General features: G+C 37.7%; 1 protein-coding gene, 1 long non-coding RNA gene and 3 pseudogenes across 2 annotated transcripts; 4 read left to right on the top strand and 1 right to left on the bottom strand.

Annotated features, from left to right (window-relative positions):
• Positions 1 to 7,876: 7,876 nt before the first annotated feature.
• LOC148597162 (uncharacterized) lies at positions 7,877 to 14,310 on the top strand. The gene is made up of 3 exons (XR_015919098.1): positions 7,877 to 7,983; positions 9,739 to 9,848; positions 12,879 to 14,310. It is a non-coding gene; the product is annotated as an uncharacterized LOC148597162 (long non-coding RNA).
• A 42,274-nt stretch (positions 14,311 to 56,584) lies between these two features.
• On the top strand, positions 56,585 to 57,250 carry LOC148597161 (uncharacterized). The gene has a single exon (XM_088563007.1). It carries the CDS (start codon positions 56,585 to 56,587, stop codon positions 57,248 to 57,250), a length of 666 nt encoding a protein of 221 aa, XP_088419133.1.
• Positions 57,251 to 58,060: 810 nt separating this feature from the next.
• Positions 58,061 to 59,178, top strand: LOC148597160 (uncharacterized; annotated as a pseudogene).
• Positions 58,953 to 62,590, top strand: LOC148597159 (zinc finger protein 862-like; annotated as a pseudogene).
• Positions 62,591 to 66,927: 4,337 nt separating this feature from the next.
• Positions 66,928 to 68,895, bottom strand: LOC148597158 (52 kDa repressor of the inhibitor of the protein kinase-like; annotated as a pseudogene).
• Between the last annotated feature and the right edge of the window lie 3,194 nt (positions 68,896 to 72,089).

The raw sequence follows: 72,089 nt of genomic DNA, 5'->3' as shown, positions 1-72,089 counted from the left end.
AACGGGTTGTTAAAGAAGAATCCATTTCGTCGTCTGATTGATTGATTGATTGTTGTTGTTGATTGCCGTTTCGGCGACCAGGGCCATATCACGGCAAGAACATTTAATGCAAGGAAAATATTAAAATTAAGATCAAAGTCTCTTCATAAAATAATGAAATTAAAACAAGCAGCTATTTACATATAAAAAGGTACATAAAAGGTGAACCTAAGACATAAAATACATATAGAAACATAAATTCGATAAAACATTTAAAATATTGAAAAATCAAGGAAGGTATCCAATTTAGATTTTATTGAATAAACCGATGTCCCGCAAAAAATCGATAATGTTTTTAGATGAAACGGTCTTGAACAAATCAAACATATTGGCGCAGTCAAAATAATTTTGCCTGATATTGGCAAAATCAACACAATCTAGAAGAACATGTCTGATAGAGAAAGGGCAATCACATGGGATACACTCAGGTGGAGGATCACCAACAAGCAAATGGCCATGTGTGAATCTAGAATGTCCAATGCGGCATCTAGTCATGACCACTTGCTCTTTGCAATTCCATAAAACCCGGATTGATGAACGCCTAGATCGGGTTTTATGGAATTGAGTTTGTTGTGTCCAAGACCGTCCCATCGGTCTTGCCACATCTTTAAAATATATTTCCTTATTAAAGGTTTAAAATCGGTGTATGGCAAACTAACGTCCTTTATTATTTCATTTAATGCCTTCTTGGCAACCCTGTCTACAACTGAATTCCCCTGAATACCAACATGACTGGGTACCCAGAGAAAAACAATCTCTATATCGAATTCCCGAAGTCGATGAATAAAATATAAAATTTGTAAGATAAGAGTGTTTTTCAGTTTGTGATTCTTAATTGCCAAAAGACGGCTCAAAGAGTCAGAACAAATAATAAACTGTGACAGATTAGATTGAGTAATCAATTTAAGTGCTAACAATATGGCTCGAGCTTCAGCTGTGAATATGGAAGCGCTTGATGGCAACCGTTCAGTTACAGTTCTGTCACCATGGACAGCAGCACATGCAACGCTATCGCCATCTTTTGAACCATCTGTATACACCGTCAAAAAATCTGGATAATTTGCTTTAATTTCAGAAAATTTTTGTTGTAAAAATAAAGGATTGGTATCGGACTTTTTATATTCACGCAGATCAAAAATGAAAGAAGGGTGTGTAAGCTCCCATGGAGGGCATTTCGAAGTAACAACAGGTGTCACTGCATTGGTCTCCAGATGAATTGCTTCCAAATGAGGTTTTATTCGAATTCCAAAAGGAGGGGTTTTGCTTTCATGTTTTCGAAAAATGTCGACATAAATAGGATTAATGACACAGTCGTAGGCAGGGCTATCTGGGTAGGCCATAAGTTTACTTACATATTGAAGACCTAATTTCAAACGTCTGTCTCCAAGGGAGGGTTCATTTGCCTCGGCATAAAGGCTCTCAATAGGAGAGGTTCTGAAGGCACCAAGGCAAAGTCGCAACCCCTGGTGGTGAACAGCGTCTAAAATTTTAAGGTAAGATTTTTTGGCGGAACCATAAACAATAGATCCATAATCAAGTTTAGACTTAACCAAAGATCTATATAAATTTAATAAAATTGAGGTATCAGCACCCCAAACGGTACTGGACACCATTTTTAAAATATCTAGTGCCTTAAGACACCTAGATTTAAGTAATTTGATATGGGGAAGAAAAGAAAGTTTACTATCAAAAGTAATTCAAAGAATTTTGTTTCTTCTACTATTTTGATTTTATTACCATAAAGAAAGAGATCTGGGTCCGGATGCAGCTTTCGCTTTCGACAAAAGTGCATACCAACAGTTTTAGATGTAGAAAACTTAAACCCATTCTCCAAAGCCCATTTCTCAATTCTTTTGAGGCAAAGTTGTAACTGCCTTTCAATATTACTCATATTTTGTCCCCTGTAACAGATCAAAAAGTCGTCTACATACAAGGAACCGTCAATATTGTCCTTCAAAACTTGGGCTAAACTATTAATTTTAATACTGAAGAGAGTGACAGAAAGAATACTTCCCTGAGGAACTCCCATTTCCTGTTCCTTCTCCTCAGAAAAAGTCGAATTTACCCTCACATTAAAATGACGATCTGACAAAAAATTAGACAAGAACAGAGGAAGTCTTCCTTTCAACCCCATATCAAATATATCTTTTAAAATACCATATTTCCACGTCGTGTCATAGGCTTTTTCTAAATCGAAAAAGACCGACACAACATGCTCATTTTTAGCAAATACATTTCTGATGAGCGTTTCAAACCGGACTAAATGGTCAAGAGTACTTCTGCCTTGCCTAAAACCACACTGAATATTAGTGAGTAAGTTGTGCTTCTCAAGGAACCACACAAGGCGATCATTGACCATTCGTTCCATTGTCTTGCAGACACAGCTTGTCAATGCGATCGGGCGATAATTTGAAGGATCCGTATGATCTTTTCTTGGTTTTGGAATAGGGACTACTGAAGCCGTTTTCCAGATGGACGGAACGTTACCAGAAGTCCATATCTCGTTCATTAACGCAAGAAGTGTATGTAGAGATGGATCAGGAAGATGTTTCAAAAGTTGATAGTGAATATTATCTAGCCCACTAGCGGTATCGTGGGCTTTAGCCAGTGACGGTTTTAGTTCCTCTATAGAAAATTGAGAGTTGTAGGATTCAGCATTATTTGACTTGAAGTTTAATTTTGTCTTTTCTGCAGATGGTTTAATTTGTTGAAAATCCGGTTTGTAGTTAGTTGAGGATGAATGTTTAGCGAATGTTTCAGCTAGCTTATTGGCGATATCTTTTTCGGTGGTTAGAGTGGTATTACCAACTTTAAGGTGTTTCACTGAAGAATTCGAATTTTTTCCTTTTACTTTTCTAATAAAATTCCATACTTTATTGAGGGGAGTGTGAGATTTAATACTAGAAACAAAATTTTTCCAAGAGGTTCGTCTGGCTTGTTTACATGTACGTCGAGCTTTTGCTCGAAATATTCGGAAGTTTGACAGATTTGCTGGTGTAGGATTTTTGTCAAACCGGCGATGGGCCTTGTTGCGTTCTTCGATCGCTTTGTCGCACTCATCAGTAAACCATGGTTTACTAGGCCTTTTTGGATTTGTCGAGGTTTTAGGTATTGTTTTATTAGCAATTGATGTCAGTCTTTCATTAAATAATAAAATGGGATCTTCAACATCCTTCATCGTTTCTAATCGTAATTCTTCAAGACAGTGGGCTTCAAATGAAGCCCAATCTGCTTTCTCAAGTTTAAAACGAGGTTGACGTTCCTCCGTTTTGGAGGATATATGCTCCCGCACAAGTCATCATGAACTCGCCATGTAAACTCTGAAAGTACGAGAGGATCACAAATGCTTAAATCAATAGAAGAATACGAAACATTGCCTGAATGAAGGAACGTTGAAGATCCGTCATTAAATATGCACAAATCTTCTTGCTGAAGGAGCTCCTCAACTTTTTTACCTTTATCATTCGTATGATTACTTCCCCATAAAGGATTATGAGCATTAAAGTCACCCAAAATAATAAATGGTTTGGGCAACTGCTTAACCAAATCAACTAATTTATTTCTGCACAAAATTGAATTTGGGGGAATGTAAATGGAACAAACGGTTATGGTTTTATCAAGGGATAACCGAACGGCCACTGCTTGTAGATCGGTAGTTAAAGGAACTGAACTATGTATTACTCTGTCCCTAATAAAAATGGTAGATCCACCAGCAGCTCGTTCATTTGCCTCAGCAAATGTACTATACATTGTATATCCTTTTACGGAAATTTGATCCGTTTCTTTTAAATGAGTCTCCTGGAGACATAATGCAACTGGTAAAATAGACTGAACAAGAAGAGTTAATTCCAAAATATTAGCCTTTAAACCTCGACAATTCCATTGAAGTAATTTGGCCATTTTTATTGGTGACGAATGGGGGATATTTTCTCTGACTTGGATCCGCGACAACGACTCGATGACCTTCTAGTACGAGTGCCACCATTAAGGTCAATTCGAATTGACTGAGCGCGCTGCTCCTTGTATTTTTTCATGGCAACAGGATCTGTTTGGTCAATCTGATCAAGGTCGGGACCCAGCCAGTTTTCACCTGGACAAAGTCGATGATCTGTTGTTTCCATGTCAGATTCGGAATCCGAGTCCGACACCACAGGCGACACAATCTGTCGCCTAGACTTGGATTTCTCCAAGTCCTCCACACGGAAATTCCCCAACTTTTTTGGGGGTTGGACATTCTTCTGTTGAGATTTGGAAGACGATGACTGTTGTGATGATGGAGATGATTTTGAAGATGATCCGGAATTTTGGGATGACTGAGTCTGGGAACATTGGTGAGATTTCTTAGCTCTGGCCTTTTTTAATTTCCTCTAAACATTTTTTGGATGGTTTCATCATTTTGGTGGATACCTCAGTGGGCAGTTTGGCAAGACCATTGATATCCTCTTTCCAACTCATGATCGTCTGCACCTCAACAGTCGAGGACAGACAAGCACGCTTTGCAACACTAGCATAAGATGTTTTGCCAGATGCAAGAAAATTGTTGGAAAGGGACCACTTCTGGCGAGCTTCACTATATGAAATTTTGTTTTCAGTTTTTATCTTTAAAATATCTTTTTCTTTCTTATAAAGAGGGCAATCTTTAGATGATGACATGTGAGCTTCCTCACAGTTTCTGCATTTCAGATCTTTTCTGCAGTCGATTCTCTCGTGTCCTTCTTCAGAGCATCGGAAACAAAACAGTTTTCCTCTACACTGGCCCTTTCCATGCCCAAACTTCTGGCATTTAAAACACCGAAGTGGGTTAGGAATATACAGACTGACAGCTGTCCTGTATGGACCAATGTAGACATGAGATGGCACTGAAGTGGAACTAAATATTAACAGGATTGTTCTCATTGGTGTGGTTGCATCTGCACGTCGAGAAGTAAATCTTTTCACTGACTTAACGCCTTGTGATTTCAGTTCCTCACAGATCTCTTCATCAGTCAAGGCGTCGAGGTCTCGACCCCGGTATTTAAGGACACCCTGTGACTGATTTAGTGACTTGTGTGCAGATGAAACCACATCAAGGTTACCAATCCTGGTTAATTTTAACAAATTTGATGATTGGCCAGGTCTGAGGCATTCAATTAAAATTCCTGATCTTATTTTCTTTGTATCTTTAACATGATCAGCTACACCCTTGATAGTTTTCTGTATTAAAAAAGGAGAAAGGTCATTAACATTTTGTCTTTATCTTTTGCAGAAATTACAATAAATCTTGGCCAGTTTTTATCACTTTCGTCAGAAGAATTGCAGACATCACTTTTTCGTTTTTTTGAATAAGAAACATTGGACTCCCCGTTGTTTTTTGTCGCCATGTTAAGTTTTAGTAAGTTTCATCGTCTCTGTTCCCCACCCGCCACCGAATGCCAACACGGGCGATGCTAGGACTCTACGGATTTCCAGCAGATAGCATCAGGGATTCCAGAGACGACATACTCGAACAGAGCGTATCTATCAATGGCGCATAGACAGCGTACTACTCGATTGACCCATGAGCCACCGCCTTCTTCATTTGCCATTTGTAAGCTTTTGAAAATCTTAGAAACATTGGATTTAACAAAATGCCATCAGTAAAGCAGGTGGACAAATGAAGGGCATGGCGTGACCAGCCGATTGATCGAACCGGGTCCATCCGATCTCCCGTTTAGATGACCTAAGAGCCGAGTGGCATATACAGCCGTATCCTCGATCATCCAGCCATCGATGACACGGGGGTTACGTCACGACTGGAGTCTAGATACGATCTTCATCCACTAGGACCTCCTCGCCCACCAATAACTCGCGGGTTGCAACTCACGGCAAACAAGTAGGTGAACCCACTTTTTATTTTAAACACTGGGCCCACGGTCGATGTTCGGATCGCTTTAGTCTGGCCTCTAACCTTTGACCTTTCCAGCATGGGTAACCCTACCAGGAGAAAAAACTCCAGCTCGCATAGCTCTTAGGATCACTGAGGCACGCAAGCCCCCCTACCACGACAAGGATAGCGATCCACAGGGGGGTATTTTTCTCGACATGTCGACATCAAATATCTCAAATTCTCATCCTGAGGTCGAGATGTTGCTCGTAGCTGCCACCGTGAAGTTGCGTTGTCCAGATAATCATGTTAACTTTTCGGGATTAAGAAGTCGGATTGTCGAGATAATGATCTGAAAAAGTCGATTTCAATCTCTATTTTCACAACATGTCTACATAGCTATCTCGACAAGTCGACCAGCTCAATTATTTATTATCAAGACATGTTTACATAATTTTCTCGACAAGTCGACATACATATTCGAATTTTCGGCAAGATGTTTATCTCGTAATTTTACTACGGTGAAGGCACACGTGCAGTGCTAGTACCGTCATGGATAATCAGGTAGGTGAAAAATGTCAGTCACCCCCTCTCCCTCTCCTGGATATTACTTCCATATTTTTTGTACAAAGCGTGGGGAAGCAGGTCCGAAAATGGTGTTCAAATTAAGGTAGCTAGGAGGACGCCAGAGAAATTCAAATGACATTTATCAAAAATGATTAAAAAAATGTCAACATTTTTTTATTTTAAAGTAAAATAAAGAAAGGTTACCAGGAGTGTTTGGGTCCGGAAGGGAGGGGGTGCATTACAATAGGTAATATACTAGTACATGTATGTGCCGCAAAACAGGGTCTTGTTTTATCCAAATAATAAACAAGGTCGTTCGTTTAACCTTATGTCATAAGCAGTGTTTCGACTTAAATCATTGATACTTTATTGCAAAAACGGGTTGTTGCTGACGTGAATGACAGTCAGCGTAGATAAAAAAATTAAAATGTAAGTACTGTTCATTTTTTTTAAAGTTATCACTATATTTGAACATTCCAACATCTTATCTATAACCTGAATGCATTAATAAAAAAGGTTAAATGGGTGTAATCATGGTTAGTATCAAGATAATTAGATAAATTTAGATTAATTGCAACTCTTGGCTTCATAGAGCGCCTCTGATGAGTTTTAAATAGACAACACAGTCATGCGTAGCAAAAAATTCTTTTGCTTACAGTGTCAGTCCCCTTGCTTTGTATACCCTCACTCCAGAACTAATCATGGTAAGGCGGCAAGAGACTTTTAACCTTTTTTATTAATGCATTTAGAACGAGTTCATATTTCTAAAAAAATTATGACAAATATATGTGCATATTACAGATATGGGTTCCATAACAACGCATGGAAAGTTTTAATAATTTGCTACTTAGGGAAACCACAAAAATACTTCATATAAATGGTTAAAATGTCCAAAAATACTTCAAGTGATCAAGGGGCCAGTTGGGGGTAACGATTTGCCAATCAAGGCTTAACCAAGTCTTAAAACCCTGCTATCTGGAAATCGTTTTGTTTGTTTTGTAAGTAGGTCATCAGATTGGGAATAACCCCATGGGAATATATCCCAATTGGGATGTTATACAGGTTGGGTGTAATCATGGTAAAGATATCAAAATTGCAACTCTTGGCTTCATATATAGAGGTCTCTGGTGAGTTTAAAATAGACAACACATATGTGTCAGGCGTAGCAAATATTTTGTTGTTGCCTGAAATTTTATTGCAGTTTCGATTTTTAAAGGTAAAAAATTTTAACAAGTTTGTCATATTTTTGCATGATTGAGAAATTTTTTTTTTTGCTTTTGCATTTGCATTTTCCGCCATTACTTCTCAGCTCTTCAAGTTCAGTATCTTAAATTATACATGTTTATTGTAGTTTTGATTTCATGGAACGTCTCAAGGTTTTGCTGCTCGGACGTTAAACCCCAACAATCAATCAATCATGTTCTCTTTTTTCTCATTCAAGGATAAAGTACAGATTCCGCTAAAAATATACAGTCAAAATAGAATGACAAGAAAAGCAGTTGTCGTGCACTCATTTCAAGACTTGATTAACAAATGTAAGTACATTTTAGCTCACCTCAAGAAGGTGAGGGGGAGGGGGCTTATGTGATACCCCTGGCATTGGCGTCCGCACCCACTTAGAGAAGAATGGTTAAGATCCATACACGCTTACTTGCAAATGCCACATTGGTATGGTAGATGCACCTCGTGATGCTAAGCCCAACACATGCTTCGGATGCTGGCTGCAACCTATATTTTCTGGATGGATGACCACTTACAGAAGAATGGTTAAAGACTGGCAAGTGGCACATAAATGATATTGGTATGGTAGATGCATCTAGTGATGCTAAGCACAATGCATGCTTTGGATGCTGGCTGTGATCTATATTTTCTGGATGGATGACCACTTACATTACCAATATTTTACTACTGAAAAATAGTTACTCCATACTTAATAACAAGGAGAGTTAATCGACATGTTAGGACGCTGCCTGTCAAAAGGAAACCTTTAAGCACAATGCAGGCTTTGAATGCAGACTGCGACCTCCTTTTTCTTCGTGGATGACCAATTAAAACATTGAAAGGTTTAAGTCCATTCCTGCTTATCAAAAATACTATGCAACAAGGTGAGCTTTGTAATTGACAGATTACCTATGTTTTTTTTTCATGTATTTATATAACTCACAAAATCAAAAAAATTTAGTACCCAATGAAATGGAAATTTTTCATCGATTTGAATGATAAAGTTGTCTAAACCACAAATTTATGCATCCACAAACCTTAAACAGATTTCTCGACTTCTGTTAAAGGGAAAGCTGACATATTAGGTATGTAACTGACTAGGTGACTTGAGCCCCCTTCTAGGGTCAAAGGCACAGCAACTTCCTGTTAACCATTAGCCTTAGTATTTTTATACCCTGCCACATCAAGTGGTGAGATATTATGTTATATCCTCCGTTTGGTTCGGTGTCTGTCTGTTCATCTGCCCCCCGCACAGTTTCCAGATGATAACTTGAAAACGTGTCAAGGGATTTGAATTATATTTTGCACAGCTGTAAAGTACAATTAGGTAAAGGTCAATTTTAATTGCCAGGTTAATATGAGAAATGTTTTTTGAGCTGGGTCACTTTGAAGAACTAAAGTGAATGTATTTTTGAGTGTCTATGTGATAACTTTAAAGCACGTCAAGGCCTTTAAGGGATTGCCTTATATTTTACACAGCTGTAAAATGCAATAAAATAAAGACCAAGTTAAATTTTCAGCTTAATCTGAAAAATATTTAAAATTTCATGTAATTATTGACTTTGAAGGTCTGTCATCCGTCATCTGTCCATTAACGATCTTCTTCTCTAAAACCACAGAAGGAATTCATTTATAACTTGAATACTTCATTATTAGGATGTCTTGTACCAAGGTTTTGAAATATATTGCTGCTGACCAACCAAGATGGCCACCATAGCTAAAGATAGAATATAACTCTTAAAATGCTGATTTGGCTACATTTTTACTTGATTGTCACCAATTGAACCCATCATTTTAGAATAAATATCAATAGAACGGTTTAATAAAGAAATCCTATATGAGGAATAAGAATTGGGTGAGGCATTAGAATATATATAATGCAGACAAATACAAGTCCAGGAACCATGTGAACATTTGTTTCTCACATTTTTTGTGTGCACAAAATCTCTGATTTCCATTCAAATTTTTAACTAGTTATTTTTAAAATAGATGATATTTTTGAGGCAAATTGTACAGTTTGAGTCAGGTGAGCATTTCAAGCTCCTAGGAGCCTATTGTTATATTTACAGGTGTATGTTCAGAGCAGACTTCTTGTTCCACAAGTACAGATGCAAACAGCTTACTAGAAGTTGTTAAGCTTGTAAGGACAAAGAAAAATGGAAAAGAACACTCCATTTCTGTATGTACCTTACACTGTTGAAATTTCTGAATTATTAGCTCACCTACCCAAAGGGTCAGATGAGCTATTGCCATCACTTGGCGACCTTCTTCTACCTGTCATATGTTGTCTATTAACTTTTCTTTAAGAATCTTCTTCTCTGAAACCACTGGAGGGATAGCGTTGAATTTTTGTATGCTACATGTCTATAATGCCCCCTACCAAGTTTGTGAAATTTATGGCTGCTGACCAACCAAGATGGCCACTGTGTCTTAAAAAAGAAAAAGGGATCAAAACGTAGTTTTTGGCTTATAGTTCAAAAAGTATAATAGATAGAGGAAAACCGAGGCAACTTTTCTTCTTCAGCATAAAAAGCTCTGCAAAATTTAGTGGAAGTTGTATGACAACTCCTTAGAGTTATTGCCCTTTAGTCATAAAAACTCATTTTCTTAAGATCCAGTGAAGGGATTGTTTTGAAACTTTGCTGCAAAATAAAAAATAGTGAAATGTATGGCTGACCACCAACCAAGATGGCCAGCATAGCTAAATATAGAACGTAGGGGTCAAATGCTTATTTGGCTAAATGTTGCCACCAACCATTGCTTAGAAGTGAAAAATGATATGTTTTAGTAGTAAAATTGATATGCTTAGTTGAATGTCAACGACCAAAACTTTTTCTGAGCAGCCATTTTCAAGATTGCTACCCTTTTCCCTGCCAAATTAATAAGCAAGTCAGAGTTTAAAGAAACATGGTATACCAAGTTGAATGCTGAAGAAACATTATTTTCTGATTAGCCATTTTCAAGTTGGCAGTCATTTAATTGCATATATTTTCATGTTGCTCATGATTCAATGAAATTTGGTATACATCGAAAACATGGTATGCTAAGTTGAATGGCAGTGACAATTTTTTTTTAATTTGACATTTCCCTTCAAATTTTCAACTTGTCATTTTTTCAATAACTGACAATTTTTAGTCAAATTGTGCACTTTGAGTCAGATGAGCGATTCAGGCTTCTAGGGGCCTCTTGCTTAAATCCTAAGATTATTCTGTTCTCAGTTTTTGTTTGTTTGTTTGTTGGGGTTTAACGTCCGAGCAGCAATATTTCAGCTATATTCAGACAATGAACATGAAATGGATGATAAAATGAACATGAAATGAAAAAAAAGGATGGGTCACAAGGATAATAGGGTCGACAAATTTTGATTGCCACTGGAAAAAGGGGGATGGGTAAGGTTGGGCAATTTAGCCTCCTGTGGCGGAGCGCAAAGGTTCCTACTCCTATCGAATACCACAGCAGGGTTTTTTAACGTGCGAGGAACGTGGCATCTTTCCCAACACGGTGCACCACTATGGTTTGCGGTCAGGTTTTCCGTATTATAGCCTGACAACCCCAGCATGTAACACGCCAGGGGTACCCCATTCCACCACCTGGGGCACACATCCCAGTTGCTCTGTGGGCAGAGCGCCTAGCCCCCGGCTAGGTGTCTGAGCACTATTTAGTCGCCTCTTACGACAAGCTTAGCGCTGCTGCAGGCCTATTCTTTTAACACCCGGACCTGCACGGGGCTTCTGTTCTCAGACATAAGGTGCTCTTAGTTTAGAATTTGGCACCCTGTTTGTCATTTTGTTGGATTTTATATTGTGCTCATCTTCCAGTTTACTGGTGCCTTACAACTTTTGACTTGAGCATTTCTGATGAGTGTTTAACATGTTTAAGGAGGTACATGACCCTTGAGCAATTTTTTTCTTGTCATTGAATTTTCTTTAAAACGAAATATGTCATGACATGTTTTTTGAATTTTGACTTCCCAACTCATTTTCATAATAAATAACTCCAAGGGTTGGTTGAATTTCATTGACATATTAAAGAAAATGGAAAATTTCAATAAAAAAATGGGTGTTAATAAAAATTTTGTCATTGAAATTTTGTTAGTTTTTTACATTGACTAGTACATTACATTAGAAAAAAAGAGGATGTTTCGTTTTCAAAAGTAATCAAAATTGGCATATTTGGACACAAATTACCTCCCTTAGCAATATCGCAGGAAAATTCAATCAGTTAATGACATTTTTTAACCAACTGAAATAAACAATTACTAGAAAAATTGTTCATTTTCTCCAAGATCAAAACCAAAGTCACAGACACAAAATTAAGAATGTTTTAACAAATATTTTGAAACCTGGAAATCTTTTCTATCCGTTTAACGTCCGAGCAGCAATATTTCAGCTATATTCGGACGATGAACATGAAATGGATGATAAAATGAACATGAAATGAAAAAAAGAAGGATGGGACACAAGGACAATAGGGTCGACAAATTTTGATTGCCACTGGAAAAAGGGGGGATGGGTAAGGTCGGGCAATTTAGCCTCCTGTGGCGGAGCGCAAAGGTTCCTACTCCTATCGAATACCACAGCAGGGTTCTTTAACGTGCGAGGAACGTGGCATCTTTCCCAACACGGTGCACCACTGTGGTTTGCGGTCAGGTTTTCCGTATTATAGCCTGACAACCCCAGCATGTAACACGCCAGGGGAACCCCATTCCACCACCTGGGGCACACATCCCAGTTGCTCTGTGGGCAGAGCGCCCAGCCCCCGGCTAGGCCCCCCGAGCACCATTCAGTCGCCTTTTACGACAAGCTTAGCGCTGCTGCAGGCCTATTCTTTTAACACCCGGACCTGCACGGGGTCAAAAGTAATGAGAATTTTATGAAAGTTTGATTTATTGATAGAATATAATGAAAGATTGAAATAAGCATGAAAAAATTATAGGTTAATGCGCTTGATATTGAGATATAAGCAGATAAACATTTGGCGGGAAATATGCATTCTCTATATTTTCCATAGGCTTAATGTGTGTAGAGCTTTTCAGTCCGCCATAAATGAATGAAAGTAACGTTATTTTTTTAAACAATTATGTCTAACGCCATAAATGAATGAAAGTAACGTTATTTTTTTAAACAATTTTGTCTAACGTTTTAAGACACCTGCTTTCGGAATATGAAAAGAATACTGAGTAGATGTTCATGGGCAAAATATTTTACAGATTTTGGAATGGAAAAAGGCAGAGGAGCTGGCATATCCGTTTGACAATGTCTGAGAAATCAAAGATGGCAACTTTCTTAAGCATACAATACATTTAGAAAAAATGTGTAAAACTAAATCCTCCCAACCCAGGAAGATGAAGTGGCCATGGCAAATTAATATTTCAGGAAAATATATACTAGTATATCTGAATCATTACGTAATTTCCACAATAAACCTTACAATTTATTTTGCTAAAAATTAAATCAACATAACTGGAAAGTAATAGAAAATAACGAGATGTGGAATAAATTTACAACACAACGAGAATTTAAAAAAAGCTGCCATGTAAAAAGCCAAAAGCCTACAACGTATATGTAGACCAGCGATCCCTTGCGTGCGGTTTTGAAGTTGTTCGAGTTAACTAAAATACATTTTACTTTTTAGTTCTATGGCCTTTTTTCGAATCTATGGTTACAGTAGTTTTTCAGTGAAGTGTCAGCACACAATAAATCTTAAGCTTGAAATATTCATAAATTCTAATTCTTTTTAAGGATTTTTAGTACAAAATTAAAATCGAAATTGGCCAAAGTAACCAAATACCCGATATATTTGTACTCCAGGGTAAGAAATGGAGATCACCAATGTAATACAGTTGAAGATAAGTATCAATTTTTATTGTTATGTAAATGTAACTCAACAATCAGAGATAATTTCTTAGAAAAATTCAAACAAGACATTTTCGAAGAATTGTTCACCTTATAGGTAAACTTGATGTAATATTATGCCCATCAACGCCATCACAAGTAAATAATCTAGTTCCTTCATTAAAAAGTCTTTAGCACTAAGGACAGGGGATTCGCAGACATTTACTTGTTAACACCGATTTACTATGTTAATACATGTAACTGAAATATTGTATATATGTTATGTATAGTACAATTTGAATGTATTTTTTGTCACAATCACTTTTTGTTTAATAAAGTTTTGATTGGTTGGATGAAAATGTATAGAAAATCCATATCATTCCTTAGGGCATGATGTGGATTTCTATTGAAAAAGTTTTGCACATCCATCTCTTACCATGAAGGGGCTGTTATATGGCATTCGTATTACACCCCTTGGGTATAGCGTTCTTCGACCACTACCAATATCATATATGCAAAATTAAACATATCTTTACTAAGTATATGATTATACTGGTTACCGACCTCTTTAGAGGGTATTTTTTACTTTACAAGTATATGATACACAAATAATTACATGACACCTTTAGCCAACCCTTATATTATCCCTCTGTGATGATAAAAGGTATGATGTTAACACTGCCATATGCCATATTTTTTAAAGTAAGATTTACTAAAATATATTTTGCCGTTTTCTTCAAAGCAGGAAAGACGAAGCCCACGCCACCAGGCAATATATAACTCAATTAGTCTTGATAGACGCTCCCTTTTTGCGATAGATTGCGCGGTGTAATTAAACAGATATCTAAAGGTCTGTCGTCGGGGTATATGCAAAAAATGCCAGTTTTGAGACTGATATTTTTTGCATATACCCCTCCATCACATTAGATATCTGTTCAATATACAAGAACATTTTCCCTTGATACCTTGAATTGCATGTAAGTGTTATATTACCCTCCGCCCACGTCGTTGGGCAATTTAACAAACATGCAATTCAATGTACCTCTTGAAAATATTCATGTATATTGACAATAACATGGGATATTTGTATAATAAATATTTCAAAGAGCAACATACTTTAGCAGCACCCTTTGCTGCAGCCTTTGCGGACTGGATTGCTTTTTTTCCAGTTTGGTAGGTTTGATGAGCTCTATTGTATCCTTCTAGAGCTGGAACTATATAGTTGTAAGCCTCATATAATCCAAGCGCTGCTCCTCCAACTACTGCTGCCGCCGTGTTGGTTCTATGGGATCCTCTAAAGCTGCAATTTCACACTCTGGACATGTACTAGGATTATGGAAACAATACTCCTTTCTGCAGATATCACAGGTAAATCTGATGCAAGCTGTTGAACCGTCAAATTCGCATTCGTATTCGTCTACTTTCTTTAGCAAATAACGTAGAAACCGTATTAATTTCTTCTTGCAGTATTCAAATAGTAAACGTCTTACCTGCACGCTTCGAGAATCCATCCGAGAATCTCTCCTTCTTTATATACTATCTGGTAACCCATAACAACATATCATAACAATATACGTCACGGTGACGTAGCGGCCTTAGCTACGCGGCCTCTGGCCGCCAAGCGACCGGTCGTCCTAATATTACTTGAGACCGGTCGCGGAAAATAATTATTTCCGCATAAGAAAAGCGCGGGAAAACTCTCCCGCCTTTTCCACCGACCACTATCTCGCGAGCGTGCGGAGCACGCGATAGAGGGCGCGGGAGGGCCCGATAGAGCGCGCCGTTTTAGGCGCGCGATGTTTTTTTTTTTTTTTGTTAGAGCGCGCGGTTTAGCGCGCGATGTTTGAGTTTGTGTTTGAGCAGCTCTCCAGAGCTGCGAGTGTGGATTTGTTTGTTTTTTGTTGGCGCCGGTTCAGGCGCCTTTGTTGCTTTTTTTTTTTTTTTTTTTTTTTTTTTTTAATTTTTTTTTTTAATTTATTATACATCAAGAACTAAAAAAAACTACATTTTTAAACTAAACAAAATTTATTACAATATTATACACAATAATAGTTTATCTCCATTCCTCCTCTCTAAATCCAGTCACATCCACTATATGGAACCTTCTCCTAAATGCTTCATCTGCTGGTGGACAATCATTACTTGTGATTAAAAATTTCCCTTTTAATCTTAATCTCATATTATTACCGTGCTTCATTTCTACAACTGCACTATATCCATCAGTCAATCTCTGCACTACTACTTGGTGCTTATCAAAATCTACAGCTCTAAATTCATCCCAAAGAATATCCTTTTCCCCATTATATCCTTGAAAAGGGAATGCACTACTGGGATTAAACATATAAAATGGCACACTTGCTACGGCCATGACACTGCTCGTTTTAAAAGTACCTGGTGGTCCCCACACATAAACTCCTCTCTTAGATTTCTCCTTACACAATTCAGCCACTTTAACCGCAAGTCCTGGGTCATGGAATTCAAGAGCCACCTCTTGATCCTTTGTGGAGTTCTCTGCTGTCCAGTAAGCATTGTGCTTATTAATTGTATCTTTCCTATAATTAACCGGAATTACATTGTAGTGGTAATTATCTATGTGCAAATACTCATTAATCTCAACTGTGTTATTCTGCTTCCAATGCACGTGAAATTTATCCCTATCTACATTCAGCACGCATGGGTGCATATCTTCCTTTGTAACATACTTTATAGTTTTACCAATATTCCTACAGCATTGGACATTTACTACCTTCTTCAATAATTGCTTAAACTTCTCTTTAACATCCAACAATTTCATCCCCACTTTAGTTTTCAAGTACATGTGATAATGAGTAGTACCTCTTCTTTCTAATCCCCATTCCTGAGCAAGGATGGCTTCAGCCATCCAATCTTCTTTACATAATTTCTTAAAGCAAGCATACTTATTATTGTACCTGTAACAACTCTTTCTTGATTTCTTCATAGTGATGAAAAAGTGTTTACTTTTTCTCTGCTTCTTCTTTCCCTTAGTACCCTTATCTTTTCTAACTTTATCATTCCTACCTCTTTGCTTGCCTTTATCACTTCTTTCTTTTCTCATCCGCTTGGGAGCTTGCTGCAATCAATAAATGACAGTAAAATCTAGCTACATTTGACACGCGGAAACTGATGATAGAAGAGTAAATTGCCTGCATACTTTCTTTTTTTTTGGGGGGGGGAGGGGGGCGCAGCTTTAATATATTTGTTGGCCTGTTTTAATGGTTTGCATTCACGTTATTTACACCAGGTGGCGCTTCGGTACTTTCAGTGATGATTTTTACATCCGGGCTGTTGTCAATGAAAACAATGGCAACTAGTCGCTACTTGACCTGGACAGTCGACCGTTTGAAAGATGCGTTGTCGGCGAAGGGAGCAATAGTACGGGGATTTGTTTGTTTGTTGGGGTTTAACGTCCGAGCAGCAATATTTCAGCTATATTCAGACAATGAACATGAAATGGATGATAAAATGAACATGAAATGTTAAAAAAAGGATGGGTCACAAGGATAATAGGGTCGACAAATTTGGACTGCCACTGGAAAAAGGGGGGATGGGTAAGGTCGGGCAATTTAGCCTCCTGTGGCGGAGCGCAAAGGTTCCTACTCCTATCGAATACCACAGCAGGGTTCTTTAACGTGCGAGGAACGTGGCGTCTTTCCCAACACGGTGCACCACTACGGTTTGCGGTCAGGTTTTCCATATTATAGCCTGACAACCCCAGCATGTAACACGCCAGGGGAACCCCATTCCACCACCTGGGGCACACATCCCAGTTGCTCTGTGGGCAGAGCGCCTAGCCCCCGGCTAGGTTTCTGAGCACTCTTTAGTCGCCTTATACGGCAAGCTTAGCGCTGCTGCAGGCCTGTTTTTAGCGTTGATATTTGCATATATGTAAACAAAGTGCTCTTGTTAATGATTGATACGACGTTTTGATTAATACATCATGCTATCGTACGTAGTAAAAGATATGTTCTACATGCAAATCTTGATTTATTTTGTGTACATAGAGTTATCACTTTTATGAAGTAAAACATTTCCAGTTCATATCGACACATGTTCATACATAAAATATGTTCCGGATTATCTTGAAAACTATATTTAGTTTTGTCTACTCAGTTGTAAACTTGGCTTAATGAAATTTTGCACTTGCGGTTTAGATTTTAATGAAACTTTGTATGCATACAATTTGATAACCAAATTTCATAAAGTGTGTTGCGTCAATTTTACAAATGCATATAAATTTTGAGTCTAGTCATTCGTATTGTTGATATTTGTGCTATTTAATATTTTTCATGTGTTTAACTTGTAACAAATACCTACATATGTGTTCAATTTCTTATTTTGTAGTTTTTCACCCGTTTCTACCTACCTGCATCATGTACATGTGTTCACAAATAACGAATTCTAATGATCAAATGTCTGGTTAAATTAATGGGTTAGCTGTCTGCAAAAGTTCTAGAGGCAGCACAGGATTAACTATCTCTACATCATCAGTGTTCAGTACAACTTGAATTGCCTTTGGATTTTGCTGAAAGAAAGGGCTGTTTCTGATGAAATCACCATCACAAATGTCATACATGAAATCATTTGTTGACAACTGAGGACTTAGAACACTTTGCCAAACTTCTGGCAATTCCAAAAGCCTATTTATGGATTTAGAAAAAGGAATGAAGTAGCCTACTTTTTCTACATCCACTAACTGTTATTTTTAGTTACATGTCTTACACCCAAAACCACCTCCTCTGGCATAAGATAAGGGAGATCAGCACAACGGTCATAGAAACTGTACCGTTTCGAAGAACTATCTAATAAATTAAGCATGTGTTGAACCTCAATATTATTTATTACGTCAGTATCAATATTTCTTTACTGTAACTTCTCTTTTAATTGACGTTTAACAAAATCCAGCTGTGTGTCTAACAGGGTACATGTGCTTGATACAATATGGTCTATAGCAGTCTGAGAAACGTTGCGACAAGCCTCTAAAGACATAGTATAAAGCGCATTGTGATATCCTAAATCATCTTGTTTATTAAATGGAACACTTTCATTTAATTGATCTACATCCATAGGTTCATGCTGTTCTGCACAAGGGACTGGGTTATCACCTAACTTATGCTTTCTATGCACATGGACCTTAAATGTGTTCCATCTGCGAGTTGTGAACTCACATGCACCAATCGCACAAGACACAAAGAAATTTGGATCATTTTCGTGTTTTCTCACAAAATGCTTACTGAATTCGTGGAAATGATTGGTAGCATAATAACACAAATTACAAAGTTTTCGACTACCATTTTGAGTTTGTTCTTTCAACAGGAGATAATTATTCACTCGACAACTTCTCTAGAGCAATGAAGAACGTGAAGGTGTTTATGTGTGCAATTTGTAACGAAATATGCCAAAACAACCTTATAAATCCAACTTTCTTGGTAAAACTGTTTCCTCTTCTTCAAAAAAGCGCCCAAAAATGCCGACTTCCGGTAATGTAAGAGTCACGTGATATTGTTTACCCGGTTATTTTTGGAACACACGACGTTCAGAAAAGGGGGGTCATTTTGAATGCATCATGTTCGAGACCAGAACGCTTAAACCAAGTTTTACGATTTCATCATTAATAAACTTTTTCATTGTGATAAAACAATTCCAAAATGCTTATGTTCCCTTTGAAAATGTGTACAGACATATCTATCGTTGCTAAGATTCAGATTATGCCAGATGATTTTTTTATTTATGGATATTTAAGTAGCTGGAAAATATATTTATTTTCAATCTATTAGACAAAGAGCTTTATTCCTGAGATTTTAGTAGTTTTCGAAGTTATTAAATAGAATTGATTCCCTGTTTTTACATTTGGAACAGTAAAGTGTTCAGATCTAGAACACATCTCTTGGAACATTTGTGTTAAAAGACGAAACACTATAAGATCAATTTTAACGCTGGTGTTCAATGTGGAACACTAGTGTTGTAAGCCGAACATACTGTGTTCAAAATTGGAACGTGTCCAGATGCGTCAGGCGTCCGCACAATTTACAGTGTACGACAAGCTTAGCGCTGCTGCAGGCCTATTCTTTTAACACCCGGACCTGCACGGGGCAGATTTATTGAATAAATGATTTAAACCGAAATAGTGTGGTAGAGCCTGGTACGGACTATAATTCCAGACGTGTAAAACTGACAGTAACGTTTATTACAAGCCCCGTGCAGGTCCGGGTGTTAAAAGAATAGGCCTGCAGCAGCGCTAAGCTTGTCGTAAAAGGCGACTAAATAGTGCTCAGAAACCTAGCCGGGGGCTAGGCGCTCTGCCCACAGAGCAACTGGGATGTGTGCCCCAGGTGGTGGAATGGGGTACCCCTGGCGTGTTACATGCACGTTAAAGAACCCTGCTGTGGTATACGATAGGAGTAGGAACCTTTGCGCTCCGCCACAGGAGGCTAAATTGCCCGACCCTACCCACCTCTCCTTATTTCCAGTGGCAAATACTCCGGGAGAATACCACAATAGGGTTTTTTAACCTATAATATATCTATATATTCTTTAACATGCGAGGAACGTGGCATCTTTCCCAACACGGTGCACCACTATGGTTTGCGGTCAGGTTTTCCGTATTATAGCCCGACAACCCCAGCATGTAAGAAGCCCGGGGTACCCCATTCCAACACCTGGGGCACACATCCCAGTTGCTCTGTGGGAAGAGCACTATTTAGTCGCCTTTTACGGCAAGCTTAGCGCTGCTGCAGGCCTATTCTTTTAACACCTGGACATGCACGGGGCCAAGTATTTTTTTACCTCTAGGTATAATTGCATTTCTTTTGACCCGCCCACCACCTGTCACGCTCCCCGAATATACAACATGATCATATATATATATATATATATATATATATATACCATTCAATTATATAAGACACATCCATCAATCAATGTGAATCTGGACATAAACACTCCATGTGTCCAGTCCACCCGTACATGTTTACCCGTACATGCATATAATTCAATTTATAGTTAACATAGACAATATTAATTCTTAAAGTCATTATGCATTCCTCCCTTTCTCAACAATAACAATTTAATCAATAATGTCTAAGTACTGTCCTATCATAATAGTTCGAAAACTACAATAGAGTAAAGTTATTATTCCAAATTAGAACTTCTTATGTACGAAACAGTAAGGAGTTTAACAAGATTTATTTCATTAAAACAGGTCATATTTACTTCATGATTTGTGGGGTAATTATTGAATTGAAACTTCGGGACGTAAAACTCGGCTAAATGTCCCCAACTTGGGGAAAGTGAATCACATTCAATTTTATTGGGCGTTTCTTTGCCTTGTCACTATTAACCCCTTGTAAATCTGGTACATATCGACAAGACCTACAAAATGAAATGTATTTTGTCGTAGGTTTTCTCTTTATTTCACATCCTGGCATTTTATTTTTTCCTATTATAATCAGTGGCGGATCCAGAAATTTTCATTAGAGGGGCCCACTAAACAGGGCCAAACATTGGCGGTCTCCAAGTCCATAAGTACGCATTCTGGTGCAAAATTCAAATTCCTGGCTACAAAGGCATTTTTAAGGTAGTTGAAGAACGCTGAAAATGTTTCCTGTGTTTTATTTGGTAGCAAGGCATACACTAAAGGGAATACTGTGTTTTCAACGAATCCATGTAATGTATATAGCTGATAGAACATCCCAGGACATGAATAAAATGTGTCATCACCAAACACTGTTTGTGAGTTGCATAACAGTTCCAAGTTGTTGTCTGTAGCAAACACTAACATTCGCTGATGTTGGTTGTTGTGTTGTCTATTAGAAGAAAGCGATCACCGGCTGGTGTGTTTTTGAAGTTTTCATCGAGGTCTGTATCGGCCTGAGTTTTTGGTAGCACCTTAGAACGGCTTCTGTAGAATGCAGCTTTACAACTTTAAAACGTCGGAATTTTCTCTATCATCTCATTGACATCATCGTCAAACTGATTATTACGAAGACTACCAAGCTCCTCATCAAAAATGGAAGGTATTGGTGACACCTCTTCCCTGCAACGCTTTTTTACTTTATTAATAAAGGCTGCTGCTGCTAAACCAATGTTATCTGAGTCATGGTTGTGGTTGTTGTTTATGGTAACAGGAACATTATCTAGTGTTGTCAGAGTAGCAGGACATTGACGTGAGACGCATCTCCAGTAGCAGCCGTCGTTGCGTCTAGTTTTTATTGAATATTTTTAACCATTATGCAGCAAATAATGACCACCGCGGCCATTTTCAAGAAAGTCTACGTGTACTTGAGCGTTAGCCATGAGAACTGAAATGATAAATCTGCTAGTTGGCCCCACATTTATATACTCTTCCATAGCATCCCAAGCTATAGTGAGTATGCATCTGTCAAGTAGAGTGGTGCAAGCTGAACATATCTTATCTTTAATTATTTTAATTTATATTAATATCAATTAATAATAATTATTCTCAATTAAGAATAGCAGTCATTTCATTTTATTAAATTTTATTTACAGAATTTAAAAATTAAACTTATATTTTTTTATTTTTATATTTGGAATATATATATTTATATATTTTTTTTTAAAGATAATTAAAAAATGTTTTGTGTTATTTTATAAATACTTTTAAAAATATATCATTAATATTTTTTTTATTTAACCAACATAAATGGTGTGTTCCCGTTCTGCCCACTTTTGAAATTTACAGGTAAAAATATTGTGGGCAGAATGGGAATGCAGATGTAATGACACTAATTAGAGAACAATAGATAATTACCTATAGTCTGTTTTACTGTTTGTTGGCAATTCAATGTGATTTTTTTTCTAGTCTTTTTAATGGCTATGTTTAGTATAACTGTTTTGTTTTTTGGAATAAGTTCATTGAAATAAGTATACACTCTGTATTGTGGTCTAAGTGCAATTCAATGTGTTTTTTCTTGTCTTTCTTAATGGCTATGTTTGGTATAACTGTTCTGTTTTTGGAAATGTCAGCTCATTAAATTAAGTATACACTCTGTATTGTGGTCTCATGTGCAACTCAATGTGTTTTTCTTGTCATTTTAAATGGCTATGTTTGGTATAACTGTTTTGTTTTTTTTGGAAATGTCGGTTAAAATAACTATATACTCTGTATTGTGGTCTCGTGTGCTTTTACTCCATAATTTTGTATTAAGTATCTGCTTCCTGTTGTCCACTGATCAATTTAATTCAAGTCAAAAGAGAAAAAGAAACTTTGTGGAAATATATATAATTTATTCAACAACATTAAACTTGAAATAAGCACTGATAAAGCACATACATTTATGATTAATTAAATTAGGCAAGGTAACAAAAGTATTCACATCCAACAATTTAAACAAAATTGCATACCATTGAAATAAATAAAGTAGCACAAACATACAATTAGACATACTGCACTAGACTTTCATATATAAAGAACTTAAATGTCACAAATAGTATCTAAAGTCAATGTCACATATCACTCTAAATGGAGAAGGTGTGATGCTGCGTCAGCATATTGAATAACTGTGATGTTACCATGTGTGAGTCTTTCTTTCAGCTGCACTAATCTGCTGTCAATTGTACGGTACTTCTTCGTTTTTGGTCGAATAGTTCCGCCGGCGTTGTGTTGGATTTGCTTGATCTCATTTGCAGCCTGAATATCTTCGAACATACGGATAACGGTGAAGATGTTTGGATGTGCGTTGTTGACTTTTCTTCAATTTGTTATGCCACCCCTCTAAATGGTTTGTTGTTCTAGGACCCTCATTGCTGAAGTGGTTCCATAACTGTGGGGTACCTTCTACCCATTGTGTTGTGACGTAATTGGTAAATGTAGTAGTTCCTGGAGGTGTATCGATGTCTTCCAGTTCATTCAAGGCATTGAACCAGACATCTTCAATTTGGTCTAGTGGTACGAGTGGCAACACAGCAGCTCTTCTGACAAGTTGTTGAATGTCAACGTTGTTCTTATATGCGGGTTGTAGTCCTGTCTCTTGGGTTTTTCTCCATACGGCTTGAGTGAAAGGAAAGAAACAACCTTTTATCGTCACATTTGGAAATACACTTGTAGCTGCATTATGAGCGGCAGTCTCGAAGTCCATAAAAATTGAAGTTGGTTGAAGTTGTAGCTGAAGTTGTTCCATAGTAGTTTTGAGTTGCGTGAATAATCTGAAGTAGATGTCGGTGCTTTTCCCTGGTAAAAATGCGAAGAGTAGTGGATACATTTGGTCATTCACCATGGCATGAATAGTATATATCTGCTTGAATAAAGACGGGCATGTATAGAAAGTTCCGTCACAGTATAAGGTGTTGGCATTTGCCAAGTTAATCAAATTTTCTGATGTTGCAAAACCAATAATGCGCATGTCTTGGTTGTTATTGTCGTCGAACATAAGAAACTCATGACCAGCTGTTGTTTGTGTTCATACACCTTCTAGTTGTATATCGGCTCTGGTAGTTGGTAATCTTGGTGTGACTTTACGTCTAGCCCTGTATAGTGTAGATTTGCAAGAATTTAAAGTTTGTAGATGTTCTACGGTCTGATGTGTGTCATCATTCCAGTTACTATCTCTGAGTTTTGTCACTTCCTCGTCATAGATTGAGGGGATTGGTTTTATTTCATCTATGCATCTCTTGCGTATGTTGTGTATTATCTGCTTAGCATTGATGTTAGTCTGGTTCTGGTTGTGGTTATGTTGATGACGTCCAAAGCCAACGGGTATGTTGTTGTGGGTACTAAGTGTTGCAGGACAATCTTTAACGGTACATCTCCAATATGTCCTATCTCCACGGTTGTTTTTTACACTGTATATGTAGCCATTATATGCTAAATTCTGAGACCCATACTTATTTCTGATAAATTGTACTTGTATTTGTGCGTGTGCCATCCTACTGCATTGGTTTACTAATACTGCTCGGGAAGGGTGCTACATAATATATAGAGGTGCTTAGCTTGGAGTGTTTATATGAAAGCTAGCTTTGACATCAAGTCAGTGTCATGATGGTCTTTGACCTTGCTGCATTTGGTGATAAGTGCTTAGCTTTGGTAGGAATTATAATTCCAAGCTTGCGTATTAATTTCGTCATTAATTTACTTTTAAAACTGAATATGAATAAATAGATAAATTTATTTTTTTATCACATAAATAATAAAATTAATGTTTAACTTAATTGGGTAGTGTAAATTTTTTATAAAATTAAATAGCTATTTACAAGCTTACTGCACAAAAAAAAATAGCATTTCATTTTTGTAATAAACATAAAATATCTTAGTATAAAAGAGGAAAATATTTATGCATCTTTTGAAATTATAAGAAGAAAATTACAACTGCATGTAAAACAAAAAAAAGATATTTTGTTATAAAAGAAAAAAAATATTTATGCATCTATGTACAAATTTGAAATGATAAAAAAGGTAATTAGAACTGCATGTAATATTAAAAACAGACTATAATTACTAAAACAACAACTTGGACCTAATTGTTTATTTATGACAAGTGGGCAGAATGAGAATATAATTTTTAAAAAGTGGGCAGAACGGGAACAAACCACATAAATGTAGCCCTTTGGGTGGCCTCAATAAAACAGTTATAAAAACAATATTTCTAAATGTTATTTTAACACCCCAATTACCTATGTTGGCCAGTTTTTCACTGCTATATTTCTTGTATTCCATTGTTTGTTTATGCTGCGTTTGTAAAATGTCTAATTTCTGCCTACTTTTCAGAGCCTGGTAAGCTGTACTCCCAACTGGAATGGCACAGTGTAAGGCACTGCACAACTCAAGGATGGATTCACCTGGACCAAGATCCCCGTGCAGGTCCGGTTGTTAAAATAATAGGCCTGCAGCAGCGCTAAGCTTGTCGTATAAGGCGACTTAATAGTGCTCAGAAACCTAGCCGGGGGCTAGGCGCTCTGCCCACAGAGCAACTGGGATGTGTGCCCCAGGTGAAGGAATGGGGTACCCCTGGCGTGTTACATGCTGGGGTTGTCAGGCTATAATACGGAAAACCTGACCGCAAACCATAGTGGTGCACCGTGTTGGGAAAGATGCCACGTTCCTCGCACGTTAAAGAACCCTGCTGTGGTATTCAATAGGAGTAGGAACCTTTGCGCTCCGCCACAGGAGGCTAAATTGCCCGACCTTACCCATCCCCCCTTTTTCTAGTGGCAATCAAAATTTGTCGACCCTGTTGCCCTTGTGACCCATCCTTTTTTTATCATTTCATGTTCATTTTATCATCCATTTCATGTTCATTGTCTGAATATAGCTGAAATATTGCTGCTCGGACGTTAAACCCCAACAAACAAACAAACAAACAAACCCGGTGCGCCGGATTCAAGTTCCTCATACTGTGTATACACCTTCGAAAAGTATTTACATGATGCGCAAATAAGTCAAAATCTTGATGAGAAACTTCTTTTTTCTTCTTTGTCCAAATCGTATAGTTAGATACCATCGCAGTCTCGACTTTTCATCATATGCTCTCTAAATTCGCAATTCCACATGTTTTCTGACTTGTAAAGGCACATCACTCTGTGGGAATCAGAATTCAACCTGAAAATTAGAAAAGAAACCATATTCAATGTCCTACTAACACTATTGTTATTTCTAGATTCAAATGCAATTTAGAGTTATCTCCCCCTTAATTTTAATATTTTTTTAATGGAGCATCTATGTATATTGGGCTGATATCTAGTTGATTTTTTCCTACTTAATAACTTAAATAAAGGTTAATTACTGTACAAAATGCAAAAAATTGTATTCTTGGAAATAAATTTGCAAGTTTTAAGGAAACATCCTTAATAGTTTGAAAATTGTCCACATATGGCATATTTACTTTTTTTTTTGCCCCGTGCAGGTCCGGGTGTTAAAAGAATAGGCCTGCAGCAGCGCCAAGCTTGTCGTAAAAAGCGACTAAATAGTGCTCACAACCCTAGCCAGGGGCTAGCCCGCTCTGCCCACAGAGCAACTGGGATGTGTGCCCCAGGAGGTGGAATGGGGTACCCCTGGCGTGTTACATTCTGGGGTTGTCAGGCTATAATACGGAAAACCTGAACGCAAACCAGAGTGGTGCACCGTGTTGGGAAAGATGCCACGTTTCTCGCACGTTAAAGAACCCTACTGTGGTATTCTCCTGGAGTAGGAACCATAGGGCTCCGCCACAGGAGGCTTAATTGCTCGACCCTACCCACCTCTCCCTATTTCCAGTGGCAATCAAAATTTGTCGACCCTATTGTCCTTGTGTCCCATCCCTTTTTCATTTCATCATTATTTCATGTTCAGTTCATCGTCTGAATATAGCTGAAATATTGCTGCTCGGACGTTAAACCCCAACAAACAAACAAAATTTATTTTTCTTTAAAATCCACATCAATAAACTGTTTAATTTGTAAGTTAATTACGTTATTTATTATTACATGTCCTACAATTTTTTTCTTTTTTAGCTCCTTTCATAGATTTTCTAGCAACAGGAACAGAGTTAGATTTTGGTCGCAGTAACTTGGCTGCACGACTGAACCGCTCTGCTTCCTCCTCAGTATCAGTGTATGGATCATTAACAACCAGTTCACGAGTTGTCCTTGTAAGTCTAATGTATTTAGGTGTTTCTGAGTCACTTTTCACTGTTGATCGCTATCCTTGTCGTGGTGGGGGGCTTGCCTGCCTCAGTGATCCTAAGAGCTATGCCAGCAGTTTTTTCTCCTGGTAGGGTTACCCATGCTGGAAAGGTCAAAGGTTAGGGGCCAGACTAAAGCGATCCGAACATCGACCGTGGGCCCGGTGTTTAAAATAAAAAGTGGGTTCACCTACTTGTTTGCCGTGAGTTGCAACCCGCGAGTTACTGTCTTGAAGAATTACGATTAGAAACGATGAAGGATTTTGAAGTTCCCATTTTATTATTTAATGAAAGACTGACATCAATTGCTAATAAAACAATACCTAAAACCTCGACAAATCCAAAAAGGCCTAGTAAACCATTGTTTACTGATGAGTGCGACAAAGCGATCGAAGAACGCAACAAGGCCCATCGCCGGTTTGACAAAAATCCTACACCAGCAAATCTGTCAAACTTCCGAATATTTCGAGCAAAAGCTCGACGTACATGTAAACAAGCCAGACGAACCTCTTGGAAAAATTTTGTTTCTAGTATTAAATCTCACACTCCCCTCAATAAAGTATGGAATTTTATTAGAAAAGTAAAAGGAAAAAATTCGAATTCTTCAGTGAAACACCTTAAAGTTGGTAATACCACTCTAACCACCGAAAAAGATATCGCCAATAAGCTAGCTGAAACATTCGCTAAACATTCATCCTCAACTAACTACAAACCGGATTTTCAAACAATTAAGTCATCTCCAGAAAAGACAAAATTAAACTTCAAGTCAAATAATGCTGAATCCTACAACTCTCAATTTTCTATAGAGGAACTAAAATCGTCACTGGCTAAAGCCCACGATACAGCTAGTGGGCTAGATAATATTCACTATCAACTTTTGAAACATCTTCCTGATCCATCTCTACATACACTTCTTGCGTTAATGAACGAGATATGGACTTCTGGTAACGTTCCGTCCATCTGGAAAACGGCTTCAGTAGTCCCTATTCCAAAACCAGGAAAAGATCATACGGATCCTTCAAATTATCGCCCGATCGCATTGACAAGCTGCGTCTGCAAGACAATGGAACGAATGGTCAATGATCGCCTTGTGTGGTTCCTTGAGAAGCACAACTTACTCACTAATATTCAGTGTGGTTTTAGGCAAGGCAGAAGTACTCTTGACCATTTAGTCCGGTTTGAAACGCTCATCAGAAATGCATTTGCTGAAAATGAACATGTTGTTTCGGTCTTTTTCGATTTAGAAAAAGCCTATGACACGACGTGGAAATATGGTATTTTAAAAGATACATTTGATATGGGGTTGAAAGGAAGACTTCCTCTGTTCTTGTCAGATCGTCATTTTAATGTGAGGGTAAATTCGACTTTTTCTGAGGAAAAAAGTACCTCAGGTTTATTTAATAAAGTCTGAATTGGATACCTTCCTTAGTTTTTCAATATTTTGAATGTTTTATCGAATTTATGTTTCTATATGTATTTTATGTCTTAGGTTCACCTTTTATGTACCTTTTTATATGTAAATAGCTGCTTCTTTTTAATTTCATTATTTTATGAAGAGACTTTGATCTTAATTTTAATATTTTCCTTGCATTAAATGTTCTTGCCGTGATATGGCCCTGGTCGCCGAAACGGCAATAAACAGCAATAATCAATCAATAATCAATCAATCAATCTAATCTGTCACAGTATATTATTTGTTCTGACTCTTTGAGTTGTCTTTTGGCAATTAAGAATTACAAACTGAAAAACACTCTTATTTTACAAATTTTGTATTTTATTCATCGACTTCGGGAATTTGAAAAAGAGATTGTATTTCTCTGGGTACCCAGTCATGTTGGTATTCAGGGGAATTCAGTTGTAGACAGGGTTGCCAAAAAGGCATTAAATGAAATAATAAAGGACGTTAGTTTGCCATACACCGATTTTAAACCTTTAATAAGGAAATATATTTTAAAGATGTGGCAGGACCGTTGGGACGGTCTTGAACACAACAAACTCAATTCCATAAAACCCGATCTAGGCGTTCATCAATCCGGGTCGGGCAATTGCAAAGAGCAAGTGGTCATGACTAGATGCCGCATTGGACATTCTAGATTTACACATGGCCATTTGCTTATTGGTGATCCTCCACCTGAGTGTATCCCATGTCATTGCCCTTTCTCTATCAAACATGTTCTTCTAGATTGTGTGGATTTTGCCAACACCAGGCAAAATTGTTTTGACTGCGCCAATATGTTTGATTTGTTCAAGACCGTTTCATCTGAAAACATCATCGATTTCTTGCGGGACATCGGTTTATTTAATAAAATCTAAATTGGATACCTTCCTTAGTTTTTCAATATTTCAAATGTTTTATCGAAGTTATGTTTCTATATGTATTTTATGTCTTAGGTTCACCTTTTATGTACCTTTTTATATGTAAATAGCTGCTTGTTTTAATTTCATTATTTTATGAAGAGACCTTGATCTTGCTTTTAATGTTTTCCTTGCATTAAATGTTCTTGCCGTGATATGGCCCTGGTCGCCGAAACGGCAATAAACAACAACAATCAATCAATCATATTTCAGATCAATACCTTGAAAACTTATATTTTAATATACTTTTTTTAGTCTATTTTGGCTGGGTCATACGAATTGACCTTACATAAAACAAACTCATAACTGATTTAAAAATCTTACATAATCAGTCTGATAATAGTTGACAACTATGATCAGAACCCTTAAACATGTACAGTTATCATTAAATGAAGATGTAAATATGATAAAATGTTTGAAAATAACAACTAATGGATTATTTCATAATAACTTTTTGATTATATGATTAAATGAACACTACTTCAAGCCAATCTTAAAAATTGTAGATATGATTTTTTTTGCCCTTTGAAAATTGTTTGATGTTCAAAGGGTTTGTTGCCCCGTGCCGGTCCGGGTGTCAAAAGAATAGGCCTGCAGCAGCGCTAAGCTTGTCGTATAAGGCGACTAAATAGTGCTCAGAAACCTAGCCGGGGGCTAGGCGCTCTGCCCACAGAGCAACTGGGATGTGTGCCCCAGGTGATGGAATGGGGTACCCCTGGCGTGTTACATGCTGGGGTTGTCAGGCTATAATACGGAAAACCTGACCGCAAACCATAGTGGTGCACCGTGTTGGGAAAGATGCCACGTTCCTCCCACGTTAAAAAACCCTGCTGTGGTATTCGATAGGAGTAGGAACCTTTGCGCTCCGCCGCAGGAGGCTAAATTGCCCTACCTTACCCATCCCCCCTTTTTCCAGTGGCAATCAAAATTTGTCGACCCTGTTATCCTTGTGTCCCATTCTTTTTTTTCATTTCATGTTCATTTTGTCATCCATTTCATGTTCATTGTCTGAATATAGCTGAAATATTGCTGCTCGGACGTTAAATCCCAACAAACAAACAAAGGGTTTGTTTGTTTGTTGGGCACACATCCCAGTTGCTGTGGGCAGAGCGCCTAGCCCCCGGCTAGGTTTCTGAGCACTATTTAGTCGCCTTATACGACAAGCTTAGCGCTGCTGCAGGCCTATTCTTTTAACACCCGGGCCTGCACGGGAACCTTTCTAAACATAAGAAACATATTAATTTATTTATTGGAAATATTATACTTACGAACAACACCTACCTCGTTCATAAATAATCCCCCATCTGTTAAATCTACAGTATTTTGGCCTTCATTTACTTTAAGGTTCCCACACCATTGACGGTTAGGTATGTAATAGTGATGTCATAGGTTATGGGACCCCTAAAGTAAACTTATAGTATATGTCGTATATTTTTATCATATGAGGGGGCAAGGGTATTAATTGTTTATATTGTATTACTGGGGTAAATCAATTCTCTGTTAGCTGTTATTGACTAAACATTTTAAGTGTTATCACTAGTTTTGAATTCTATATCTTATCTGTTATTGGTATTAACAATGATTTAACTGTTGTGCTGTTATTGGGACATTCCTTGACCCCCTCTTTTATGCATGTTCCTTTCAATAAAAGAAACTACACATTGATTAGCACAATGGAGTGCTAGGAGTAAGGTCTTGGACCTTCTAAGTAATATTTTTTTTGTAATAAAATGTATTTCATTTTAAATAAAATAAAGTTTTTTAGACACAATAGAAAAACAAATATGATGCAGTTTCAATTCATTCATTCATTTCAGACTTGAAAACTATGACAGAAATGAAGACTTCAGAAACCCCCCTCTTCAAAATGTACCGACACCACTTTCTGTTGATTGGCCACTTACCGGATACCAACAATTACAGACAAATTACAAAGTTCTTTTGCCAAAGTTAAATTCTGAACAAATCAGACAGTACTTTATTTATAGAATAGCAGGTTAACCTCTCAACAAATCAGACAGTACTTTATTTATAGAATAGCAGGTGTCCATATCAGATTTATATCCTACACTATTTGACGGTGGCTTTATCAACTTATTGTGCATATAAAAAGACATCGGCTATAGAACTTGCATTGTTGTTTTATTGATGTACTTCAAATGGCTAAAAATCACTCTGTAAAATGCCTTTTGTCCTACATATTTATTTTCTCACCTTACTGCATATATCTGCAAATTATAGTGCAACTTTGTGTCAAGAAGATTCTTGATTTTATATTTTCATTCCACTGATCTCAGGCGACATCAAGATGTAGACAGGAATGCAAGCCCTGTCGTTGATAAAACAGATTTTTCCCAAATATCTTTTGTCACATGTACATCCACTCCATATTCTTTTTCCCCCATTAATATGATTGATTGATTGATTGTTGTTGTTTATTGCCGTTTCGGCGACCAGGGCCATATCACGGCAAGAACATTTAATGCACGGAAAATATTAAAAGCAAGATCAAAGTATCTTCATAAAATAATGAAATTAAAACAAACAGCTATTTACATATAAAAAGGTACATAAAAGGTGAACCTAAGACATAAAATACATATAGAAACATAACTTCGATAAAACATTTAAAATATTGAAAAATCAAGGAAGGTATCCAATTTAGATTTTATTAAATAAACCGATGTCCCGCAAGAAATCGATAATGTTTTTAGATGAAACGGTCTTGAACAAATCAAACATATTGGCGCAGTCAAAATAATTTTGCCTGGTGTTGGCAAAATCCACACAATCCAGAAGAACATGTTTGATAGAGAAAGGGCAATCACATGGGATACACTCAGGTGAGCCATTAATATACATGAACATATTTTTAGGGCTGCTTATTGACTCATGATACATGTCTTTATTCCAACAGTTTCTCATTCTCATGTTGATATTTCATATCTCTTTTTAGGTGATAATCAATTCAATGGAGATATTAAAGCTTTAGAGAATGACCTTTTATACCAAGTATAAGTGTATTGGGTAATTTTATTTATTCAGTATTACAAATTTATACTTAGTACATTTTGTTTGTTGGGGTTTAACGTCCGAGCAGCAATATTTCAGCTATATTCAGACAATGAACATGAAATGGATGATAAAATGAACATGAAATGAAAAAAAAGGATGGGTCACAAGGATAATAGGGTCGACAAATTTTGATTGCCACTGGAAAAAGGGGGATGGGTAAGGTCGAGCAATTTAGCCTCCTGTGGCGGAGCGCAAAGGTTCTTACTCCTATCGAATACCACAGCAGGGTTCTTTAACGTGCGAGGAACGTGGCATCTATCCCAACACGGTGCACCACTATGGTTTGCGGTCAGGTTTTCCGTATTATAGCCTGACAACCCCAGCATGTAACACGCCAGGGAGACACATCCCAGTTGGGCAGAGCGCCTAGCCCCCGGCTAGGTTTCTGAGCACTATTTAGTCGCCTTTTACGACAAGCTTAGCGCTGCTGCAGGCCTATTCTTTTAACACCCGGACCTGCACGGGGCTACTTAGTACATAGTGTTCTACATCATGCCCATACATGTACATGTATGAATATGTCATGCATGTGCAATGTAAACAATATTTATAACACATACAAATGTTGTACATACAACTAGAACTGTATGTAAACAATGAATAATTTTTGCATCACTTTTTGATAAACCATACAAAACGGGTTGACCATTTAACTTGAGGAGGGCTTTTTTCTTTTTACTTACAGAAATAGGGCGAGATTTTTTAGCTTTGAGATTTACTGCAACAAAACATCATTCTTTTTAAGTACACATAACATTTTTTTCAAGTCATGTAACATGTAGTAATCCTACAAGTATGAGAGAAAGTCTCTTCCAATTTGTTTTTATCCAAAAATAAAGTAGAAATATTTTTAAACGTTTAAGATACAAAAATTTGTCTAAAATACAAGAACCTGTCCAGTTAGGTTAAATGGTCATTCCCTAAATAACATTTGAAGAAAACATTTAAAATCAGAACAAACATAATATACATGTCATCATGTACGTATATATTAATTAAATGGTAGTTTAACAGTAAATATTGTTTGGATCATTAGAAAAGAAGGGATGTGAAGTCATTGCACTATATATTTTTGTTCATGTTGGTCAAACTTGATATATATATTTATGTATTGTGAAATATTGTTCCTTGTGGTAGAGCCTGGTACGGACTATAAATTCCAGACGTGTAAAACTGACTGTAACGTTTATTACAAGCGTAAAAGCGAGCTCTCTGAACATACAACATGTTCAAATATATATACTATTCAATTATATAAGACACATCTATCAATCTTGACCTCTAGGTACAATTGCATTTCTCCTGACTCGCTCACAACCGGTTACGCTCTGGAATATTATTATTTGTATACAAGTATTTTTTGACCTATAGGTATAATTGCATTTCTTTTGACTCGCCCACCACCTGTCACGCTTCCCGAATATACAACATGATCATATATATATATATACCATTCAATTATATAAGACATATCCATCCCATCAATCAATGTGAATCTGGACATAAACATTTCATGTGTCCAGTTTACCCGTACATGCATATAATTCAATTTATAGTTAACATAGACAATATTAATTCTTAAAGTCATCATACATTCCTCCCTTTCTCAACAATAACAATTTAATCAATAATGTCTAAGTACTGTCCTATCATATCCTTTTATTGCAATGTCTGGTTATGTATACCTAAAAAATGCCTATTTGAACAAAATAGTACCATATAAAAATACATATTTAAAAAATTAATGAAGTCAAGACACTGAACTGGATATCAATTTAGGTAAATATATATGGAACATTTTAAGGCCTAATATTTCTCATGACATTGGGATCACTGCCTCTCCTTCCCGCACCCATGTGCACTTTAAAAGGCTTATAGTAGTGAGTACATGTGTGTGTAGTATATTTGGCACTCATGACTTTACCCTTTCTTTATATAGTTTAGCAGTCCCTAAAATGCAAGGATTCACACTACATTTTGTATACTACAAGGAGTTGGGATAATAAAACACTGTGATATTTATGGAATTTGTTCACATTACCAAAATATTTCAACTTCCTGGTACACAATGTTCATGACTTCATAACCCCTCTATTATCTAATGTTGTTTTCCCAAGTTTGATAACCATACGGACAGTTCAGATAACATGTTTCTCAAGAAAATACCTTCAATATACAGTTTCAAATACAAACTAGTGTATCGGTAACATATCTAACCTAATAACGAAGGTAAGTAATCCGACGAGTCGAAATGTTGTTTACAAACAACGTCAAACTGAGACGGGTTCCAAAGGCCCTTTGTCTTGGGATCTGTCCGTTTAATTGCTATCCTCCACTTGAAAACTATGTCAGGTTGTTTAAAGGGGAATCTGTGGCCACCAGAATTAGTGCAGGCGGGCACACAGCAATACTGGGGCATTTAATTCACTGGAATAATTGTGTTTACCGCATCTCCACTGGCCACAGCTTTCTAAAGAGTACCGAGGCGTTCCGAAGCAAATAACTGAAAGTACCGAAGCGCCACCTACCGAGGTAAAAATACATGGGGAAATCCATTTTCCACATGCATTTCTTAGCTAAGCTTACCTGATTTGAAGCCCTCCAAATATTGTGCAGAGTGGTCCTATCTGGTTTATTAATATTATAAAATACAAAGAGCTCCCTTTCTCCGACGCTAGTCCGTGTGCCTCCTCGGTCCACGTATAGTATAAAATTACTTAAATGACTGGTTGGTCAAATGCCATGTTAACATGTGACAATTTGATAATAAATGATTTAGTTTGTCGACTTGTCCACATAATTATGTCGACATGTTTTGACAATACATGTATAAATCAATGAAGTCAACTTCTTTCGACTATTATCTCGATAATACAACTTGATGAAGTTGATATAATTATCTGGACAACGCAACTTCACGATGACAGCTACGAGCAACATCTCGACCTCAGGATGAGGATTTGAGATATTTGATGTCGACTTGTCGAGAAAAATTTGTCGACTTGTTTAGATATTTTTCGTGACAAATCGACATAAAAATGTTTGTTTGTTTGTTTGTTTGTTCGGGTTTAACGTCCGAGCAGCAATATTTCAGCTATATTCAGACAATGAACATGAAATGATAAAAAAAGGATTGGTCACAAGGACAATAGGGTCGACAAATTTTGATTACCACTAGAAAAAGGGGGGATGGGTAAGGTCGGGCAATTTAGCCTCCTGTGGCGGAGCGCAAAGGTTCCTACTCCTATCGAATACCACAGCAGAGTTCTTGAACGTGCGAGGAACGTGGCATCTTTCCCAACACGGTGCACCACTATGGTTTGCGGTCAGGTTTTCCGTATTATAGCCTGACAACCCCAGCATGTAACACGCCAGGGGTACCCATCCCAGTTGCTCTGCGGGCAGAGCGCCTGGCCCCCGGCTAGGTTTCTGAGCACTATTTAGTCGCCTTATACGACAAGCTTAGCGCTACTGCAGGCCTATTCTTTTAACACCCGGACCTGCACGGGGCAGCAAAAAATGTAATTCATCTTCAACCTCCCCGGAGTAGCAAACTTTACATAATCTCTCGTTTGTATCCAATGTGTATATTTCTTTAAAATGTTAGTTTATTTGAATTTTGGATTTGGGAATGTTGCTCTTGCATAAATTGATCGGTTATTGGTTGTTTTATATTTGATAAAATAGGTTTAAAGCTATATTTTTGATCGATTATGTGTGAAAAACCAAGTTTATTGATAAAAGAATACATTCTCTTTGTCCAAGTGTTTTCTGTAGCTTGAAATATTATGAAAGTGTTTTCTGAGGAAAGAAGATGATTTAAAAATTTAACACAGGAAAACATAATTTTTGAGTGAAGTGGGAGTCGTCCAAGTTTAGAACGACATGCAGCATCTGTAGCTTTGCAATGTACACCAAGAATTTTTTCTACAACTGAGTTATTAAAAGTACATGTATCAATATCTATACCCCAGACTTCACTACAGTACAAAAGAATGGGGCTAATTAAACTATCAAACAGCGTTTCTAATAGATGACATGAATGATCTAGCCATACTGACTTTTTTATCTTGAATAAAGCTTTTCTAACCTTTTCCATCAGGAAAGATACAGCTAAATTAAATTTACCATTATAATGTAACATGACACCAAGATAACAATATTTTGCTACTGTTTGAATGATATCATTATTGTATGTAAACTCATTAATATAAGATCTACCATTTGAATTAAATACGGACCGGGTTTTAAAAGAATAGGCCTGCAACAGCGCTAAGGTTGTCGTAAAAGGCGACTAAATAGTGCTCAGAAACCTAGTCGGGGGCTAGGGCGCTTTCCCCATACAACAACTGGGATGTGTGACCCAGGTGGTGGAATGGGGTACCCCTGGGGTGGTACATGCTGGGGTTGTCAAGCTATAATACCGAAAACCTGACCGCAAACCATAGTGGTGCACTGTGATGGGAAAGATGCCACGTTCCTTGCAAGTGAAAGAATCCTACTGTGGTATTCTCCCGGAGTAGGAACCATAGGGCTCCGCCACAGGAGGCTAAATTGCCCGACCCTACCCACCTCCCCCGCCCCGTGCAGGTGCGGGTGTCAAAAGAATAGGCCTGCAGCACCGCTAAGCTTGTTGTAAAAGGCGACTAAATAGTGCTCAGAAACCTAGCCGGGGGCTAGGCGCTCTGCCCACAGAGCAACTGGGATGTGTGCCCCAGGTGGTGGAATGGGGTACCCCTGGCATGTTACATGCTGGGGTTGTCAGGCTATAATACGGAAAACCTGACCGCAAACCATAGTGGTGCACCGTGTTGGGAAAGATTGATTGATTGGTGTTGTTTATTGCCGTTTCGGCGACCAGGGCCATATCACGGCAAGAACATTTAATGCAAGGAAAATATTAAAATTAAGATCAAAGTCTCTTCATAAAATAATGAAATTAAAACAAGCAGCTATTTACATATAAAAAGGTACATAAAAGGTGAACCTAAGACATAAAATACATATAGAAACAAATTCGATAAAACATTTGAAATATTGAAAAACTAAGGAAGGTATCCAATTTAGATTTTATTAAATAAACCGATGTCCCGCAAGAAATCGATAGTGGTGCACCGTGTTGGGAAAGATGCCACGTTCCTCGCACGTTAAAGAACCCTGCTCTGGTATTCGATATGAGTAGGAACCTTTGCGCTCCGCCACAGGAGGCTAAATTGCCCGACCTTACCCATCCTCCTTTTTCCAGTGGCAATCAAAATTTCTCGACCCTATTATCCTTGTGACCCATCCTTTCTTTTTTCATTTCATGTTCATTTTATCATCCAATTCATGTTGGCCCCGTGCAGGTCCGGGTGTTAAAAGAATAGGCCTGCAGCAGCGCTAAGCTTGTCGTATAAGGCGACTAAATAGTGCTCAGAAACCTAGCCGGGGGCTAGGCGCTCTGCCCACAGAGAAACTGGGATGTGTACCCCTGGCGTGTTACATGCTGGGGTTGTCAGGCTATAATACGGAAATGATTGATTGATTGATTGTTGTTGTTTATTGCCGTTTCGGCGACCAGGGCCATATCACGGCAAGAACATTTAAATTAAATAGTGGTGCACCGTGTTGGGAAAGAAGCCACGTTCCTCGCACGTTAAAGAACCCTGCTGTGGTATTCGATAGGAGTAGGAACCTTTGCGCTCCGCCACAGGAGGCTAAATTGCCCGACCTTACCCATCCTCCTTTTTCCAGTGGCAATCAAAATTTGTCGACCCTATTATCCTTGTGACCCATCCTTTCTTTTTTCATTTCATGTTCATTTTATCATCCAATTCATGTTGGCCCCGTGCAGGTCCGGGTGTTAAAAGAATAGGCCTGCAGCAGCGCTAAGCTTGTCGTATAAGGCGACTAAATAGTGCTCAGAAACCTAGCCGGGGGCTAGGCGCTCTGCCCACAGAGCAACTGGGATGTGTGCCCCAGGTGGTGGAATGGGGTACCCCTGGCGTGTTACATGCTGGGGTTGTCAGGCTATAATACGGAAATGATTGATTGTTGTTGTTTATTGCCGTTTCGGCGACCAGGGCCATATCACGGCAAGAACATTTAAATTAAATAGTGGTGCACCGTGTTGGGAAAGAAGCCACGTTCCTCGCACGTTAAAGAACCCTGCTGTGGTATTCGATAGGAGTAGGAACCTTTGCGCTCCACCACAGGAGGCTAAATTGCCCGACCTTACCCATCTCCCCCTTTTTCCAGTGGTAATCAAAATTTGTCGACCCTATTATCCTTGTGACCCATCCATTCTTTTTTTCATTTCATGTTTATTTTATCATCCATTTCATGTTCATTGTCTGAATATAGCTGAAATATTGCTGCTCGGACGTTAAACCCCAACAAACAAACAAACAAACCAATTTATGTTCATTGTCTGAATATAGCTGAAATATTGCTGCTCGGACGTTAAACCTCAACAAACAAACAAAAACAAACCCACCTCTCCCCATTTCCAGTGGCAATCAAGTTTTGTCGACCCCATTTTCCTTGTGTTCCTTGTATAGCTGCAGGGGGAGCAAATGGTTCTGGAGATGACTCTCTACTTTCCCACACTAATTGTATGGGATCTGGTAACGATTCTGGAGTGATTGTTTTCAGTTGTGTACTGTTTTTTTCCGGTGTTGATGGGCGCATAGGTGTTGATGATGGATTAGATGAAATGATGCTTAGAAAAGATGTCTGAGTTTGTGATATTTGATTATTGTCACTCACATTTAATGTTGTATCCTCAGGTCTATGCAGGGGTAAATAGCCATCCTTTTCTTCAGCCCATGTATAAATTTCAGAATCGAAAAGATGATGAACATTGTACTAAGTCCGCATCTTCACCAAAAAGCTGTAAAATAACAATAGACATAAATATAGTACACACGATGAAGTTATTAAAATCACATTGTATGTTCTTTTCATTCATTCAAATATTTTATTGCTTTTTCTTTTTTTACTTTTTTTCAAAAATTTTGTTGTAATATAACTGTTATAAATTCAACTCAATCAATTTATGAAATTCATTTGTTATGAAATATACAACTAGAATACTACTCCACATGCATTTATTCTGTCTGTAAATATTTATTTGATTGAAATAAAGTTGGAATGTGCACATATTAACACTATATTTTACATCAATTTTAATATTTCAGGTCTAAACTATAATTCTGTGACCATAGTTCACTATGAGATACTCCAAGCCCCCCAAAATTAGTCAAATCAAATTCTAAAATAGAAGGTGCCCAACTACATTATGTAATTAAAATCCTGTGAAAGTTTCATCGAAATCCGTCAAGTGGTCTAAGAGGAGTTGTGGATACAAAGGTTTGGACAGACGGACGGTTGATTGATTGATTGTTGTTGTTTATTGCCGTTTCGGCGACCAGGGCCATATCACGGCAAGAAGATTTAATGCAAGGAAAAAATTAAAAGCAAGATCAAAGTATCTTCATAAAATAATGAAATTAAAACAAACAGCTATTTACATATAAAAAGGTACATAAAAGGTGAACCTAAGACATAAAATACATATAGAAACATAACTTCGATAAAACATTTAAAATATTGAAAAATCAAGGAAGGTATCCAATTTAGATTTTATTAAATAAACCGATGTCCCGCAAAAAATCGATAATGTTTTTAGATGAAACGGTCTTGAACAAATCAAACATATTGGCGCAGTCAAAATAATTTTGCCTGATCTTGGCAAAATCCACACAATCTAGAAGAACATGTTTGATAGAGAAAGGGCAATCACATGGGATACACTCAGGTGGAGGATCACCAACAAGCAAATGGCCATGTGTGAATCTAGAATGTCCAATGCGGCATCTAGTCATGACCACTTGCTCTTTGCGATTGCGCGACCCGGATTGATGAACGCCTAGATCGGGTTTTTATGGAATTGAGTTTGTTGTGTTCAAGACCGTCCCATCGGTCCTGCCACATCTTTAAAATATATTTCCTTATTAAAGGTTTAAAATCGGTGTATGGCAAACTAACGTCCTTTATTATTTCATTTAATGCCTTCTTGGCAACCCTGTGTACAACTGAATTCCCCTGAATACCAACATGACTGGGTACCCAGAGAAAAACAATCTCTATATCGAATTCCCGAAGTCGATGAATAAAATATAAAATTTGTAAGATAAGAGTGTTTTTCAGTTTGTGATTCTTAATTGCCAAAAGACAGCTCAAAGAGTCAGAACAAATAATAAACTGTGACAGATTAGATTGAGTAATCAATTTAAGTGCTAACAATATGGCTCGAGCTTCAGCTGTGAATATGGAAGCGCTTGATGGCAACCGTTCAGTTACAGTTCTGTCACCATGGACAGCAGCACATGCAACGCTATCGCCATCTTTTGAGCCATCTGTATACACCGTCAAAAAATCTGGATAATTTGCTTTAATTTCAGAAAATTTTTGTTGTAAAAATAAAGGATTGGTATCGGACTTATTATATTCACGCAGATCAAAAATGAAAGAAGGGTGTGGAAGCTCCCATGGAGGGCATTTCGAAGTAACAACAGGTGTCAATGCATTGGTCTCCAGATGAATTGCTTCCAAATGAGGTTTTATTCGAATTCCAAAAGGAGGGGTTTTGCTTTCATGTTTTCGATAAATGTAGAGATAAATAGGATTAATGACACAGTCGTAGGCGGGGCTATCTAGGTAGGCCATAAGTTTACTTACATATTGAAGACCTAATTTCAAACGTCTGTCTCCAAGGGAGGGTTCATTTGCCTCGGCATAAAGGCTCTCAATAGGAGAGGTTCTGAAGGCACCAAGGCAAAGTCGCAACCCCTGGTGGTGAACAGCGTCTAAAATTTTAAGGTAAGATTTTTTTGGCGGAACCATAAACAATAGATCCATAATCAAGTTTAGACCTAACCAAAGATCTATATAAATTTAATAAAATTGAGGTATCAGCACCCCAATCGGTACTGGATTGATTGATTGATTGTTATCTTTTAATGCCGTTTCGGCGACTAGGGCCATATCACGGCAAGAACATTTAATGAAATGGAAATATTAAAAGCAAGATCAAAGTCTCTTCATAAAATAATGAAATTAAAACAAACAGCTATTTACATATAAAAAGGTACATAAAAGGTGAACCTAAGACATAAAATACATATAGAAACATAACTTCGATAAAACATTTAAAATATTGAAAAATCAAGGAAGGTATCCAATTTAGATTTTATTAAATAAACCGATGTCCCGCAAAAAATCGATAATGTTTTTAGATGAAACGGTCTTGAACAAATCAAACATATTGGCGCAGTCAAAATAATTTTGCCTGGTGTTGGCAAAATCCACACAATCCAGAAGAACATGTTTGATAGAGAAAGGGCAATCACATGGGATACACTCAGGTGGAGGATCACCAACAAGCAAATGGCCATGTGTAAATCTAGAATGTCCAATGCGGCATCTAGTCATGACCACTTGCTCTTTGCGATTGCCCGACCCGGATTGATGAACGCCTAGATCTGGTTTTATGGAATTGAGTTTGTTGTGTTCAAGACCGTCCCATCGGTCCTGCCACATCTTTAAAATATATTTCCTTATTAAAGGTTTAAAATCGGTGTATGGCAAACTAACGTCCTTTATTATTACATTTAATGCCTTTTTGGCAACCCTGTCTACAACTGAATTCCCCTGAATACCAACATGACTGGGTACCCATAGGAAAACAATCTCTTTATCAAATTCCCGAAGTCGATGAATAAAATATAAAATTTGTAAAATAAGAGTATTTTTCAGTTTGTGATTCTTAATTGCCAAAAGACAGCTCAAAGAGTCAGAACAAATAATAAACTGTGACAGATTAGATTGAGTAATCAATTTAAGTGCTAACATTATGGCTCGAGCTTCAGCTGTGAATATGGAAGCGCTCGATGGCAACCGTTCAGTTACAGTTCTGTCACCATGGACAGCAGCACATGCAACGCTATCGCCATCTTTTGAGCCATCTGTATACACCGTCGAAAAATCCGGATAATTTGCTTTAATTTCAGAAAATTTTTGTTGTAAAAATAAAGGATTGGTATCGGACTTTTTATATTCACGCAGATCAAAAATGAAAGAAGGGTGTGGAAGCTCCCATGGAGGGCATTTCGAAGTAACAACAGGTGTCACTGCATTGGTCTCCAGATGAATTGCTTCCAAATGTGGTTTTATTCGAATTCCAAAAGGAGGGGTTTTGCTTTCATGTTTTCGATAAATGTCGACATAAATAGGATTAATGACACAGTCGTAGGCAGGGCTATCTGGGTAGGCCATAAGTTTACTTACATATTGAAGACCTAATTTCAAACGTCTTTCTCCAAGGGATGGTTCATTTGCCTCGGCATAAAGGCTCTCAATAGGAGAGGTTCTGAAGGCACCAAGGCAAAGTCGCAACCACTGGTGGTGAACAGCGTCTAAAATTTTAAGGTAAGATTTTTTGGCGGAACCATAAACAATAGATCCATAATCAAGTTTAGACCTAACCAAAGATCTATATAAATTTAATAAAATTGAGGTATCAGCACCCCAATCGGTACTGGACACCATTTTTAAAATATCTAGTGCCTTAAGACACCTAGATTTAAGTAATTTGATATGGGGAAGAAAAGAAAGTTTACTATCAAAAAGTAATCCAAGGAATTTTGTTTCTTCTACTATTTTGATTTTATTACCATAAAGAAAGAGATCTGGGTCCGGATGCAGCTTTCGCTTTCGACAAAAGTGCATACCAACAGTTTTAGATGTAGAAAACTTAAACCCATTCTCCAAAGCCCATTGCTCAATTCTTTTGAGGCAAAGTTGTAACTGCCTTTCAATATTACTCATATTTTGTCCCCTGTAGCAGATCAAAAAGTCGTCTACATACAAGGAACCGTCAATATTGTCCTTCAAAACTTGGGCTAAACTATTAATTTTAATACTGAAGAGAGTGACAGAAAGAATACTTCCCTGAGGAACACCCATTTCCTGTTCCTTCTCCTCAGAAAAAGTCGAATTTACCCTCACATTAAAATGACGATCTGACAAAAAATTAGACAAGAACAGAGGAAGTCTTCCTTTCAACCCCATATCAAATATATCTTTTAAAATACCATATTTCCACGTCGTGTCATAGGCTTTTTCTAAATCGAAAAAAAACCGACACAACATGTTCTTTTTTAGCAAATGCATTTCTGATGAGCGTTTCAAACCGGACTAAATGGTCAAGAGTACTTCTGCCTTGCCTAAAACCACACTGAATATTAGTGAGTAAGTTGTGCTTCTCAAGGAACCACACAAGGCGATCATTGACCATTCGTTCCGTAGTCTTGCAGACGCAGCTTGTCAATGCGATCGGGCGATAATTTGAAGGATCCGTATGATCCTTTCCTGGTTTTGGAATAGGGACAACTGAAGCCGTTTTCCAGATGGACGGAACGTTACCAGAAGTCCATATCTCGTTCATTAACGCAAGAAGTGTATGTAGAGATGGATCAGGAAGATGTTTCAAAAGTTGATAGTGAATATTATCTAGCCCACTAGCTGTATCGTGGGCTTTAGCCAGTGACGATTTTAGTTCCTCTATAGAAAATTGAGAGTTGTAGGATTCAGCATTATTTGACTTGAAGTTTAATTTTGTCTTTTCTGCAGATGATTTAATTTTTTGAAAATCCGGTTTGTAGTTAGTTGAGGATGAATGTTTAGCGAATGTTTCAGCTAGCTTATTGGCGATATCTTTTTCGGTGGTTAGAGTGGTATTACCAACTTTAAGGTGTTTCACTGAAGAATTCGAATTTTTTCCTTTTACTTTTCTAATAAAATTCCATACTTTATTGAGGGGAGTGCGAGATTTAATACTAGAAACAAAATTTTTCCAAGAGGTTCGTCTGGCTTGTTTACATGTACGTCGAGCTTTTGCTCGAAATATTCGGAAGTTTGACAGATTTGCTGGTGTAGGATTTTTGTCAAACCGGCGATGAGCCTTGTTGCGTTCTTCGATCGCTTTGTCGCACTCATCAGTAAACCATGGTTTACTAGGCCTTTTTGGATTTGTCGAGGTTTTAGGTATTGTTTTATTAGCAATTGATGTCAGTCTTTCATTAAATAATAAAATGGGATCTTCAACATCCTTCATCGCTTCTAATCGTAATTCTTCAAGACAGTGGGCTTCAAATGAAGCCCAATCTGCTTTCTCAAGTTTAAAACGAGGTTGACGTTCCTCCGTTTTGGAGGATAAATGCTCCAAAATAATTGGAAAATGATCACTCCCGCACAAGTCATCATGAACTCGCCATGTAAACTCTGAAAGTACGAGAGGATCACAAATGCTTAAATCAATAGAAGAATACGATCCATTGCCTGAATGAAGGAACGTTGAAGATCCGTCATTAAATATGCACAAATCTTCTTGCTGAAGGAGCTCCTCAACTTTTTTACCTTTATCATTCGTATGATTACTTCCCCATAAAGGATTATGAGCATTAAAGTCACCCAAAATAATAAATGGTTTGGGCAACTGCTTAACCACATCAACTAATTTACTTCTGCACAAGATTGAATTTGGGGGAATGTAAATGGAACAAACGGTTATGGTTTTATCAAGGGATAACCGAGCGGCCACTGCTTGTAGATCGGTAGTTAAAGGAACTGAACTATGTATTACTCTGTCCCAAATAAAAATGGTAGATCCACCAGCAGCTCGTTCATTTGCCTCAGCAAATGTACTATACATTGTATATCCTTTTACGGAAATTTGATCCGTTTCTTTTAAATGAGTCTCCTGGAGACATAATGCAACTGGTAAAATAGACTGAACAAGAAGAGTTAATTCCAAAATATTAGCCTTTAAACCTCGACAATTCCATTGAAGTAATTTGGCCATTTTTATGGGTGACGAATGGGGGATATTTTCTCTGACTTGGATCCGCGACCACGACTCGATGACCTTCTAGTACGAGTGCCACCATTAAGGTCAATTCGAATTGACTGAGCGCGCTGCTCCTTGTATTTTTTCATGGCAACAGGATCTGTTTGGTCAATCTGATCAAGGTCGGGACCCAGCCAGTTTTCACCTGGACAAAGTCCATGATCTGTTGTTTCCATGTCAGATTCGGAATCCGAGTCCGACACCACAGGCGACACAATCTGTCGCCTAGACTTGGATTTCTCCAAGTCCTCCACGCAGAAATTCCCCAACTTTTTTGGGGGTTGGACATTCTTCTGTTGAGATTTGGAAGACGATGACTGTTGTGATGATAGAGATGATTTTGAAGATGATCCGGAATTTTGGGATGACTGAGTCTGGGAACATTGGTGAGATTTCGTAGCTCTGGCCTTTTTAATTTCCTCTAAACATTTTTTGGATGGTTTCATTATTTTGGTGGATACCTCAGTGGGCAGTTTGGCAAGACCATTGATATCCTCTTTCCAACTCATGATCGTCTGCACCTCAACAGTCGAGGACAGACAAGCACGCTTTGCAACACTAGCATAAGATGTTTTGCCAGATGCAAGAAAATTGTTGGAAAGGGACCACTTCTGGCGAGCTTCACTATATGAAATTTTGTTTTCAGTTTTTATCTTTAAAATATCTTTTTCTTTCTTATAAAGAGGGCAATCTTTAGATGATGACATGTGAGCTTCCTCACAGTTTCTGCATTTCAGATCTTTTCTGCAGTCGATTCCCTCGTGTCCTTCTTCAGAGCATCGGAAACAAAACAGTTTTCCTCTACACTGGCCCTTTCCATGCCCAAACTTCTGGCATTTAAAACACCGAAGTGGGTTAGGAATATACAGACTGACAGCTGTCCTGTATGGACCAATGTAGACATGAGATGGCACTGAAGTGGAACTAAATGTTAACAGGATTGTTCTCATTGGTGTGGTTGCATCTGCACGTCGAGAAGTAAATCTTTTCACTGACTTAACGCCTTGTGATTTCAGTTCCTCACAGATCTCTTCATCAGTCAAGGCGTCGAGGTCTCGACCCCGGTATTTAAGGACACCCTGTGACTGATTTAATGACTTGTGTGCAGATGAAACCACATCAAGGTCACCAATCCTGGTTAATTTTAACAAATTTGATGATTGGCCAGGTCTGAGGCATTCAATTAAAATTCCTGATCTTATTTTCTTTGTATCTTTAACATCACCAGCTACACCCTTGATAGTTTTCTGTATTAAAAAAGGAGAAAGGTCATTAACATTTTTGTCTTTATCTTTTGCAGAAATTACAATAAATCTTGGCCAGTTTTTATCACTTTCGTCAGAAGAATTGCAGACATCACTTTTTCGTTTTTTTGAATAAGAAACATTGGACTCCCCGTTGTTTTTTGTCGCCATGTTAAGTTTTAGTAAGTTTCATCGTCTCTGTTCACCACCCGCCACCGAGTGCCAACACGGGCGATGCTAGGACTCTACGGATTTCCAGCAGATAGCATCAGGGATTCCAGAGACGACATACTCGAACAGAGCGTATCTATCAATGGCGCATAGACAGCGTACTACTCGATTGACCCATGAGCCACCGCCTTCTTCATTTGCCATTTGTAAGCTTTTGAAAATATTTGAAACATTGGATTTGACAAAATGCCATCAGTAAAGCAGGTGGACAAATGAAGGGCATGGCGTGACCAGCCGATTGATCGAACCGGGTCTATTCGATCTCCCGTTTAGATGACCTAAGAGCCGAGTGGCATATACAGCCGTATCCTCGATCATCCAGCCATCGATGACACGGGGGTTACGTCACGACTGGAGTCTAGATACGACCTTCATCCACTAGGACATCCTCGCCCACCAATAACTCACGGGTTGCAACTCACGGCAAACAAGTAGGTGAACCCACTTTTTATTTTAAACACCGGGCCCACGGTCGATGTTCGGATCGCACCCCAATCAGCACCCCAATCGGTACTGGACACCATTTTTAAAATATCTAGTGCCTTAAGACACCTAGATTTAAGTAATTTGATATGGGAAAGAAAAGAAAGTTTCCTATCAAAAAGTAATCCAAGGAATTTTGTTTCTTCTACTATTTTGATTTTATTACCATAAAGAAAGAGATCTGGGTCCGGATGCAGCTTTCGCTTTCGACAAAAGTGCATACCAACAGTTTTAGATGTAGAAAACTTAAACCCTTTCTCCAAAGCCCTTTTCTCAATTCTTTTGAGGCAAAGTTGTAACTGCCTTTCAATATTACTCATATTTTGTCCCCTGTAGCAGATCAAAAAGTCGTCTACATACAAGGAACCGTCAATATTGTCCTTCAAAACTTGGGCTAAACTATTAATTTTAATACTGAAGAGAGTGACAGAAAGAATACTTCCCTGAGGAACTCCCATTTCCTGTTCCTTCTCCTCAGGAAAAGTCGAATTTACCCTCACATTAAAATGACGATCTGACAAAAAATTAGACAAGAACAGAGGAAGTCTTCCTTTCAACCCCATATCAAATATATCTTTCAAAATACCATATTTCCACGTCGTGTCATAGGCTTTTTCTAAATCGAAAAAGACCGACACAACATGTTCATTTTTAGCAAATGCATTTCTGATGAGATTGATTGTTGTTGTTTATTGCCGTTTCGGCGACCAGGGCCATATCACGGCAAGAACATTTAATGCAAGGAAAATATTAAAATTAATGATTGATTGATTGTTATCTTTTAATGCCGTTTCGGCGACTAGGGCCATATCACGGCAAGAACATTGAATGAAATGGAAATATTAAAAGCAAGATCAAAGTCTCTTCATAAAATAATGAAATTAAAACAAGCAGCTATTTACATATAAAAAGGTACATAAAAGGTGAACCTAAGACATAAAATACTTATAGAAACATAACTTCGATAAAACATTTAAAATATTGAAAAACTAAGGAAGGTATCAAATTTAGATTTTATTAAATAAACCGATGTCCCGCAAGAAATCGATGATGTTTTTAGATGAAACGGTCTTGAACAAATCAAACATATTGGCGCAGTCAAAATAATTTTGCCTGGTGTTGGCAAAATCCACACAATCTAGAAGAACATGTTTGATAGAGAAAGGGCAATATTAAAATTAAGATCAAAGTCTCTTCATAAAATAATGAAATTAAAACAAGCAGCTATTTACATATAAAAAGGTACATAAAAGGTGAACCTAAGACATAAAATACATATAGAAACATAAATTCGATAAAACATTTAAAATATTGAAAAACTAAGGAAGGTATCCAATTCAGACTTTATTAAATAAACCGATGTCCCGCAAGAAATCGATGATGTTTTCAGATGAAACGGTCTTGAACACATCAAACATATTGGCGCAGTCAAAATAATTTTGCCTGGTGTTGGCAAAATCCACACAATCTAGAAGAACATGTTTGATAGAGAAAGGGCAATGACATGGGATACACTCAGGTGGAGGATCACCAACAAGCAAATGGCCATGTGTAAATCTAGAATGTCCAATGCGGCATCTAGTCATGACCACTTGCTCTTTGCGATTGCCCGACCCGGATTGATGAAAGCCTAGATCGGGTTTTATGGAATGTTCTTGCCGTGATATGGCCCTAGTCGCCGAAACGGCATTAAAAGATAACAATCAATCAATCAATCAAATTCCCGAAGTCGATGAATAAAATACAAAATTTGTAAAATAAGAGTGTTTTTCAGTTTGTGATTCTTAATTGCCAAAAGACAGCTCAAAGAGTCAGAACAAATAATAAACTGTGACAGATTAGATTGAGTAATCAATTTAAGTGCTAACAATATGGCTCGAGCTTCAGCTGTGAATATGGAAGCGCTCGATGGCAACCGTTAAGTTACAGTTCTGTCACCATGGACAGCAGCACATGCAACGGTATCGCCATCTTTTGAGCCATCTGTATACACCGTCGAAAAATCCGGATAATTTGCTTTAATTTCAGAAAATTTTTGTTGTAAAAATAAAGGATTGGTATCGGACTTTTTATATTCACGCAGATCAAAAATGAAAGAAGGATGTGGAAGCTCCCATGGAGGGCATTTCGAAGTAACAACAGGTGTCACTGCATTGGTCTCCAGATGAATTGCTTCCAAATGAGGTTTTATTCGAATTCCAAAAGGAGGGGTTTTGCTTTCATGTTTTCGATAATTGTCGACATAAATAGGATTAATGACACAGTCGTAGGCAGGGCTATCTGGGTAGGCCATAAGTTTACTTACATATTGAAGACCTAATTTCAAACGTCTGTCTCCAAGGGATGGTTCATTTGCCTCGGCATAAAGGCTCTCAATAGGAGAGGTTTTGAAGGCACCAAGGATTTCCAGCAGATAGCATCAGGGATTCCAGAGACGACATACTCGAACAGAGCGTATCTACCAATGGCGCATAGACAGCGTACTACTCGATTGACCCATGAGCCACCGCCTTCTTCATTTGCCATGTGTAAGCTTTTGAAAATCTTAGAAACATTGGATTTAACAAAATGCCATCAGTAAAGCAGGTGGACAAATGAAGGGCATGGCGTGACCAGCCGATTGATCGAACCGGGTCCATCCGATCTCCCGTTTAGATGACCTAAGAGCCGAGTGGCATATACAGCCGTATCCTCGATCATCCAGCCATCGATGACACGGGAGTTACGTCACGACTGGAATCTAGATACGACCTTCATCCACTAGGACCTCCTCGCCCACCAAAAACTCACGGGTTGCAACTCACGGCAAACAAGTAGGTGAACCCACTTTTTATTTTAAACACCGGGCCCACGGTCGATGTTCGGATCGCTTTAGTCTGGCCTCTAACCTTTGACCTTTCCAGCATGGGTAACCCTACAAGGAGAAAAAACTCCAGCTCGCATAGCTCTTAGGATCACTGAGGCACGCAAGCCCCCCTACCACGACAAGGATAGCGATCCACAGGGGGGCATTTCTGATGAGCGTTTCAAACCGGACTAAATGGTCAAGAGTACTTCTGCCTTGCCTAAAACCACACTGAATATTAGTGAGTAAGTTGTGCTTCTCAAGGAACCACACAAGGCTATCATTGACCATTCGTTCCATTGTCTTGCAGACGCAGCTTGTCAATGCGATCGGGCGATAATTTGAAGGATCCGTATGATCTTTTCCTGGTTTTGGAATAGGGACTACTGAAGCCGTTTTCCAGATGGACGGAACGTTACCAGAAGTCCATATATCGTTCATTAACGCAAGAAGTGTATGTAGAGATGGATCAGGAAGATGTTTCAAAAGTTGATAGTGAATATTATCTAGCCCACTAGCGGTATCGTGGGCTTTAGCCAGTGACGATTTTAGTTCCTCTATAGAAAATTGAGAGTTGTAGGATTCAGCATTATTTGACTTGAAGTTTAATTTTGTCTTTTCTGCAGATGATTTAATTTTTTGAAAATCCGGTTTGTAGTTAGTTGAGGATGAATGTTTAGCGAATGTTTCAGCTAGCTTATTGGCGATATCTTTTTTGGTGGTTAGAGTGGTATTACCAACTTTAAGGTGTTTCACTAAAGAATTCGAATTTTTTCCTTTTACTTTTCTAATAAAATTCCATACTTTATTGAGGGGAGTGTGAGATTTAATACTAGAAACAAAATCTTTCCAAGAGGTTCGTCTGCTTGTTTACATGTACGTCGACCTTTTGCTCGAAATATTCGGAAGTTTGACAGATTTGCTGGTGTAGGATTTTTGTCAAACCGGCGATGGTCCTTGTTGCGTTCTTTGATCGCTTTGTCGCAGTCATCAGTAAACCATGGTTTACTAGGCCTTTTTGGATTTGTCGAGGTTTTAGGTATTGTTTTATTAGCAATTGATGTCAGTCTTTCATTAAATAATAAAATGGGATCTTCAACATCCTTCATCGTTTCTAATCGTAATTCTTCAAGACAGTAACTCACGGGTTGCAACTCACGGCAAACAAGTAGGTGAACCCACTTTTTATTTTAAACACCGGGCCCACGGTCGATGTTCGGATCGCTTTAGTCTGGCCTCTAACCTTTGACCTTTCCAGCATGGGCAACCCTACCAGGAGAAAAAACTCCTGCTGGCATAGCTCTTAGGATCACTGAGGCACGCAAGCCCCCCTATCACGACAAGGATAGCGATCAACAGTGAAAAGTGACTCAGAAACACCTAAATACATTAGACTTTCAAGGACAACTCGTGAACTGGTTGTTAATGATCCATACACTGATCCTGAGGAGGAAGCAGAGCGGTTCAGTCGTGCAGCCAAGTTACTGCGACCAACATCTAACTCTGTTCCTGTTGCTAGAAAATCTATGAAAGGAGCTAAAAAAGAAAAAAATGGTAGGACATGTAATAATAAATAACGTAATTAACTTACAATTAAACAGTTTATTAATGTGGATTTTAAAGAAAAATAAATTTTGTTTGTTTGTTGGTGTTTAACGTCCGAGCAGCAATATTTCAGCTATATTCAGACGATGAACATGAAATTGATGATAAAATGAACATGAAATAATGATGAAATGAAAAAGGGATGGACACAAGGACAATAGGGTCGACAAATTTTGATTGCCACTGGAAATAGGGAGAGGTGGGTAGGGTCGGGCAATTTAGCCTCCTGTTGCGGAGCCCTATGGTTCCTACTCCAGGAGAATACCACAGTAGGGTTCTTTAACGTGCGAGAAACGTGGCATCTTTCCCAACACGGTGCACCACTATGGTTTGCGTTCAGGTTTTCCGTATTATAGCCTGACAACCCCAGAATGTAACACGCCAGCGCACCGGGTTTGTTTGTTTGTTTGTTTGTTGGGGTTTAACGTCCGAGCAGCAATATTTCAGCTATATTCAGACAATGAACATGAAATGGATGATATAATGAACATGAAATGATAAAAAAAGGATGGGTCACAAGGGCAACAGGGTCGACAAATTTTGATTGCCACTAGAAAAAGGGGGGATGGGTAAGGTCGGGCAATTTAGCCTCCTGTGGCGGAGCGCAAAGGTTCCTACTCCTATTGAATACCACAGCAGGGTTCTTTAACGTGCGAGGAACGTGGCATCTTTCCCAACACGGTGCACCCTCAAAACTAACAACTGGTGTACTGGTTGGCCTGAGTCAGACTCCAATCGGTCCTACAAGCTTGCGCAAAATCTTTCTAAGTGGCAATATCTCAACTCCAGCAGCCTCTAGCCTGCAAAGAAGGACAAATAAAGTATATATTGTATGTTGAGGTTTAACGTCCGAGCAGCAATATTTCAGCTATATTCAGACAATGCACATGAAATTGATGATAAAATGAACATGAAATAATGATGAAATGAAAAAGGGATGGGTCACAAGGATAATAGGGTCGACAAATTTTGATTGCCACTGGAAAAAAGGGGGATGGGTAATGTCGGACAATTTAGCCTCCTGTGGCGGAGCGCAAAGGTTCCTACTCCCATCGAATACCCCAGCAGGGTTCTTTAACGTGCGAGAAACGTGGCATCTTTCCCAACAAGGTGCACCACTATGGTTTGCGGTCAGGTTTTCTGTATTATAGCCTGACAACCCCAGCATGTAACACGCCAGGGGTACCCCATTCCACCACCTCTGTGGGCAGAGCGCCCTAGCCCCCGGCTAGGGTTCTGCTCAATAATTAGTCGCCTTTTGCGACAAGCTTAGCGCTGCTGCATGCCTATTCCTTTGACAACCGGACCTACACGGGGCAATATAGTATATAAAAACATTGTACAAGTTGTAAAAAAAGACATGAAAAGAAGAAGGGAAGAATTAGTTGAAATAAACCGCCTCCGAGGAAAGACAAATCCGCAATGTATTAGTGTTCAAATGGATGGCATGTACAGAAACAGACCCTACTCAGGTGTTGGACGCACACCGTTCCAACCAGCTAATCAGATTTAACTGAAAGGTGCAATTCTGAACTTGTTGTATGTACTAAGCAATTCCGTTTCAAAAGAGTTAAATCAAAGATCTCTCATACAGTTGATGCAGTTATCCGGTGCTACATGGGAAAACATGACTTATGCAAGATTGATTGATTGATTGTTGTTGTTTATTGCCGTTTCGGCGACCAGGGCCATATCACGGCAAGAACATTTAATGCAAGGAAAATATTAAAATTAAGATCAAAGTCTCTTCATAAAATAATGAAATTAAAACAAGCAGCTATTTACATATAAAAAGGTATATAAAAGGTGAACCTAAGACATAAAACACATACAGAAACATAAATTCGATAAAACATTTAAAATATTGAAAAACTAAGGAAGGTATCCAATTTAGATTTTATTAAATAAACCGATGTCCCGCAAGAAATCGATGATGTTTTCAGATGAAACGGTCTTGAACAAATCAAACATATTGGCGCAGTCAAAATAATTTATGCAAGAAACATTCTTTTGTATGTGGCAAGAGTGAGTGGCTCAAGAGGAGAAGTCTACTACCAAAGACATTCAAAATCATGCATACCCATGAAAACATGGATTATATTCGTATTGCAGTGAATAAGCGCCTCGGACCACTTGAGACGACCAGGCTTAATATGAACACTAACTTTGTCGAGGGTGTGAATTGTAGCATATACTCAGCCATCCATAGTGTAAATCTTGGTCCAGGTTTTGTTTGTTTGTTTGTTTGTTTGTTTGTTTGTTGGGGTTTAACGTCCGAGCAGCAATATTTCAGCTATATTCAGACAATGAACATGAAATGGGTAATAAAATGAACATGAAATGGGTGATAAAATGAACATGAAATGAAGAAAAAAAAAGGATGGGTCCAAGGACAATAGGGTCGACAAATTTTGATTGCCACTGGAAAAAGGGGGGATGGGTAAGGTAGGGCAATTTAGCCTCCTGTGGCGGAGCGCAAAGGTTCCTACTCCTATCGAATACCACAGCAGGGTTCTTTCATGCGAGGAACGTGGCATCTTTCCCAACACGGTGCACCACTATGGTTTGCGGTCAGGTTTTCCGTATTATAGCCTGACAACCCCAGCATGTAACACGCCAGGGGTACCCCATTCCACCACCTGGGGCACACATCCCAGTTGCTCTGTGGGCAGAGCGCCTAGCCCCCGGCTAGGTTTCTGAGCACTATTAAGTCGCCTTATACGACAAGCTTAGCGCTGCTGCAGGCCTATTATTTTAACAACCGGACCTGCACGGGGATCTTGGTCCAGGTGAATCCATCCTTGAGTTGTGCAGTGCCTTACACTGTGCCATTCCAGTTGGGAGTACAGCTTACCAGGCTCTGAAAAGTAGGCAGAAATTAGACATTTTACAAACGCAGCATAAACAAACAATGGAATACAAGAAATATAGCAGTGAAAAACTGGCCAACATAGGTAATTGGGGTGTTAAAATAACATTTAGAAATATTGTTTTTATAACTGTTTTATTGAGGCCACCCAAAGGGCTACATTTATGTGGTTTGTTCCCGTTCTGCCCACTTTTTAAAAATTTTATTCTCATTCTGCCCACTTGTTATAAATAAACAATTAGGTACAAGTTGTTGTTTTAGTAATTACAGTCTGTTTTTAATATTACATGCAGTTCTAATTATCTTTTTTATCATTTCAAATTTGTACATAGATGCATAAATATTTTTTTCTTTTATAACAAAATATATTTTTTTTGTTTTACATGCAGTTGTAATTTTCTTCTTATAATTTCAAAAGATGCATAAATATTTTCCTCTTTTATAATAAGATATTTTATGTTTATTACAAAAATGAAATGCTATTTTTTTTTGTGCAGTAAGCTTGTAAATAGCTATTTAATTTTATAAAAAATTTACACTACCCAATTAAGTTAAACATTAATTTTATTATTTATGTGATTAAAAAATAAATTTATCTATTTATTCATATTCAGTTTTAAAAGTAAATTAATGACGAAATTAATACGCAAGCTTGGAATTATAATTCCTACCAAAGCTAAGCACTTATCACCAAATGCAGCAAGATCAAAGACCATCATGACACTGACTTGATGTCAAAGCTAGCTTTCATATAAACACTCCAAGCTAAGCACCTCTATATATTATGTAGCACCCTTCCCGAGCAGTATTAGTAAACCAATGCAGTAGGATGGCACACGCACAAATACAAGTACAATTTATCAGAAATAAGTATGGGTCTCAGAATTTAGCATAAAATGGCTACATATACAGTGTAAAAAACAACCGTGGAGATAGGACATATTGGAGATTGATTGATTGATTGTTACCTTTTAATGCCGTTTCGGCGACTAGGGCCATATCACGGCAAGAACATTGAATGAAATGGAAATATTAAAAGCAAGATCAAAGTCTCTTCATAAAAAAATGAAATTAAAACAAGCAGCTATTTACATATAAAAAGGTACATAACAACCAAGATATGCGCATTATTGCTTTTGCAACATCAGAAAATTTGTTTGTTTGTTGGGGTTTAACGTCCGAGCAGCAATATTTCAGCTATATTCAGACAATGAACATGAAATGGATGATAAAATGAACATGAAATGATAAAAAAAGGATGGGTCACAAGGATAATAGGGTCGACAAATTTTGATTGCCACTGGAAAAAGGGGGATGGGTAAGGTCGGGCAATTAAGCCTCCTGTGGCGGAGCGCAAAGGTTCCTACTCCTATCGAATACCACGGCAGGGTTCTTTAACGTGCGAGGAACGTGGCATCTTTCCCAACACGGTGCACCACTATGGTTTGCGGTCAGGTTTTCCGTATTATAGCCTGACAACCCCAGCATGTAACACGCCAGGGGTACCCCATTCCACCACCTGGGGCACACATCCCAGTTGCTCTGTGGGCAGAGCGCCTAGCCCCCGGCTAGGTTTCTGAGCACTATTTAGTCGCCTTTTACGACAAGCTTAGCGCTGCTGCAGGCCTATTCTTTTAACACCCGGACCTGCACGGGGCTCAGAAAATTTGATGAACTTGGCAAATGCCAACACCTTCTACTGTGACGGAACTTTCTATACATGCCCGTCTTTATTCAAGCATTTTTACCAGCACCGACATCTACTTCAGATTATTCACGCAACTCAAAACTACTATGGAACAACTTCAGCTACAACTTCAACCAACTTCAATTTTTATGGACTTCGAGACTGCCGCTCATAATGCAGCTACAAGTGTATTTCCAAATGTGACGATAAAAGGTTGTTTCTTTCCTTTCACTCAAGCCGTATGGAGAAAAACCCAAGAGACAGGACTACAACCCGCATATAAGAACAACGTTGACATTCAACAACTTGTCAGAAGAGCTGCTGTGTTGCCACTCGTACCACTAGACCAAATTGAAGATGTCTGGTTCAATGCCTTGAATGAACTGGAAGACATCGATACACCTCCAGGAACTACTACATTTACCGATTACGTCACAACACAATGGGTAGAAGGTACTCCACAGTTATGGAACCACTTCAGCAATGACGGTCCTAGAACAAACCATTTAGAGGGGTGGCATAACAAATTGAAGAAAAAAGTCAACAACGCACATCCAAACATCTTCACCGTTATCCGTATATTCAAAGATATTCAGGCTGCAAATGAGATCAAGCAAATCCAACACAACGCCGGCGGAACTATTCGACCAAAAACCAAGAAGTACCGTACAATTGACAGCAGATTAGTGCAGCTGAAAAAAAGACTCACACATGGTAACATCACAGTTATTCAATATGCTGACGCGGCATCACACCTTCTCCATTTAGAGTGATATGTGACATTGACTTTAGATACTATTTGTGACATTTAAGTTCTTTATATATGAAAGTCTAGTGCAGTATGTCTAATTGTATGTTTGTGCTACTTTATTTATTTCAATGGTATGCAATTTTGTTTAAATTGTTGGATATGAATACTTTTGTTACCTTGCCTAATTTAATTAATCATAAATGTATGTGCTTTATCAGTGCTTATTTCAAGTTTAATGTTGTTGAATAAATTATATATATTTCCACAAAGTTTCTTTTTCTCTTTTGACTTGAATTAAATTGATCAGTGGACAACAGGAAGCAGATACTTAATACAAAATTAAGGAGTAAAAGCACATGAGACCACAATACAGAGTATATAGTTATTTTAACCGACATTTCCAGAAAACAAAACAGTTATACCAAACATAGCCATTTAAAATGACAAGAAAAACACATTGAGTTGCACATGACACCACAATACAGAGTGTATACTTATTTTAATGAGCTGACATTTCCAAACACAAAACAGTTATACCAAACATAGCCATTAAGAAAGACAAGAAAAAACATATTGAATTGCACTTAGACCACAATACAGAGTGTATACTTATTTCAATGAACTTATTCCAAAAAACAAAACAGTTATACTAAACATAGCCATTAAAAAGACTAGAAAAAATCACATTGAATTGCCAACAAACAGTAAAACAGACTATAGGTAATTATCTATTGTTCTCTAATTAGTGTCATTACATCTGTATTCCCATTCTGCCCACAATATTTTTACCTGTAAATTTCAAAAGTGGGCAGAACGGGAACACACCATTTATGTTGGGTAAAATAAAAAAAAATATTAATGATATATTTTTAAAAGTATTTATAAAATAACACAAAACATTTTTTAATTATCTTTAAAAAATATGTATATTTCAAATATAAAAATAAAAAAATTTAAGTTTAATTTTTAAATTCTGTAAATAAAATTTAATAAAATGAAATGACTGCTATTCTTAATTGAGAATAATTATTATTAATTGATATTAATTAATATAAATTAAAATAATTAAAGATAAGATATGTTCAGCTTGCACCACTCTACTTGACAGATGCATACTCACTATAGCTTGGGATGCTATGGAAGAGTATATAAATGTGGGGCCAACTAGCAGATTTATCATTTCAGTTCTCATGGCTAACGCTCAAGTACACGTAGACTTTTTTGAAAATGGCCGCGGTGGTCATTATTTGCTGCATAATGGTTAAAATTATTCAATAAAAACTAGACGCAACGACCGCTGCTACTGGAGATGCGTCTCACGTCAATGTCCTGCTACTCTGACAACACTAGATAATGTTCCTGTTACCATAAACAACAACCACAACCATGACTCAGATAACATTGGTTTAGCAGCAGCAGCCTTTATTAATAAAGTAAAAAAGCGTTGCAGGGAAGAGGTGTCACCAATACCTTCCATTTTTGATGAGGAGCTTGGAAGTCTTCGTAATAATGAGTTTGACTATGATGTCAATGAGATGATAGAGAAAATTCCGACGTTTTAAAGTTGTAAAGCTGCACTCTACAGAAGCCGTTCTAAGGTGCTACCAAAAACTCAGGCTGATATAGACCTCGATGAAAACTTCAAAAACACACCAGCCGGTGATCGCTTTCTTCTAATAGACAACACCAACAACCAACATCAGCGAATGTTAGTGCTGGGATTTTCCGAGCGCTCGTCACTTTCGTCATTGGCGAAAGCCTTTTTATATTCCCGAAAAAAAATTTGGTTACTTTCGTCACTTAAAAAATCAAAACGTATAATTTTTATCGCCACTAAAATTCGATTCTTACTACAATTAAACGACAAGTTTACGACCCAAGCCAATTAACTGTCAATTAAATGATTTCACCTTAATCCCAATAAATTGGTGTCGATGTTTACACAGGTAATCCTATTGAAGTGTAACTGCGTAATTGAATGATAACGAGCCGACAAAAGAATTATGATTAGTTAAAATTACGGCTTGTGTGTGACATTTTGAGCTGCTCATACTCAAATTCTCAAGAGACATAAATAGATAGAATGAATCTATTTTCGTCATTCTTGTACATCGTCATGATTACAAATTTCTTTACTTCTACACGTGACCCTGAGTCACAGGTCACACAACCAAAAACCCAAAAATCTACAAAGAAAACTAGGGCAGAAAGAATTCAAAATTCAAAATTCAAAGAAGAATGGTCAAAGATATTTCCAGCTATTTATTTTGACCAAGAGCAGAACGCAATGTTCTGTTCAGATTGTAAAGCTGCCAAACTCACCAACACTTTTACGATTGGATGCCAGACACTACTGAAAGACAACATCCAAAAACATATCAAAAGCGCCGATCATAACAGGGCCATTGAGACCAAAACAATGAGGAGCAACTGGGACCAAGGTGTAGCAACTGTACACAAAAGCCATGAAAAAGACGTGATTGCTACAATGACCAGTATTCTGTGGATGGCGAAGACAAACCAACCGTCATCCAACTTGACCGATCTCAACGATCTTTTAGATCATCATGTATGTAGTGATTTTATAATTCTATTTTTATATTTTAATAAATAGTTATCATATACAAATAAAAATGTTACAACTGCCGCAAACGATCTTTATAGGAAAATCAGGCGCAAAGCAACTATGTGTTTAAAAAAAATTGTTTGTTGCACTTTTCCCATATTTTTGGACATACCATATTAATTCTTGTTTATGCATTTGCTAATTTATTTCACCTATACTACCAAAGGGAAGTAAAGGGTAATCATTTTATATTTTTTGCAATATATAAAACTATTTAAGGATATAAACATATTATGTTAAGTTTATCCAAGGAACTGATCGATGATTTAAAGAATTCCACATACTACTCCATAATGTTAGATGAATCCACTGACAGAAGCACAGAAAAAACACTTATGGTCTATGTTAAATATATAAAATCTAATGTTAGTGTAACACGTTTTCTATCAGTTATTGAATTGTCTAATGGTACAGCAGATTGTATATTTAATGCCGTAAAAGAGCTATTTAACATGTTTCGTTTAGATTTTTCAAAATGTATTTCCATTTCCACAGATGGTGCTAGTGTGATGACTGGTATTCGCTCTGGTGTAACCACCAGATTTTCAGATCAGAACCCCTTTATTATCAAGGTACATTGTATAGCACACAGGTTAGCTCTTGCCGCTTCTCAAGCAGCAAACTCTATTCCCTATATAAAGAAATATCAAGGTGTGGTAAATGAAATCTACAAGTATTATCATTACTCCTGTAAGCACACTGCTGAGTTGAAGGCCATGGCATTGATTTTTGATAAGGTTGAGAAAAAGTTTCAGGAGGTGTTCAGTACTAGGTGGTTATCTTTTGAGGGAGCAGTTGGTGCACTCCTTAGCAACTTTGATATCATGGTTGGTTGTCTTCTTTCTGATGAGGAGAGTGGTAATGTTGTTGCAGGTGGTTTGGTCAGGTTTGTTTCTACCTTTGAGTTCTTAGCTGTATCACACCTTGTTGCTGATGTTATGGGTATTGTCTGTAGGGTAAGTCGGGTGTTTCAGAGGGAGGATCTTACTTTCACTGTTATCAAAGACACTCTTGATCCAGCTTGTTCTGCTCTTCTTGCTATGAAATCAAGTGCAGGTCCTAGGCTAGAATCCTTTCTTTCTGTGGTTCCTTCTGAGGTTCAGGATAGTGACAATTTTCTGTTTGGAGGTAATCTTGTGAAGGACAGTTCTTCTCAGAGGTCAAACTTTGACAGTCTTAGGATAAAGTTCATAGATCAGTTAGTATCCAATGTGATGTAACAGTAAATAGATGAATTGTTCGTTTCTTTCCCCTTCACACTTTTTCCCCTACTTTTGGAAAGTTCTATTTTTGGGATGTTCGATATTTAGGAAAACATAGGTCCCCACAGGGTATGTATTATTCCTAGCCTGGTTTTGATTTACATTATCATATAGAGTATGTTTTAGAAAATGTCTTCAACAATGAAACATGCATTTTACATGTCAAAAGATGTTGTCATAGGTCGGTCAGAGATAACGACTTCAATGTCACATTTAAACAGCTTTGCAATACATACACACACAAACTACACATAATCGATGTACTTTGGCATGATTTTACATTGTATTTGGTCTGTATTTTCTACGTTTAGACACATTTTATAATTTTTGGACCCGGTGAGCAGGTCACATTTTAGGCAAAAATAAATGATAACTTACATCAATTTAGGACCTATTTAGGCGCCACGCTCAGATTGTTCATCGATTCATGAGACTAGGTATACTTTTAAGAGATATATATTCATACATGATTTGAGATGGGACGTTAACTCTGATGGTTTCTTTAGGTGTTATCGTTTAGTTTTGACTTTGTTGCAATTTGACTTCCGTAATTTGGCTTTGCTCACTGGGACACAAGGTACCATTTTTGCTCATTTTTTGTATTTTTGATTTTCAATGAAAACACATACAGGCACCTAGCATTTTGTTATATTTCAATGGTATTATTAATAATTAGGCATATTACATGTATTTTGTGAACTACAATATTCAATTAGTTTGTGTTTTAAAACATATAGTTAGGATTGTTACATTGTATTTTGTAGCTTTTTACCTTCCTTCTTCTGGGGAGTATGTGATGTTAATAAAGGATAACAAAATTAGTATAGACTTAGGCATTAGAACACCACATCCAATATGAGGAGTAGGTTTCCTTCTCAGCAGGTTTTTGAGGGTCTGTCTATTTTTGATCCTAAGTTAGTGCCTTCTAGTGGTAGTCAGGAGTTGTTGTCTTACGGGAAAGAGCATGTTGAGTTTCTTTGTAGTTACTTTGGACAGGATAGGGATGGTCACAAGGCTTTGATCGATGAGGTTCAGTTCAGGGAGGAGTGGCTGTTGTTTAAACATGTCTTGACTGGTTATAAGGATGTTAGAATTGATTCTTTGATTTCTTCTGTTCTGGCCAAGGATTCTTTCTTGTTGGACTTCCCTAATGTTGGCAAGCTTCTTTCTATATGTCTGCTCTCTGCTATTTCTTCAGTTGACTGTGAGAGGGGCTTCAGTAGATACAATCTCATCAAGACTTACCTTAGGAACAGGATGAAGGTTTCATCAGTTGACACTCTCATGAAGTTGTCTCTGCATCCAGTGGGCTTCAGGGATTTCAATTATAGAAGAGCTTTTCAGTTGTGGGCTCTTGTCAAGGATAGGAGGATTCTTCATTATTAGTTCTGAGTGTTTTATGGTCAGTCAGGGGCATTCCAGTCTCTGCTTTAGTGCTGGAAGACAGTGCTATTTTTAAGTCTATAGATATACATGTATGTATTAACAAATAACCAACACAAAGTTTTATCTATATATTTTATTATTAATGTACTTTATACTTTTTATTGTTACTTGATGCTGAAAAAGAAATAAAATATATGTAATAAATATGATTGACTTTGTTTTTATTATTCTTGAAATTTGAAAAATACCCGACCGCAAAAGTGACTAAAGCCTTTCAAATCCTGAGAAAAACCCTGTTAGTGTTTGCTACAGACAACAACTTGGAACTGTTATGCAACTCACAAACAGTGTTTGGTGATGGCACATTTTATTCATGTCCTGGGATGTTCTATCAGCTATATACATTACATGGATTCGTTGAAAACACAGTATTCCCTTTAGTGTATGCCTTGCTACCAAATAAAACACAGGAAACATTTTCAGCGTTCTTCAACTACCTTAAAATGCCTTTGTAGCCAGGAATTTGAATTTTGCACCAGAATGCGTACTTATGGACTTGGAGACCGCCTCTAGAAATGCCATTACAACAATATTTCCCAATATGAGTTTGAAAGGAAGTTTCTTTCACTATGCGCTATGTGTTTGGCGGAAAACTCAGAACTGTGGATTAGCTGTACAATACAAAGAAAATGACAATATAAAGCAACTAGTCCGACGTGCAGCTGTGTTACCCTTAGTTCCTATTCCACAAGTTGAGGATGTGTGGTTCCAAGCTTTGGAAGACAATACCGACAACAGTGATGCTGTGACACAGTTCACAGACTATATTACCGAAAAGTGGGTCGAAGGACAGCCGCTCGCATCATGGAACCACTACGACAATAATGGTCCAAGAACTACCAACAATGTTGAGGGCTGGCACAGTAAAGTCAACAAACTTTATCAAATGCAAACCCAAATTTTCCTAGCCATCAAATTGTTTCACAGCATACAGGCATCAAATGAGGCGAAGATTATTCAGATCAGATCAGGTGGTAAGCAGCGTGCCTCTAAAAGAAAATACAGACAAATGGAACACCGACTTCAAATTCTCAAAGAAAGATTTCAACGTGGAGAAATAACATTAATGGAATTTGCAGATAGTGCTCCTCACTTGGTTCACTTAGACTGAATAAACAATTTCACATTGTACTTGTAGTGCTCCTGTATGAACATATTTTTTAAATGTAATAAATTAAATGTAATAACATGCAGACAATTTTTTTATGTGAATATAGTGCTGATTATAAAAAAAATACCATTGCTTTAATATAAAAATATGTTATGTGTTATTGCTTGAAATTGTGATTTGATCAATTATTATTTCTGAAATAAAAAAATATAAATATATATATATTTATTACTTTTTTCTATCAAACCCCTGCATATTATAAAAAAAAACTCAACAAATTGACACATTTACCTTGAATAATTATTATAGTCCCCATGAAAGAGGCCCCAATCAATTAAATAATTGCAGTAAAAACAATTGCAAAGTCTCACCTAGCCTACATGAATTTAATTACCTGTAGGTTCCTGAAATACAAAATGTTGGCTAAGTGAGAAGACACCGTGGAATGAACCGCTTGATCAACTGGTTGAGGCTAATTATCCCGACAAACAAATTAATTAACGGTGATGATTTGTTTGTTGAGCGCTGTGACACGTTCTCAAAGTACTCAAAGTGTCACCGTATGTATTTAAAATGGAAAGATGTTTGGATTTTTCAATCACAACTATGTCCGCCATTACGAACTATTTTAGTTCGTCGTCACATGACAACGTACCTAAAGGTCAAAAGTATAAAAATAAGTCAACTACTACAAAGAGTCGCAGTTTGTTTGTTGGGGTTTAACGTCCGAGCAGCAATATTTCAGCTATATTCAGACAATGAACATGAAATGGATGACAAAAAGAACATGAAATGAAAAAAAAAAGGATGGGTCACAAGGATAATTGGGTCAACAAATTTTGATTGCCACTGGAAAAGGGGGGATGGGTAAGGTAGGGCAATTTAGCCTCCTGTGGCGGAGCGCAAAGGTTCCTTCTCCTATCGAATACCACAGCAGGGTTCTTTAACGTGCGAGGACCGTGGCATCTTTCCCAACACGGTGCACCACTATGGTTTGCGGTCAGGCCTATTCTTTTGACATCCGGACCTGCACGGGGCCAAAGAGTCGCAGTGATCGACTATTAAAGTCAAAATTTAAACCAGAGTGGTCAAAGATATTTCCATGCATATACTACAAAGATGGGGCGATGTACTGCCGTAACTGCCAAGATGCTGGACTTACCAATACGTTTTCTATCGGAAGCAACGCATTCCTAAAAGATAATATACAGAAGCACATCAACACTGCTGATCATAAACGGGCAATCCAGACCAAATCCATGAAGACAGAATTTGAGCAAGTGGGTTCCTTTGATTTTAAGAGGGCTTTCACTCTGTGGTGCATGGCTAAGGACAGGAGGTTTATGCATTACTGATCAAGTAAACAATGCTTTACATTCTTAGATACATGCCAACAATAGTAGCTGATGTATATAATTTTTGGATTTTTTTGCATTTTTTATTCATGAATAGTTGCTAATGTAGAAATTTTTAATAATATGAATTTTCTGTTATTCCTATACCAGTGTTGAAATAGAAATAAAACATGTTATTATTTATAATATAGTTGTTATAAGTATATGTATATACATGCATGCTGATAAATTTGCGACGCGAAAAGAAAAAACAGTATTGAAATTTAGTCTTACGCAAAAGTGACTAATGGGTTGAAAATCCTGGCTACATCCCTGAGTACATAGACGGTAAATCACAATCATCGTCCTTGGTAGAGAGACCAAAAGAGGATTGTACAGATTTATGGTTTTCCACAATCTCTTCTTTGGAAAGAGTGGTAGCATTGTAGGTCTTATCACTGCTATTATTTTCTACGTCTACCTCTGATAATAAACATTGGATATAAAACGTTTGACAGACAAAAACAATGTTGTTTGAAATAACCTCAATGCCCGTGATATACACTTAAGTGCACTACGTAGGTTATTTAGTTCGTTCGTTGGGGTTTACCGCCCGAGCAGCAATATTTCAGCTATATTCAGGCGATGAACATGAAGTGGATGATAAAATGAACATGAAAAAAACGATGAAATGAAAAATGGGATGGGGCACGGGGTAATAAGGTCGACAAATTTTGATTGCAACTGGAAAGAGGGAGAGATGGTAGGGGCGATCAACTTAGACTAGACTTTATATTTCATGTTATTTAAGTAACACAGACTCGATAGTAACATTATTGAAAACTTGAACCGTAATATTTAGTGTTTAGTAAATTTGACATCACAAAGTTCAAGATTTAAAAAATGAGACCCGTTATTGTGTTCATTACAAATGGAATTTCGGTTAACTTGAATCTCTACTTGTTTCTACATACTTTGTATCTTACGAAATCTCACAGTGCAATAACTGCTATGAGAAATCTTATTAACTCCAGGAAATAAATCATTGAGGAAATGAATAACAACTTTACACTGTTATTTCATTGATCTTGAACTTTGCGTTAGTTCATATTTTTTTTCGCGGCAATGCAAGAATAATCCCCCAGATTGATTGATTGATTGATCAAGGCCGTAAATTGATTTGGATTCAATAGGAGGCGGGGGTCTGGGGCACATTTTGATGCGAAATCCTGCTTTCTGGCCATTTCTGAGGTGCTAATCTGGTGTTGCATACATAACCTAACAAACCCACCATAATGTAAGTTTCTAAGAAAACTTTAAAATACATGTATTTCCACGTAAGCTATCCTTTACCGCGCATTCATCATACTATAACCCGTTTTTATATTAATAAATATTTTGGCATCTATAATAGGCACTCGTTCGAACATGTTATGGACGAAGGGACTGGGCGGAAGGGCAACCAAACCATTATTTCTGTATAGATCAGACATAAGGGTAAATTGGGCACTAAATATTCAAATAAATGCTTTGAAATTATTCTTTTTCAAATGCTACAAAGATTTTCCTGTGTCCAGAAGAGTCCCATCTCTTGAGAACTTCAAGGACCAATTTTGCCAACACTATCATCCCTATGAATGTGAATCATGGATAGACCGCATTGTTGAACGGTTCCAAGCAGGGGCGTAGCCAGGCTTTTTTAGAAGTGGAAGCAACCTACGGCCCGGTAGCTCCTCGATTTTAAGAAAATGAGACGTTAGAACATGCTTATAATAGGTCGAAAATTATGTTTTTCTTTTCTTTTGAAAGATGTAAATTAATGCAAATATACGCAACATGTTGACAAATTTCAAATCAAACAGAAAACAAGTATTACCAAAATGTCATAAAAAAAACCTGTAAACTTGGGTATGTGGATATGCATATTTCGGTGAGTAACGTCTGGTCACAGACAGACAAGTTGACGGACAGACAGACAAAGTGAAAACTACGTAGGTGACTTCTGTTGAGAACATTCTAGCGCATACACGGGACTTGGTGTAATTAATATATATTAAAAACTTTTGTGATCTACTTTATTATTGATACATTATTTAATCATTCTCCTTAACCCGGAACAGGAAAGCCAGTCGCCTGTCTTTACGTGTAGCGAATGAATCGATAACTTTTTCAATGTCAACAGAGAAATCTTTGTATGCGTGTAGCATACAAAGAGCGGAGAGTCTTTCAGTAGTCATGGTGGAGCGGAGGTAGGTTTTTACCCGGCGCATCACACTGAAGCTCCTCTCAGCTCTGGCTGTTTTGACGGGCATGCAAACCAGGATGAGCATGCACTTATACAGACTCGGATATAAGTCAGATGAGGTCACATTCAATGTATCTGATAAGGTACTTGGTCTATCGGCCACCTCAACTCCATTCCATCGGGCTTTCCATTTCCGAACTTCTAGGTTGAATTCCTCCAATGTGATGTCTGCCATATCAGAACTATAAGTGTCATGCAGCTTGTTTATAGCATCGTCTGTTAGACCATCGATTAAAGACGGAACGATGTGTTGGGCTAGAAATCGGTCCTCATTTTTAATGAGTCTGTCGCGTAATTCCTGTAAAAGATGATCTACGAATGGCAGGAACAAAGCCCTTTTCCAGTATTGACGGGTTTGCTGCAGGGACATTAACTCTGTGTTGTTGCCTTGCGGCTCCCCTAGGTATAGCTGGATCAACTTCAACACTGTTTCCCAAAGCAACTGCGCGGTCATAGATAGAGTCCCATTCCGCGTCATTATCTCGCATATCCTGTAGAACCGCTACCACCACTTTAGCTTCGCCAACAGCCTGAATTAGAGCGAAGTCTTTTCCTTGCAGAACCGCAGACAGGCGAACCAGATGTTGCAACACCGTTTGAGCAACCACCAACCCGATAATAAGGTCAAACTTTGTAATTGAACTGTAGTAGCTACGGGCCTTAGCGTCACCATCTTGTTGTAAATCGTCTAATGAGCTCACAACAACAGGAAAGGCCGTCAAGAACGTGAAAAGAGAGTCAGACCGGCTTGCCCATCTCGTCTCGCACAACGTTTTCAGTTTTTGTCGTTTTCCCATACCTTCTTTGACGTTATCATCTGTAGTTTCGAGATTTTCTTTGAAGTTTAATAATCCTTTCGCGCTGTAATCGAATGCAAAGGCTATTGCCTGCACTGTGGCCAGGTTTAAATTATGAGCTTTGCAGTGCATATAAGAGGCTTCTGGAACAGTTTCTTTTATCCTGGCTTGAACCCCACGATGAATACCTGACATATTAGCGGCACCGTCATACCCTTGAGCGCGCATATGGCCAACTATAATTCCGATCGACTCCAGTTCCGCCAGAAATTTATTGGCAAGTGATTCGCCCGTAGTTTTTTCTGCCTCAGCAAATCCTAAGAAGTCCTCGCGAACAGTTTGTGATTGCTGATCGTAATACCTAACGCATAAAGATATTTGTTCCTTAGTCGAGCTATCTGTTGCCTAGTCAGCAATGAACCCGAAATACACTGCCCTATTACAGTTGTCGACTAACTCATTTTGAATTTGTTCTGAACTTATTTGGATCAGTTCGTTCTGAATTTGTGGTGAAGTATATTTTGCTCTATGATCGCAATGCGCCAAATGATCAGCTAGAATATCATTGTATTTCGCTTTGTCGTGCAGCAGGGCCACAAAATTACTGTCTTTTTTCTCATGTCCTCTTAATGCGATATTCTGCTTTCCACACAAAATGATTACTTCAAGGATACAGTGTAAAATTTTCCGGTTTCTTTGTACCTGTTCATTGTAGCTTTTGGACATAGATTCCCATATGTCGGAAGATTTCCGTGTTTGTATACGCACAAACTCCTCTGCCGACATTACATAATCGTGGTGTTATGCACCTTTTTTCAAATGTCTTTCCACCGAACGACCTATGTTTGACCAGTCATCTACTTTGGATGTCAAAGTGAAGGTTTTGTCTTTTGTATCCTCTCTCTTTGGTCCGAATAATACGCATGGTGCACAAAAAACTGCATCTAATGACTCGGAATAACGCATCCAAGGATTATTCGATAACCATGTTGAATTCAAGCTTCTGTTTACACCTCTGAATTTCCTGTAATTCAAGGAAATATATCCGTCATTAAAAGATTACGAAAACACATGTCGGACAGTTTGACGGATATTAGGTTGTTTCTTTTATACATTTTAAATAAGAAGGGAAATGGAGAGCATGTCAAAGAGACAACGACGTAAAGGGGAGAAATATAACACATAGCCCGTGACCATAATTAAGGTCTTCAATGAACGGTGAGGAGACCCAATGCTAGATCGCAGTCAGTCCCTAAATAAATAGTAAAATAAAGTTCAGCACACCGTTCTAAACTTCTGTAGACATAGAATAAATAGTAAACCGATGTCCATTTTAAAATCTTTTTACGATATTTTATCTTTTTTTATAACAATGTACATGTACAAAGAAGGGATATGGAGGAAATGTTGTAAATAGAATCATACATAAATTCTTGGAGTTTAGATACAAAGACTTCAAATATAATGATCCAGGTAAATTACCTCATAGGAAAGCTAAATTTCGAGGCATCCCAGGATGTCGCCAATAGGTATAATTTAAACTTGTCTTGTGATATCATCTCTGTGGACACTTTCCCAAGATCAAAATAATTTGGCCCAGCAGCATCAGAGGGAAGGTTGGCTTGTTGTTCAGTGGCACTTGTACTTGTAGTGTCTGTTTGCTCGGAACTGGAGACATTATTAGGTTTTCCTTTGACAAAAAAATTGTCAAGCTTGGACTGCATATCATGAGTAGGATATTTGTTCAATGTGCGTCTGCAACTGCTCAACTCAATGTGACTACTATTGGTACATGGTACCCAGAATTGCATCAGTCAAGTGCGATAAATCAGGTGATGTGACGGAAATGAGGTGACATACAATCAAGTGTCAATTTAAAACTAAATGAAATGGTTTGTTTTGGCACATGTCAGAATAAACTGTCAGACACTCATATAAAAATGAGGGTTGTTTATGCACGTAACTAAGGGATTTAACCCTCTCTCTCTCTCTCTCTCTCTCTCTCTAGTAATTACCGACAGCGTCGGGACAATGAACCGATTACTAACGATATGAGGACATCATGTTTTAGGACTTGTGAGACGTTCTAAAGCTTATTGACATATTGGCTATATATCTCTGACATGTATGGTATGTAGAAGTTGTGTTGATGGAGAATAAATGCTCATTTCTTATTTTTAACATTGTCCTCATTTCGATTGAGAGCAGTATCAAGAGATTAGATTAATAAGGACGTCCTCATATCATATGAAAGAAATAAGAGATTAGTTTAGAAGGACATGTCGTCATCATATTCAACGAGAGAAATGGTAACTACAAATATTGTGAGCCGAGGTCACAAAAGAATCCGCCCTGCGTCCATTTTTTCTTCCGTAGTAATAGGACTTTCATCATATGTTTGTCATGCACATCTCCTCAGTAGTTTCCCCGTTATGCTATATTTCTTTATAAACTTTCATCGAAAGACATTTAAACGTTGAAGATCGAGATACAGAATGTAGTTGCGCTTACGTTAAAAAGCGATTCCTATAACCCCTAAACTTGTTTGCATTTATTACCAAATAAAAAGTACCCTTGTGTGAGGCAATATTAAAAAAAAATGTTTAGCGAGTGCATCCGAAGAAAATCCCACTCAAAGCTTTGACTGCATGGATATAGAAATGAGGTTTTCCCATTATCTTGCTTCATACAGCAATAGAACCATTGCTAAAATTTGGTGTCCATTTAGCTGTGCTCAATGAAAAAAATACAGTAAAGTCAGACTAAGATAAACAAGTTAACCTAGACTCCTCGTGTAGGACGATTGCATAAACACGTAGGGATTCGAAGGTGTCCTATTAATTGGAAAGTACAATTTTAGTCTCCACCGAATACTAATGTTTACCATAACAGTTCACATTTGCAGTCTTAACCCAGTAGGTCCCAAAGCAGAAACCACAGTTAATAATTCATTGTTCGATTTGTTCTAATTATGAATATATTTGAAATATTTCCAATTGGAAGTAGCAAACAATAAAGAAAATATCCTCCGTAAATTTGGAGGAAATATTAAAACATGGGAAGAGAACGAGATATGCAGATAGATAACTTATTACTAAGAATGTGTTCATAATTAAGCATTACCTCCAACACTTTAAGACAGTTTACGTTCCTCAAGGCGTCTAATTTCTGAGCCCTTCATTTAAATTTAATTTCTTTGCCTAGATCTATCTAATTTCTGAGCCCTTCATTTAATCAAAGAATCAATTGTTTGGCTTATAAAAATTCAAGGAACAATATAAATGGCTAATAACGGCCACAGCTCACTGCAAGAGAGGAATTGACAAGATAGGGAAACAGAATGCCAAACGCAGGGGTATACGGACAACTCTGTGCACCATTGGTAAACGATGGATGCTCACATTCCTCAAGGTACCTTGAGAGAATGAGGGACACGATTTTCCAGTACGCCAGCCCATACCATTTGTCACCCCATGGTAGCAGCCACTTTTTTCATTTAATATTTATAAAAACATGGGAGTGAGTTTATTATTTATTTTGATTATTTATTTGTATTTAGAATACCCTGGCCAAATTCAATCTGGTGATCAGAAAAGAACCGACCACTCATGGAGGCATGAGATGGTCTAGACCAACTTCCAACGGTAAAGCGTAGGAAAGTTTTATTGATATGACCCGACGTACAATTAAGGAAAGGATAGTGTCCCCTTATCTTGCCAGATTCCGCCCAGACAGACTGTGACAAGAACTGTTTATTATTAATTATATTTATGACATAAGTTATTCTGAAAATATATATATATAATAATAAAATAAAAATGAAATCAAATTAGCTAAAATTTAACGTTTTAAGTCAGTCTTTGGTGCATCATAAAATAAATCAAAATCATTAAACAAATCCAATTAAAGAAACAGTCTCCAAACCAATGTTGTTGTCCATGAGTTCATATTCTCCGAGCTGATCTGTCGGATTCACAACC

Source organism: Perna viridis, chromosome 15, assembly GCF_037379345.1.
Source record: "Perna viridis isolate PV_CMFRI_1.1 ecotype Kerala chromosome 15, ASM3737934v1, whole genome shotgun sequence".
Taxonomy (NCBI): Eukaryota; Metazoa; Mollusca; class Bivalvia; order Mytilida; family Mytilidae; genus Perna; species Perna viridis.
Note: the sequence above shows the minus strand (reverse complement) of the source record. Positions and strands in the feature narration are given on the sequence as shown.

Excerpts from the sequence above, each read along its gene's own strand:
- LOC148597161 (XM_088563007.1), top strand. The coding sequence starts at position 56,585 with ATGGAACAACTTCAGCTACAACTTCAACCAACTTCAATTTTTATGGAC.